We start from the raw sequence: 72,089 nt of genomic DNA on the forward strand, positions 1-72,089 counted from the left end.
GTTTGAGGCTCACTTTTTCCTATAAATAGAAGCCTCCCCCTTTGTAAAAGTTTAATAGTGTTTATGCATTGTTACTCTACTTCTCCACATAGCCAATGCCATAACGCTTAATGCATACACATTAGCCATAATGAAATAATGCATTAGGCATATGTATAGTGCATGACACATTAGTGCACGATCTATAAGCCTAACACACAAGGCCATAATGTTGTAATGCATTAGGCTTATGGATAGGCGATAACACTTTGCGCATATGCATCATGCATAGTGCATAAGGGTTTAAGCATGATATGGTGGAATACTATATGAGTTATATAGCCCAAATTTATAGCATAGGTTTAGTTGGCACATAACAATTTTAAACTATTTTGTGAAAGAGCTATATAGCAGAGGCTGTTACTATAGAAAGGGCTGCCAACTTCCCCACTACTAACAATAATGAGCGTAGGATGGCCACTACTAACAATAATGAGCCCACAGTCATTTCAAACTCGTTTGGACTATGGTGCGACTAAAATGTTATCTTCCTTGCATGTATTTCCGCTCTGTGTTTGTTCTACTGTCTGTGTATTCCCACTCTATGTGTTCATTGGACAGGTTTGTGTGTTTACCTATTGCACACATGCAATACATACAAACACACACACACACACACACAGTTTGCACGTTGCCAAAATATTGCAGGTCTCTCTCTCTCTCTCTCTCTCTCTCTCTCTCTCTCACACACACACACACACACACACACACACGCACATGCACACGCACACACACGCACGCACACACACACACAAGATTGCATGCATTTCATTAATCTCTCTCTCTCTCTCTCTCTCTCTCTCTCTCTCTATTGTGTTCATTCAAGAATACTAATGCATCCAATGCTAAATCGGTGTTCTTTTTAGCATATGGTACAGTGAAGGATGGGAAGGTCAGGCTCTTCAATGAAGTCACAAGATTCTTATGGGAAAGTAGAGGGAAGCACATCCATGATCAAGGAAGTTTCCCCACCTCACCACAAAAAATTTTGTCATTATGCACGGGACTTTCATGAAGATCGGGGTCTTTCCATGGTAGGAGTGGATCCCCACACATTGTATTGGGGAAGAATGAAATCTCTCATGTAAATTGGAGCTCTGTTTTTTTGTGCTCAAAGCCCCTTCCAAGAAATAGCAAGAAGATTAAATCATATTATGTGAAGCTAGAGTTTGCAGAATGCTTGGTCTATCGACATTGGGATCTATCAAGAAGGACCATTCAATTACGAGATCAGGCATCAATTTGCAAAAGTATTTGCCCTGGAGAGTTGTGAGGCTACAAATGGGCTGAGAGCAAGGAGCAGTACACCATCGCTTGGGCTCCATTTGCCGAGAGGGAAATGAAGAGCATCAAGGAGAGACACAATCTGGAAAAGAAGCGCTTAAAGTGGGAAGAGCAGATGATGATTGTATCTGAGGATGATGCAAAGCAACATACTATGAAAGGTCCACGTGCATGTCCACATCCGACAACACCCTTTGAATTCACCCAGACAAAGCTGAGTTAGCTGGTTGAGTTGCACAATGCAACGGTTTAAAGGTTGGGGAATGTGAGATGCTCTGTAGAGCATTTAAGGCAGTCATTAGAAGATAGAATGAGAGATGTGCATAGGGCGGAGGGTGCTCAGCAAATCAATAGCACCTATGTTAGTCAGCTCGAGTGGGAGCTTGCACTTGCCCCACAGATCAAGGTGATTGCGACTGCCTTATGAAGGTCATAGAAAAATTCAGGCCACACAGCAAGATGAAATTGCTGAAAATCTTCTTCTTTTTCACTCAATACTCAACACACCATATACAAAGACAAGAGTACACCACATATGAAAAGGTACTCAACCAAATACATACTAGGGTTCTCTATAGTGTGAACCCAACTAAATGAGCTGGCGCTATAACTATACCAGTCTCTAGAATGGCTGTCACACATCCTGTCTCATCCCACTGGCATAGAAAGGCTGAAAAGATGCAGAGGGGAGAAGAGAGCTTGAGCTCTTGCAAGCACACACACACTCGCAAAACCCTAAAAGAGGACACACAAGGTGAGAGGCTGAAAATCTTCTTCTTCTTCACTCAATATTCAACAAACCATATACAAAGACAAGAGTAGACCACATATGAAAAGGTGCTCAACCAAATACATACTAGGGTTCTCTATAGCGTGAACCCAACTAAATGAGCTGGCGCTATAACTATGCCAGTCTCTAAAATGGTTCACATCCTGTCATCCCGCTGGCCGCATATCACCCATGATCTCACCAACCATGCCAGTGGTGTAAGTGTGGGGCCTATCCCCCAGGTGGGTCATCACAGTGTCCACTGCCTCACTAGATGAGCTCGATATCTCAACACTCCCCCTCGAGCTCAACTCCATCTCATGTACACCAAGTGAAGCCCTGAATCTGTGGAGCTTCTCTGTACCCAATGCTTTGGTGAAGATGTCAGCGACCTGATCCTATGTGCTGACATAAACAAGGTCAACGTCTCCTGCCAAAACCTTCTCTCTGACAAAATGGTAGTGGACCTCTATATGCTTCGTGTGCGAGCATGAAAAACTGGGTTCCTGGCCAACTGTATACTGCTAATGTTGTCACAAAAAATGATAACTTGTCTACCCCACTAATAGACCCAAATCTGCAAGTAGCTTTCTCTACCTCACATGTTGCCATAATAGCACCTCTGTACTCGGCCTCTGTAGTACTGGATAAAGCAACCGTAGGCTGCTTCTTGCTGCTCCAAGTCACAGCAGAACTCCCCAAAGAAAACATGAAGCCACTAGTAGATCTTCTATCTGAGATACTACCAGCCCAATCAGCATCCCATAATATCTCTATCCCAGTTTCATAAAATAGTCCACAATGCAAAGTAGACCTCACATACCTCAGTATGCGTCTCAATGCACCCAGATGCGACTTCCGAGGAACCTGCATAAACTGACTCACCAACCCAACAGCATAGCTCAAATCTGGCCTGGTGATCGTCATGTAGATCGAGCTTCCTACTATACGCCTATACATAGTAGGATCCTCCAAAGTCTCTCCTGAATCTGCACTCAACTTGCCATTCTAATCCAATGGCACTGAGATAGGCTTACAGCCTGTCATACCATACTTGGACAACATGTCATACCATACTTGGACAACATGTCCAAGCCATACTGTCTCTGCAGTAATCCAATACTATGTGGTGACCTAATCACCTCAATGCCCAAGAAATATCTGAGCTCCCCTAGATCCTTCATCTCAAACTTCTGTCTAAGCAAGATCTTTACATCAAAGATCTCTACATCATAGTCCCCCATAATGATCAGGTCATCTACATAGATGACAACAAGCACTGTGTCTCACATACATCGAGAGATCTGCATTAGTTACATGAAAGCCAATTGTGACAAGATATTCAAAAATCTTGTCAGACCATGCTCTTGGTGCTTGTTTTAAGCCATACAAGGCTTTCTTTAACCTGCAAACATGCTCAGGGTGACTCACACCCTCATAACCAAGTGGCTGCAACATATACACCTCTTCTTGCAAATGCCCATGCAAGAATGCATTCTTTACATCCATCTAATGTAAAGGCCATTGCTTTGACATAGCCACTGCTATCACAACTCTCACTGTTTCCATCTTGGCCCAACTGGCCTGAAAGTTTTCTCATAATCAATGCCATATGTCTGCGCATATCCTTTGGCTACCAATCTAGCCTTGTATGTGCTTATGCTTCCATCATTGTTATGTTTTACTTTGTATACCCACTTGTATCCAATGCCTTTCTTGCCTTCAGACAATTGCACTAAATCCCAAGTTTCATTTCCATATAGTGCATCCATCTCCTCATCCATAGCTTTCTCCCAACACACATTTCCAACAGCCTCATCAATGCATGTGGGCTCTACAACTTGCACAACCTTTGCCATGTATGCATAGTGATGTGCCACATAACCATCATAGGTAAATCTCTACACAGGATTCTTTACTCTCCCAGATCTTCTTAGCTTTGCATTCTCATAGCTGGTATCCCAAGTTCCTCAATCAAGGCTCATCTCTTAGCCACTAGACTCCCCATCAACATGAGAATGCCCTGCAGAAATGTCAGGCATACTAAGGGGCTCAACCACTTTCTCTTTGCCTTTATGTGATATACTAATCACATTTGCAGGACTAGTATTATGACGCAGCCTGCCACACTCCATGGTCTATCAACTGAACCACTAGTAGATGAGGACTCTCCTGGTCCACTCAAAGACTGTGATTGTTGCTGACTTGAATTCTGTGCAACCACATTTCCACTCACATCAGCCCCAACAGCTTCTTTTTCAGTAGCATACCAGTTGCTCATCTCATCAAAAACAATATCCCTGCTTACCCTCAACTCACGTGTAGTAGGGTTATAACACCTGTATCCCTTTTGCTCAAGGGAATATCCTAAACACACATTTTTCAGCTTTTGGATCCAGCTTAGTTCTCATCTCATCTGCACATGCACATATGCAATGTATCCAAAGACTTTCAAATAAGACAAATCAGGTTTTCTACCAGTAAACCTCTTCTCTGGAGTTACATCATGTATGGCTGCAGTTGGAGTACTATTCATGATGTAAACTACTATAGAAACAGCCTGAGCCCAATAGCTATACGGCATATTCTTCTCTTCCATCAATGCTCGCACAATCTCAGCAATGTGCTTGTTTTTTTGCTCAGCAACTCCATTTTGCCGCGGAGTGTATCTGCATGTAAACTATCTCCGAATACCATTCTTCAAAAATTCAGAGAACTCATTGGAGAAGTACTCTCCCCCTCCATCTGACCTTAGGCACTTTACATATTTCCCTGTTTGCTTTTCAACCATGACTCTGAAATTTTGAAGTGAGTGAACACCTCACCCTTCTCCTTCATGAAGTATACCCACACTTTCCTTGTGTGGTCATCAATAAATTTCACATAATACCTGCAGCCTCCCATAGACATGGTCTTCGTAGGACCCCACACATCTGAATGCACAACATCTAGTGCGTTTCTGCTCACATTTCTGTTACGTGGAAATACATGCTTTGTTTGCTTTTCAAATTGGCATGCTTCACATATTTTCTTCATACCTTCAACTTTAAACTTTGGTAGTCCTCACAATTCCTTTAGTCTGCATAGACTTCATTCTCTGCACATTCACATGTCCAATTCTTTTATGCCAAATGTCTGTGTCTGCAATAATTCCTGAACCATTTTCAAACATCGCAGCACTCACTTTAGGCATGTTTACATTCAACGTAAACATCCAGATTCTTTGTTATGTTCGGAACATGAAGTACATCTGCAAGGTACTTCACTTTGCCATCCTGCATAGACAATGGCACATCTCCAACATGGGCAATTGGATGAGCAGTGTCATCCCCTGTTTCCACAAAACCTGGTCTTTCAAGGTTTTTCATCTCCTTGAACCACTCCCCATGACTTGTCATGTGGTTCGAAGCACCTGAATCAACGTACCATACATCATCTTTATGTAATGCTTCAACCATTTCAGACATGGCATTAACGACATGCTGCATAACAAACAACCTTTCATTATCCTCATTGTTTTTGCTCGAGGATGCATAGTTGTTTTGCTGTAATTTTTCATTTTGCATGTCAGCCTGCTTCTTATAATAACAATCTGCTTCTTATAACAATCTGCCTGCACATGTCCAGGCTTACCACAATAAAAGCATCCACGTGTATCATTATACTGCCTTTGCCAATTTCCACGACCTCTTTGACTCCCCCTGCCTCTGAATTGGCCTCTTCCACCTGCGTGTTGTTGTTGTTGTGAATTCTGGGACTGTTGTTATTTGCTACTGCTGCTTGCCATAATTCTGATTACTTGTTCGGCCACCTCCTTGGCCGTGTCCACGGCCACCTCTACCTCGTTCTCTTCCTGAACTTGTGTAGAAGGCCTGTTGCTCTGAACTGTTTTTGTTTTGTGAAGACTATTGGTCTTCACCCAAGCTCTTCTCTTTTATAATCAACATAGACACCAAATCTGTGAAATCGGGAATGTTTTCCCGAGTCTGAATAGACGTCTTAAAACGCCTTGTATTGTGGCCCGAGACCACGTAGACAGACTTCCACCTTATCATCATCATCTACTGAAACGCCAATAGATGCAAGGGATTTCACAATACCCTTGATCTTCAATGCATAGTCATTCACAGACACTCTTTTTTTCCATAGTATGAAGTTCATTCTTCAACTGTATCTTTCGTGCCTTGGTTTTCATTTCATAGAGTTTTACCAAGGTATCCCATGCCTCCTTGGGGGACTTGGCATCCTGTATATGCCCAATCATGGTGTCCTGTATACTGATAGAGAGCCAATACATAACTTTTCTGGCTCCTTGGTTCCAATCCTTGAACTCTTTCACATCTGCCAGCAGTCGGATTGATCTCCGGTATCTCCGATGCCTCTTCATGTATGTAGTCCTAGTAGTAACCCTTTCCCATCAGGAAATTTTTCAACCTGAACCTCCAAGCATGGAAGTTGTTCTTATCAAGCTTCTTAGCAGCAACTATCTGGTTTATGCCATCGTTTGACATCTTGTCAGATATACAAATTTACTAGATTCAGTACTTTGGTTTATCCTGCCCAAACTGCTGTCAGGGTAAATTTTAACAAGCAACCATTAGAGCTTAAGTGTAGATGATTGGGCTATTTTTTAAAATTCTAAAATCCCACTATGACATTTGGGCGAATAATTTCAAAATCAAATGTTGAAGTGTAGCTACTTGGCGAATAATTTTGAAGTCAATTTTCCAAATGTATACTATAAAAATTTATCTCATTACTTAAGGAGTCTACATTAATTTTTACAAAGTGATAGATACGTTCATGTGTTGAAATTTGAGCATTGTGATGAGCTATGGTGGATCAAACACTAGAATCAACATCATTAACAAAGTGATTAGCAAATAATTAAAACGTAATAATTAGCAAATAGATTAATGTAGGCATGGATACTCAAAAACCAGCTAATTCTCATTAGGGCTATGCCTCAATTTATAGAGTTTACATCAAGCATCAAATCCCAGCAAGAATGGCCCTAGGACCATTCTTTAATGCCCCCATACATCCCAAAAATGACCTTGAGGCCTTCGGGTCATGCAAGAATGGCCCTAGGGCCATTCTTCCTCATGTTGTGCATGGAAAAGAATGGCCCTAGAACCATTCTTGGATGCCCCCATGGCCATCCCAAAAATAACCTTGAGGCCTTGGGGCATGCAAGAATGGCCCTAGGGCCATTCTTCCTCATGTTGTGTATGGAAAAGAATGCCCCTAGGGCCATTCTTCCTCATGTTGTGCATGGAAAAGAATGCCCCTAGGACCATTCTTGGATGCCCCCATGGCCACTATTTCATACAGTGTGATGCATTTTAAAGTAAAATGGTAGATATATGAGGCCTTGGTGCGCCTAGGACCATTCTTGGATGCCCCCATGGCCACTATTTCATATAGTGTGATGCATTTTAAAGTAAAACGGTAGATATATGAGGCCTTGGGGTCATGTAGAAATGGTCCTTGCACCTGCTGTGCATGAAAAGAATGGTCCTAGGGCCATTCTTAGATTCCCCACATGACCATCCCAAAAATCACCTTGAGGCGTTGGGGTCATACAAGAATGGCCCTAGGGCCAATTATCCTCATGTTGTGCATGGAAAAGAATGGCCCTAGAACCATTCTTGGATGCACCCATAGCCCCTTTAAGTCATGCAAGAATGGTCCTAGGGCCATTCTTCCACATGTTGTGCATGGAAGGAGGCCATTATTGTTGGGAGCTCCATGGCCATTCCAAAATGACCGTAACACCTTGGGGCCATGCAAGAATGGCCATTCATCCTCATGTTGTCTTAGGACCATTCTTGGATACACCCATGGCCCCTTGGGATCATGCAAGAATGGCCCTATGGCCATTCTTCCCCACCTCTATGCATGGAAAGAGGCCATTATTGAGAGCTGCATGGCCATTCCAAAATGACCTTGAGGCCTTGGGGTCATGCAAGAATGGCCCTGGGGACATGCAAGAATGGCATGGAAAAGGAGGCCATTATTGGATGCCCATGGCCATTACAAAATGACCTTAAGGCCTTGGGGACATGTAAGAATGGCCTTTGGGGTCATTCTTCCACCTGTTGTGCATGAAAAGAATAGCCCTACGGCCATTCTTGGATGTCCCATGGCCATTCTTGGATGTCCTATGACCTTGAGACCTTGGGGTCAGCAAGAATAGCCCTAGGGCCATTCTTACATGTCCCATGACCATCCCAAAAATGACCTTGAGGCCTTCGGGTCATGCAAGAATGGACATAGGGTCATTCTTCCTCATGTTGTGCATGAAAAAGAATGGCCCTAGGACCATTCTTGGATGCCTCCATATCCATCCCAAAAATGACGCTGAGGTTTAGGCCCATGCAAGGATGGGCTTATTAGGGCCATTCTTCTTCATGTTGTGCATGGAAAAGAATGGGCCTAGGACCATTCTTGGATAACCCATGGAAATCCCAAAAATGGCCTTGAGGCCAATGGATCATACAAGTATGGCCCTAGGACCATTATTCCTCATGTTGTGAATGGAAAAGAATGAACCTAGGGCCATTCTTGGATGCCCCATGGCCCTAGGACCATTATTCCTCATGTTGTGCATGGAAAAGAATGAACCTAGGGCCATTCTTGGATGCCCCATGGCCATCCCAAAAATGACCTTGACGCCTTGGGGTCATGCTAGAATGGACATATGGCTATTCGTCCTCATGTTGTGCATGGAAAAGAATGGCCCTAGGGCCATTCTTTCAATTCTCCCATGGCCATTCCAAAAATGACCTTGAGGGCTTAAGGTCATGCAAGAATGGCCCTAGTGCCATTCTTTCTCATATTGTGCATGGAAAAGAATGGCCCTAGGACCATTCTTGGATTCCCCCATGGCCATCCCAAGAATGACCTTGAGGCCTTGGGGTCATGCAAGAATGGCCCTAGGGCCATTCTTCCTCATAGTGTGCATGGAAACAAATGGCCCTAGGACCATTCCACCAGGATGCCCCCCCAGGATGCCCCCATGGCCATCCCAAAAATGACCTTGAGGCCTTGGGGTCATGCAAGAATGGCCCTAAAACCATTCTTGGGTGCCCCATGGCTATCCCAAAAATGGCCTTGAGGCCTTGGGGTCATGCAAGTATGGCCCTAGGACCATTCTTCCTCATGTTGTGCATGGAAAAGAATGAACCTAGGGCCATTTTTGGGATGCCCTATGGCCATCCCAAAAATGACCTTGAGGCCTTGGGGTTATGCAAGAATGGCCCTAGGACTATTCTTCCTCATGTTGTGCATGGAAACGAATGGCCCTAGGGCCATTCTTTGGATGCCCCCATGACCATCCCAAAAATGACATTGAGGCCTTGGGGTCATGCAAGAATGGCCCTAGGACCATTCTTGGATGCCCCCATGAACATCCCAAAAATGACCTTGAGGCCTTGGGGTCATGCAAGAATGACCCTAGGGCCATTCTTCCTCATGTTGTGCATGGAAAAGAATGGCCCTAGAACCATTCTTGGATGCCCCCATGGCCATCCCAAAAATAACCTTGAGGCCTTGGGGTCATGCAAGAATGGCCCTAGGGCCATTCTTCCTCATGTTGTGCATGGATTAGAATGCCCCTAGGACCATTCTTGGATGCCCCCATGGCCACTATTTCATACAGTGTTATGCATTTTAAAGTAAAACGGTGGATATATGAGGCCTTGTGGTCATGTAGAAATGGTCCTTGCACGGTGGATATATGAGGCCTTGTGGTCATGTAGAAATGGTCCTTGCACCTGCTGTGCATGAAAAGAATAGTCCTAGGGTCATTCTTACATTCCCCACATGACCATCCCAAAAATCACCTTGAGGCATTGGGGTCATACAAGAATGGCCCTAGGGCCAATTATCCTCATGTTGTGCATGGAAACGAATGGCGCACCCATAGCCCCTCTTGAGGCCTTGGGGTCATGCAAGAATGGCCATAGGGGGCCTATCTTCCTCATGTTGTGCATGGAAACGAATGGCCCTATGACCATTCTTGGATGCCCCCATGGCAATCCCAAAAATGCCCTTAAGGCCTTGGGGTCATGCGAGAATGGCCCTAGGACCATTCTTTCTCATGTTGTGCATGGAAACGAATGGCCCTATGACCATTCTTGGATGCCCCCATGGCCATCCCAAAAATGACCTTGAGGCCTTGGGGTCATGTAAGAATGGCCCTAGGGCCATTCTTCCTCACATGTTGTGCATGGAAACGAATGGCCCTAGGACCATTCTTGGATGCCCCCATGACAATCCCAAAAATAACCTTGAGGCCTTGGGGTCCAGCAAGAATGGCCCTAGGACCATTCTTCCTCATTTTGTGCATGAAAAAGAATGGCCCTATCACCATTTTTGGATGCCCCATGGCCATGGCAAAAATGACCGTGAGGCCTTGGGGTCATGCAAGAATGGCCCTAGGGCCATTCTTCCTCATGTTGTGTATGGAAAAGAATGGTTCTAGGACCATTCTTGGATGCCCCATGGCCATCCCAAAAATGACCTTGAGGTTTGGGGGGCCATACAAGAATCGGCCTAGGGCCATTCTTTCTCATATTGTGCGTGGAAAGGAATGGCCCTAGGACCATTCTTGGATGCCCTATTGCTATCCCAAAATGGCTTTGAACCCTTGGGGTCATGCAAGAATGGCCCTAGGACTATACTTCCTCATGTTGTGTACGGAGGAAAAGAATGGCCGTATGACCATACTTGGATACACCCATGGCCCTTCGGGGTCAGGCAAGAATGGTTCTTACACCTGTTATGCATGATAAGAAAGGCCCTAGGACCATTCTTCCACCTGTTTTGTGCATGGAAAATAATGGTCCTTTGACCATTCTTCGATGTACCCATGGCCCCTTGGCGTCCTTTGACCATTCTTCGATGTACCCATGGCCCCTTGGCGTCAAGCAGGAATGGCCTTTGGGGTCATTCTTCCACCTATTGTGCATGAAAAGAATGGCCCTAGGGCCATCCCAAAAATAACCTTGAGGCCTTGGGGTCATGCAAGAATGGCCCTAGGGCCATTCTTCCTCATGTTGTGCATGGAAATGAATGGCCCTAGAACCATTCCTGGATGCCCCCCATGGCTATCCCAAAAATGACTTTGAGGCTTGGGAACATGCAAGAATGGTCCTAGGACCATTCTTCCTCATGTTGTGCATGGAAAAGAATGAACCTAGGGCCATTCTTGGATGTCGCATGGCCATCCCAAAAAATACCTTGAGGCCTTGAGGTCATGCAAGAATGGATAGGGCCATTCTTCCTCATGTTGTGCATGGAAACGAATGGCCCTAAGGCCATTTCTTGGATGCTCATCCCAAAAATTACCTTGAGGCCTTGGGGTCATGCAAGAATGTCCCTAGGTCCATTCTTTCTCATGTTTTGCATGGAAAAGAATGGCCATAGACCATTCTTCGATGCCCCCATGGCCATCCCAAAAATGACCTTGAGGCCTCGGGGTCATGCAAGAATAGTCCTAGGGCCATTGTTCCTCATGTAGTGCATGGAAAAGAATGGCCCTAAAACTATTCTTGGATGCCCCCATGGCCATCCCAAAAATGACCTTGAGGCCTTGGGGTCATGCAAGAATGGCCCTAGGGCCATTCTTCTTCATGTTGTGCATGGAAAAGGCCCTACCCCCATGGCCACTATTTCATGCAGTGTGATGCATTTTAAAGTAAAACTGGTTGATATATGAGGCCTTGGGGTCATTTAGAAATGGTCCTTGCACCTGTTACGCATGAAAAGAATGGCCCTAGGCCATTCTTAGATGCCCCACGGCCATCCCAAAAATGACCTTGAGGCGTTGGGGTCATGCAAGAATGGCCCTAGGGCCATTCTTGAATGCACCCATAGCCCCTTGGAGTCATGCAAGAATGGTCCTAGGGCCATTCTTCCACCTATTGTGCATGGAAGGAGGCCATTATTGGGAGCTCCATTGCCATTATTGGGAGCTCCATTGCCATTCCAAAATGACCGTAACCCCTTAGGGCCATGCAAGAATGGCCATTCATCCTCATGTTGTCCTATGACCATTCTTAAAAATTGACCAAATTGATCTAGAAAATTCTAGAATCAGTATGCTTGGTTAGAGGCTCACTAATTCCTATAAATATAAACCTCCCCCTTTGTAAAAGCTTAATGGTGTTTATGCACTGTTACTATGCTCCTGTTTCCTGAGCCATCTACATTGAATTTTTTAAAAATTCAATTGTTTTTGGCCTTATCCTCTCCAAAGTGAATTGGTGGCCACTCTTGCTTCAAACAAGAGTAGAACCCTTGATCCCTCAAGCCAAAGGAGAGCTTACAAGCTCTATGTAACTTGATTTTCTTACTTTGTTTAATGAAAAACCTATGGTTTTCTTGATTTTTATGTTTTGAAATGTTTGAATTAAATTCAAATGCTATGACTTTAATAAAAAGGCCACCCCCTTCTCTTCTTTACATTCCAACCTTTCTTAATCCTAGAAAGATTAACTAAGGGATAAATTAAATTCTTCTTATTGTTTACTCTCTTGAATTTAAAAAATGGCCCCTTGGGATCATGCAAGAATGGACCTAGGGCCATTCTTCCCCACCTGTATGCATAGAAGGAGGCCATTATTGGGAGATCCATGGCCATTCCAAAATGACCTTGAGGCCTTAGGGTCATGCAAGAATGGCCCTCGGGTCATTCAAGAATGGCTTAGAAAGGAGGCCATTATTGGGAGATCCATGGCCATTCCAAAATGACCTTGAGGCCTTGGGGTCATGCAAGAATGGCCCTCGGGTCATTCAAGAATGGCCTAGAAAGGAGACCATTATTGGATGCCCATGGCCATTACAAAATGTCCTTAAGCACTTACACAACTGGCATGGTTGGTGAGATCATGGTGGGTGATATGTGGCCAGTGGGATGAGAGGCTGTGTGAGAGCCATTCTAGAGATTGGCATAGTTATAGTGCCAGCTCTCATTTAGTTGGGTTCACACTATAGAGAACCCTAGTATGTATTTGGTTTACCTTTTCATATAGTGTGTACTCTTATCTTTGTATATGGTGTGTTGAGTGTTGTGTGAAGAAGAAGAAGATTTTCAGCCTCTCACCTTGTGTGTTCTCTTTTAGGGTTTTGTGAGTGTGTGTGTGCTTACAAGAGCTCAAGCTCTCTTCTTCCCTGCATCTTTTCATGGTATCAGAGCCTGGTTCATGCTAAGGACTGAGCTGCAAGCAAGAAAAGCACAGGAAGCAGTACAAGGGTAAGAGCTTCATCTACTCCTCCCTATTTGTGTTGGCGGCTACACCCTTGTCGGGAACTCTACGAGAGGCACCGACAAAACGATCTCTGATTGAGGAAAATGCATTTCGGGCACGTTAGGACCTCCATTTTTCAGAAAGTAGGCGATTTCGAGCACTGCGAGACAAACTAGAGTGCTGTTTCTGGTAAATTTGTGTGTCTGGCAAGATGTCAAATGATGGCATAAACCAGATTGTTGCTGAGAATCTTGATAAGAACAACTTCCATGCTTGGAGGTTTAGGTTGACAAATTTCCTAATGGGAAAGGGTTACTAGGACTAAATAGAAGGTGAGCGCATGAAGAGGCACCGACCGCAGATACCGGAGATCAATCTGACTCTCCTACAGATGTGAAAGACTTCAAGAATTGGAACCAAGGAGCCAGAAAAGTTATGTATTGGCTCTCTATCAATATACAGGACACCATGATTGGGCACATACAGGATGCCAAGTCCCCCAAGGAGGCATGGGACACCTTGGTAAAACTCTATGAAACGAATACCAAGGCATGAAAGATACAGCTGAAGAATAAACTTCATACTGTGGAGAAAAAGAGTATGTCTGTGAATGACTATGCATTGAAGATCAAGGGTATTGTGGAATCCCTTGCATCTATTGGTGTTTGATGATGATAAGGTGGAAGTCTGTCTACGTGGTCTTGGGCCACAATACAAGGCGTTCCAGACGTCTATTCGGACTCGGAAAAACATTCCCAATTTCACATATTTGGTGTCTATGTTGATTATAGAAGAGAAGAGCTTGGGTGAAGACCAACAGTCTTCACAAAACAAAAATAGTTCAGAGCAACAGGCCTTCTACACAAGTTCAGGAAGAGGACGAGGTAGAGGAGGCCGTGGATGCAACCAAGGAGGTGGTCGAACATGTAATCAGAATTATGGCCAGCAGGAGCAACAACAATAGTCCCAAAATTCACAACAACAACAACACGCAGGTGGAAGAGGCCAATTCAGAGGTAGGGGGAGTCAATGGAAATTGGCAAAGGCAGTATAATGATACACGTGGATACTTTTATTGTGGTAAGCCTGGACATGTGCAAGCAGATTGTTATAAGAAGCACGCTGACATGCAAAATGGGAAATTGCAGCAAAACAACTATGCATCCTCGAGCAAAAACAATGAGGATAATGAAAGGTTGTTTGTTATGCAGCATGTGGTTAATGCTATGTCCTGAAAATGTTGAAGAAGCACATAAAGATGATGTATGGTACATTGATTCAGGTGCTTCGAACCACATGACAAGTCATGGTGGGGAGTGGTTCAAGGAGATGAAAAACCTTGAAAGACCAAGTTTTGTGGAAACAGGGGATGACACTGCTCATCCAATTGCCCATGTTGGAGATGTGCCATTGTCTATGTAGGATGGCAAAGCAGATGTACTTCATGTTCCGAACATAACAAAGAATCTTGTTTCAGTTGGCGAGATGATTAAGCAGGGTTTGCAGGTTTGGTTTAATCCTGATGGTTGTTATGTTGAGGACATTAAAGTTGCAAAAGGCAACAGAGTGGGCAGAATGTTTACATTGAATGTAAACATGCCTGAAGTGAGTGCAGCGATGTTTGCAAATGGTTCATCAGGAATTGTTACAGACACAGACATTTGGCATAAAAGATTTGGACATGTGAATGTGCAGAGAATGACGTCTATGCAGACTAAAAGAATTGTGATAGGGCTGCCAAAGTTTAAAGTTGAAGGTATGCAAAAATTATGTGAAGCATGCCAATTTGGAAAGCAAACAAAGCATGTATTTCCACGTGACAAAAATGTGAGCAGAAATGCACTAGATGTTGTGCATTCAGATGTATGGGGTCCTACGAAGACCATGTCTATGGGAGGCTGCAGGTATTATGTGACATTTATTGATGACCACACAAGGAAAGTGTGGGTATACTTCATGAAGGAGAAGGGTGAAGTGTTCACTCATTTTCAGAATTTCAGAGTTATGGTTGAAAAGCAAACAGGGAAATATGTAAAGTGCCTAAGGGGTCAGATGGAGGGGGAGAGTGTTGAGATATCAAGCTCATCTAGTGAGGCAGTAGACATTGATGACCCGCCTGGGGGATAGGTCCCACACTTACACCACTGGTATGATTGGTGAGATTATGGGTGATATACGGCCAGTGGGATGACAGGGTATGTGACAGCCATTCTAGAGACTGGCATAGTTATAGCGCCAGCTCATTTAGTTGGGTTCACACTATAGAGAACCCTAGTATGTATTTGGTTGAGTACCTTTTCATATGTGTGTACTTTTATCTTTGTAAATGGTGTGTTAAGTGTTGTGAAGAAGAAGAAGAAGAAGATTTTCAGCCTCTCACCTTGTGTGTGTTCTCTTTTAGGGTTTTGTGTGTGTGTGTGCTTGTTGTTGCAAGAGCTCAAGCTCTCTTCTCCCCTGCATCTTTTCATGGTATCAGAGCCTGGTTCATGCTAAGGGCTGAGCTACAAGTAAGAGAAGCACAGGAAGTGGTACGAGGGTAAGAGCTTCATCTACTCTTCCCTATTTGTGTTGGTGGCGACTACACCCTTGTCGAGGGGGGAGCTCTACGGGAGGCACCAGCAATGATCTCTGATTGAGGATCTTTCTTTGCGGGAGTAAAGCTAAAGGGCAACTATAATGTTCTATCAAACTAAATTTTCAGATTGAAAATGCATTTCAGGCGCGTTAGGACCTCCGTTTTTTGAAAAGCAAGCGATTTCGAGCACTGCGGGTAAGTCATTGATTCTCTGCTGCAGAACACTATTTTAAGAACTGCAGGAAGACAGATTGGTTATGCAGACATTTTGTGTGCTGCAAGGAGGTCAATAGTTGCCATTGGGTGTATGTATGCACATTGAGGTCACTGGTTGTGACATTTGAGTGTAGTACAGTACCGCTCTGCAGAAAATATAGCAGTTTGTGCAGGACAAACTAGAGTGCTGTTTCTGGTAAATTTGTGTGTCTGGCAAGATGTCAAATGATGGCATAAACCAGATTGTTGCTGAGAAGCTTGATAAGAGTAACTTCCATTCTTGGAGGTTCAGGGCTGACAAATTTCCTGATGGGAAAGGGTTACTGGGACTATATAGAAGGTGAGCATAAAGAGGCACCAGAGATACCGGAGATCAATCCGACTGCTACTACCTGCAGATGTGAAAGAGTTCAAGGATTGGAACCAAGGAGCCAGAAAGGTTATGTATTGGCTCTCTATCAATATACAGGACACCATGATCGGCACATACAGGATGCCAAGTCCCCCAAGGAGGCGTGGGACACCTTGGTAAAACTCTATGAAACAAATACCAAGGCACGAAAGATACAGTTGAAGAATGAACTTCATACTGCGGTGGAGAAAAAGAGTATGTTAGTGAATGACTATGCATTGAAGATAAAGGGTATTACATCTATTGGTGTTTCAGTAGATGATGATGATAAGGTGTAAGTCTGTCTACATGGTCTCGGGCCACAATACAAGGCGTTCAAGACATCTATTCAAACTCGAGAAAACATTCCCAATTTTACAGATTTGGTGTCTATGTTGATTATAGAAGAGAAGAGCTTGGGTGAAGACCAATAGTCACAAAACAAAAATAGTTTAGAGCAACAGGCCTTCTATGTTGATTATAGAAGAGAAGAGCTTGGGTGAAGACCAATAGTCTTCACAAAACAAAAATAGTTCAGGGCAACAGGCCTTCTACACAAGTTCAGGAAGAGGACGAGGTAGAGGAGGCCATGGACATGGCCAAGGAGGTGGCCGAACAGGTAATCAAAATTATGGCCAGCAATAGCAACAATAACAGTCCCAGAATTCACAACAACAACAACAACAACACACAGGTGGAAGAGGCCAATTCAAAGGCAGGGGGAGTCAAAGAGGTCATGGAGATTGGCAAAGGCAGTATAATGATACACGTGGATGCTTTTATTGTGGTAAGCCTAGACATGTGCATGCAGATTGTTATAAGAAGCAGGCTGACATGCAAAATGGAAAATTACAGCAAAACAACTATGCATCCTTGAGTAGAAACAATGAGGATAATGAAAGGTTGTTTCTTATGCAGCATGTCGTTAATGAAAGGTTGTTTCTTAGGCAGGGGGAGTCAAAGAGGTCGTGGAGATTGGCAAAGGCAGTATAATGATACACGTGGATGCTTTTATTGTGGTAAGCCTAGACATGTGCAGGCAGATTGTTATAAGAAGCAGGCTGACATGCAAAATGGAAAATTACAGCAAAACAACTATGTATCCTTGAGTAGAAACAATGAGGATAATAAAAGGTTGTTTCTTATGCAGCATGTCGTTAATGCCATGTCTGAAAATGTTGAAGCAGCACATAAAGATGATGTATGGTACGTTGATTTAGATGCTTCGAACCACATGACAAGTCATGGGGAGTGGTTCTAGGAGATGAAAAATCTTGAAAAACTAGGTTTTGTGGAAACAGGGGATGACACTACTCATCCAATTGCCATGTTGGAGATGTGCCATTGTCTATGCAGGATGGCAAAGTGAAGTACCTTCCAGATGTACTTCATGTTTCGAACATAACAAAGAATCTGGTTTCAGTTGGCCAGATGATTGAGCAGGGTTTGTAGGTTTTAACCCTGATGGTTGTTATGTTGAAGACTTTAAAGATAAGTGCAAGTTGGTTGCAAAAGGCAAGAGAGTGGGCAGAATGTTTACATTGAATGTAAACATGCCTGAAGTGAGTGCTGTGATGTTTGGCATAAAAGAATTGGACATGTGAATGTGCAGAGAATGAAATCTATAGAGACTAAAGGAATTGTGATAGGGCTGCCAAAGTTTAAAGTTGTGAATGTGATGTTTGGCATAAAAGAATTGGACATGTGAATGTGCAGAGAATGAAATCTATAGAGACTAAAGGAATTGTGATAGGGCTGCCAAAGTTTAAAGATGTTTGGCATAAAAGAATTGGACATGTGAATGTGCAGAGAATGAAATCTATAGAGACTAAAGGAATTGTGATAGGGCTGCCAAAGTTTAAAGTTGAAGGTATGCAGAAAATATGTGAAGCATGCTAATTTGGAAAGCAAACAAAGCATGTATTTCCACGTAACAGATATGTGAGTAGAAATGCACTAGATGTTGTGCATTTAGATGTATGGGATTGTAAGATTCCTCCCCCCAAGCTTTTGAGGTATACAGGAGTAAGAATCTCCCTTTCTGATCTTATAATTATTCCCCTCTCTGAAATAAAATAAAGATTCTGTTTTACCCTGTTTTGACCTAGAGAGAGAAAATGTCTAGAGAAAGGTAGTCCAAAATTGAGATATTTTTTGATATAAAATTCCTCCTAGTGTTAAATGGTTTCCCCTGAAACAAAAATTCAAAAAGAACTTTTCAATGTGCAACTGGAATTAATTGGAAATAGGTATAAAGGACCTTAGCCTAAGGGTCTAGATTTTCAAAAAAATTTGGATTATGGTCCAATTAAGGTTCCTATGGGCCAATAGGATCAATCCATGTGTGGGGAGGAGATAAATCTAATTTGTAAAAGAAAGATACCCAAAAATGAGTAAATGTCCACATAAGATGAAGAGTTGACTATGTACAAAGTTTATTAGTAAAAAAACTATGAGTATTACTAAAAAAATGAGATATTTTGGGTATAATGATTCATTTTTGACACGTGTAAGGAAAAGGGGTCCCTTCAAGGAGGCTCCTATTTCACATGTGTGGTGGATTTTAAACTCAAAAATATTGTGATATTTTTATCTCTCCTCTCTCTTGGATCAAACCAAATCAAAAGGGAACCAAACTAGGTCCAAATCTTATCCAAATTCAACCAAACTGAACCTGGAAAATTCTAGAAATTAGTTGGACTTGGTTAGAGGCCTCCCTCACCTACTATAAATAGATCCTTAGCCTTTGTAAAAATATATCAAAAATATACTATGCCAGTATTATGCTAAAATAATGATAATTTTTGTGGATGTATGAATGTGAATGTGGATATGGATAGGGATGTATGGATGTAGATGTGGATGTGGATGTGGATGTATGAATGTGGATATGGATATGGATGTATGAATGTAGATGTGGATGTGGATGTGGATGTATGAATGTGGATGTGGGAATAGATGTATGGATGTGGATGTGGGAATAAATGTATGGATGTGGATGTGGATGTGGATGTGGATGTGGATGTGGATGTGGATGTATGAATGTGGATGTGGATATGCATGTATGGATGTAGATATGGAATGTGGATGTGAATATGGATGTATGGATGTAGATGTGGATGTGGAAATGGATGTATGGATGTGGATGTGGATGTATGAATGTAGATGTAGATGTAGATGTCTGAATGCGGATGTGGATGTGGATGTATGGATGTGGATATGGATGTGGATGTACGAATGTGGATGTGTATGTGGAATAATGAATGCGAATGTGTATGTGAAAGGACGTGACGTCGATAAGAGTGAATGGATGAGATGTGATGACATGTGAAAATCAGGACGTGAACGAATGATATGGGATGCGAATGAATGATAAGTAATGTGGACTGATGAGGGATAAATGTGGAAAGATGAGAGTTCACATTATAGAAACTGTAATTGTGACCTGTTTGTAAATGACTGTTTTATGTCAAGGATGCCGGGGAAGCATTTTGACCGTCTTGTGAATAAGGTCGTGGAGGCCTAACTGATAAAGTTGCAACAGCGGAGGACGTCTCGTGTAGTAAGGTCAGCCGAGGTCTTCAGCCTCGGTTTGATTTAAATGGTAAGCTTCCGGTACGATGGATGAGGGACCAAGGAAGCGGCCTATGAGTGAAGCACTAGAGGGTGGTAGGTGACCTCCGAAGGATCCTAGAGGGTGCTGACCATACGGTGCTCGGGCTCTGGGTCACCGAAGATACCCACACGTGCGTTGTGGAAGATATTGGAATAAGGAGTAAGAGTTGTTTTCTGAAAAGAGTTGTTTTCTGAAACCGGGCATGGATCTGGTTGATTGACCTTGCTGGTCCTTAACGGATGAGTCCATGGCTCTTTTATATGGATGTGTTGGTTGATCTTGCTGATCTTCAATGGAGATTCCATCTTGAATTTTTTTATTATAAGTGAATATATTGTCGGGTACTATGAGCTAGGAACTATCAAAAAGGCCCCTGAGTGGACAGGTGGTGAGCGTTCTGGTTGCCAATGATGCCATAGATACTCCGATGAAAGAATGATTGGAAATTAAGATTCAACTAGATATTTTGGCGGATTGTGATCAGTGATACTATGGCTTCATTAAATGATTGTTTTAAAGATAGCTGAATCTGTGAAGAAAGCAATTTCATATTGGGTGTGTAAGTGGTATGACTAGCTTTAAGTTTGCATGAACATCCGGCTAGGGGCCTGAGAACTCTTTTCGAGACAAAACCTAACCAAATTCTTAATTGGATCCCATCACTACAGTGGTTGGGCGGTTGGCTAACCCATGGGACTGGATGGGGTTAGGCTGGACTTTCTTGCAACCCTAATTCCGACACATATATTCTCTTAAAATGAGGTTTTGATGAGTTTCTCATATATATTATACCTTAAACATACAAAACTCAATATAAATTACTTTTGTGCATTATTTTAAGTATAGATTAACATAGAGAAAGTGTATCTAAAACATCTAGATGTCTCCTCCGGGTACTCTACTATACTTCGGTACTCTACTATACTTCGGTAAAACTATTTCATAAAGGTAATGATTGGAGACTTCAAATGATATTCTCTTCCCTTTGTAAACCTCATATTATAACTAGACTACCAATCTAGCCTTGTACCTGTTTATGCTTCCATTACTGTTATGTTTTACTTTGTGTACCCACTTGCATCCATGGCTTTCTTGCCTTCAGGCAATTGCACTAAATTCGAAGTCTCATTTCCATATAGTGCATCCATCTCCTCATCCATAGCTTTCTCCCAACACACATTTCCAATAGCCTCATCAATGTGGGCTCTACAACCTGCACAACTTTTGCCATATATGCATAGTGATGTGCCACATAACCATCATAGGTAAACCTCTGCACAGAATTCTTTACTCTCCTAGATCTTCGCAGCTTTGCATTCATGGCTTCCATAGCCTTCTTTACACCAGGTGTTCTCATAGTTGGTATCCCAAGCTCCTCATCAAAGGATATGCGCAAACATATGGCATTGATTATGAGGAAACTTTGAGCCCAGTTGTTGCCAAGATGGCAACAGTGAGAGTTGTGATAGCAGTGGGCTGCATCAAAGCAATGGTCTTTACATCAAATGGATGTAAAGAATGTATTCTTGCATGGGGATTTGCAAGAAGAGGTGTATATGTTGCAGCCACCTGGTTATGAGGATGTGAGTCACCCCGAGCATGTTTGCAGGTTGAAGAAAGCCTTGTATGGCTTAAAATAAGCACCAAGAGCATGGTCTGACAAGATTTCTGAATATCTTGTCACTATATGTAGGGCTTAAAATAAGCACCAAGAGCATGGTCTGACAAGATTTATGAATATCTTGTCACTATTGGCTTTCATGTAGCCAATGCAGATTTATGAATATCTTGTCACTATTGGCTTTCATGTAGCCAATGCAGATTTCTCGCTGTATGTGAGACACAGTGATAGAGGGGTTGTGCTTGTTGTCATCTATGTAAATGACCTGATCATTATGGGGAACCATGATGCAAAGATCTTTGATGTAAAGATCTTGCTTAGATAGAAGTTTGAGATAAAGGTACTGGGGGAGCTCAGATATTTCTTGGGCATTGAGGTGATTAGGTCGCCACATGGTATTGGATTACTACAGAGACAGTATGGCTTGGACATGTTGTCCAAGTATGGTATGACAGGCTATAAGCCTATCTCAGTGCCATTGGATCAGAATGGCAAGTTGAGTGCACATTCAAGAGAGATTTTAGTAGGAAGCTTGATCTACATGACGATCACCAGGCCAGATTTAAGCTATGCTATTGGGTTGGTGAGTCAATTTATGCAGGTTCCTCGGAAGCCGCATTTGGATGCATTGAGATGCATACTGAGGTATGTGAGGTCTACTTTGCATTGTGGACTATTTTATAAAACTGGGACGACAGAGATATGTGTACATGGGTACACAAATGCTGATTGGGCTGGTAGTATCTCAAATAGAAGATCTACTAGTGGCTTCATGTTTTCTTTGGGGAGTGCTACTGTAACTTGGAGCAGCAAGAAGCAGCCTACGGTTCCTCTATCTAGTACAGAGGCCGAGTACAGAGGTGCAGCTATGCCAGCATGTGAGGTCTCTTGGTTGAGAAAGCTACTGTGCAGATTTGGGTCTATCAGTGGATAGACAAGTTGTCATTTTTTGTGACAACATTAACAGTATACAGCTGGCCAGGAACCCAGTTTTTCATGCTCGCACGAAGCATATAGAGGTCCAATACCATTTTGTCAAAGAGAAGGTTTTGGCAGGAGACGTTGACCTTGTTTATGTTAGCACACACAGGATCAGGTCGCTGATATCTTCACCAAAGCATTGGGTACAAAGAGAAGCTCCACAGATTCAGGGCTTTGCTTGGTGTACATGAGATGGAGTTGAGCTCGAGGGGGGGTGTTGAGATATCAAGCTCATCTAGTGAGGCGGTGGACACTGAGATGACCCGCCTGGGGGATAGGTCCCACACTTACACCACTCGCATGGTTGGTGAGATTATGGGTGATATGCGGCCAGTGGGATGACTGGCTGATTTGTCTCATCTGAAAGTCTTTGGATGTATTGCATATGTGCATGTGCCAGATGAGCTGAGAACTAAGCTGGATCCAAAAGCTGAAAAATGTGTCTATTGGGTATTCCCTTGAGCAAAAGGGATACAGGTGTTATAACCCTGCTACACGTGAGTTGAGGGGGGTAAGCAGGGATGTTGTTTTTTATGAGATGAGCAACTAGTATGCTAATGAAAAAGAAGCTGTTGTTGGGGCTGATGTGAGTGGAAATGTGGTTGCACAGAATGCAAGTCAGCAATCACAGTCTTTGAGTGGACCAGGAGAGTCCTCATCTAGTGGTTCAGCTGATAGACCATGGAGTGGCACGCTGCGTCTTAATACCAATCCTGCAAATGTGATTAGTACATCACATAAAGGCAGAGAGAAAGTGATTGAACCCCTTAGTATGCCTCACATTTCTGTAAGGCTTTCTCATGTTGATGGAGAGTCTAGTGGCTCAGAGATGAGCCTTGATGAGGATCTTGGGATATCAGCTACTATGAGAATACCTGGTGTAAAGAAGGCTGTGGAAGCCATGAATGCAAAGCTGTGAAGATCTGGGAGAGTGAGTTTTTAGCTCTGGGGAGGAGTAGAGTAACAGTACATAAAACACTATTAACCTTTACAAAGGGGGAGGCTTCTATTTATAGGAAAAAGTGAGCCTCTAACCAAGCAAACTGATTCTAGAATTTTCCAAATCAGTTTGGTCAATTTTTGACCATTTTTAGGTCAGTTTAGCTTACTTTTTGGATCTAGTTGAAACAGGAGAGAGGAGAGATGAAAATATCTCATTATTTGTGAGTTTAAAACTACATGTGAAATAGGCGCCTCCTTCATGAGGGGAATTCCCCACACTGAGGTGTCAAAAATGCATCATTTCCTCTAAATATCTCTTCTTTTTTAACTAATACCCTTGTCCTTAGTCAACTCTTCATCTTATGTGAGTATTTACTCATTTTTGGTGGGGGATTATTCTTCCATTTATCTCCTCCCTACATTTGGATTAATTTAATTGGTCCATAGGAACCTTAATTCAAAAATTTCAAAAAATCTGGACCCTTAGGCTAAGGTGCTTTTTACCTGATTTCAATTTATTCCAATTGCACATTGGAAATTTCTTTTTGAATATCTATTTCAAGGGAAACCATTTTAGACACTAGGCGGATTTTTATATCAAAAAATATCTCAATTTTGAATTACCTCCCTCTAGACATTTTCTCTGTCTAGGCCAAAACAGGGTAAAACAGGATCTTTCTTTTATTTCAGAGAGGGGAATAGTTGTAAGATCAGAAGGGGAGGTTCTTACACCTGCACACCTCAAAAGCTGGAGGGAAGAATCTTACAAAAAAGATGTGGATTTGATGGTGATTTATGTAAGATTTAGTGTAGAATAGCTCTCTTTTGTTTTTGAAATGAATGCTTTTTTGGCTTAATTTTTAGATTAATTTGCTATTTTTGTTGTTGTTTTTATGCTTTTTCATGTTCTTAGGGCTTGCAAATAGTTTGTACTAGGCGTTTGCATCCATTGCATCAAACAATGAAAGAGAATGCATTTCTTAGTGAATGTTAGCTCTCTTTAGTTTAAACATAGATCTAAGATCATTAATTCTAGTTTAATTGTGAGTTTTTTGTTGAAATTATTTGGATTAGAGTTTCAGCAAGCATTAGGAGTAGCTTAATCTTTCATTAAAAAAAATCTTCAAACCATAAAAAAAACCCTTGAATTTGACTAATTTTTCTTAATGGACTGGTTTTTGTCATTAAGGGTGATTAATCTTGATCAAAAGGAGACTAAAAATTAGAAAATGTGTTTATTGGGGTCTAAATTGATCATATGAGTAGTCGAAATTGGGATTTTTGAGTGTTTTGAGGGCATCTAGATGCATCAAAACATCTAATCACATCAATTGGGGTTTTTGAGTGTTTTGATGCATCTAGATGCATCAAAACATTTAATCACATCAATTTTTTGATCAATTGGAGAAATTTGACTCTCTTTGCTTAATTTTGCCTTAAAGAGGAGACTATAATTAAGAGTCTAATTCATATCCTGATTTAGATTAATTTACACAATTGTTGATGCACAAAGATTAGTTTTTCCTTGCTCTATCCAATGGTGTGCTCAATTGTGTGAATTAATTAGAGATTAGAGTCCTTGATTAGTGTAAAAGAGGAAAAGATTAGTGAAAAGATTAATCTTAGATTAATTCTTAATCAATTTTTTACACAACTCATTAAGGCTAATGAGAAGATTCTCATGAGTTGTCAATTTTGTCCATTTTGGGAGTCATTTATGAAGGGTGTAAGGTGTGTCATGAAAAGGTTGACTTTTTTTTATTCCACTTATCTTTTTTGGGAAAATGCGCATATCCCTTTCATTCTAAATTCAAAAAATATTCCCTCCAAAAAGGAAAATTTATATTTTCCACTAGACTCCAAAAAATAAAAAATAAAAAAAATCCGACGTTTGACAATTCACGTCTTAGACTCTCACATCTGCTAATTCATGTCTTAGACTTTCACATCTTAGACTTTCACATCTTAGACTCTCACGTCTACTAATTTACGTCTTAGACTCTCACGTCTGCTAATTCATGTCTGAGACTTTCACGTCTGCTTTAGACTCTCACGTCTTAGACTTTCACATCATTTTCATGCCCTAGTAACTCATCAAAACATACTATACACTCAGATTAACATACTAACACTAAATTACCCAAAAAAAAATTGTAATTGCTCATTTAGGAGCATGTAGGCACTGACATGGCCACGATGGAGGGATAACTAGGGGTCACACAAGGACTAAACCCAATGCTGACATCTTCGAGCCATTGAGACCCATGCCACAAATTCACCTCCTAATGCCATTGGCCATGCCTATAACAAGCGTGTCATCAGGTTTTACACCCCCTATGACTTCGATCCCACCAGGCTTTGGCCCCTTGCCTAACATTCTGACAAGTCCTATAAGTACCAACCCTTTCCTAGATGCCCACACCTTAGACTACTGACTAGTCTAGGAAGGGGGGTGGCCCAAGGACTCAGTGAGTCTCTTCCAACAAGAGCACTCACATAATACGGCCCAAGGTCAGTGAGTCTCTTCCAACAAGAGCACTCACATAATACGGACTCAATGATTCATACAGAAATATAGCCGTACAAATTTCTAAGATTTTGGACAAATATGACGGAACAACATATCCTGTTCAATTCATTCAAATGTTTGAACAGAGATGTGAAGCCTTTCGAAATCCCAACTGCCCCACTAAGGTACATGCGTTGAACTTATGCTTAGAGAAAAAAGCTAGTCGATGGTTCATCACATTAATGCCAGCGCGATCAAGACCAACTTCAAAACCTTGAAATCAGCCTTTATACACGGCTTTTCCAGAAAAGGTGATCGGTGGAGTGCAACAACAGAACTCTATTCAATTGAGCGTCAACCAAATGAGTCCATTAGAGATTTTATCCTTCGGATAAAACTCTTAGACTCACGTTGTGAGTCATGGAAAAAATTAAATGATGTTCAATTTAGGAGATGTTTCATGATGGACTTAAAGAATAACAACTTACACAACTTGATCATTGTATCCAATCCGGAAACATTCGATCAATGTTGTAAAGAAGCAATACGTTTAGATGACAACATGCTAGAAGAAGCAATACGTTTAGATGACAACATGCTAGAAGATGATCATGCTACGATATGTTCCTCATCTAAACCAAGTGAAGCAATGGCAAAAGAAAGATCGATCTCGAAATTGACATTCCTAGAATTTTATGCAGCCTTGTTTAAAACCTTACAGCCAACATCTGTAAGGATGAAAACCTTCAAAACCCAACATCTATAAGAGAGGATGAAAACCTTCAAAACTAAACATCCTTAATGCCTATAATCCAATGGAGGTCAAATCCATGTTATCTTCTTGCATCTTCAAGCTAAGAAAGTTTAACTTTGTCAAGACATCAGCACAGCAGCAAGCATATGCAAACAAAATTGGACACTAAATATTATTGCTTTACCATACCACTCTATGACTTTTTCCTTTTTCCATGCAGAGAGAATAGCAGGCATCAAGCTCACAAGCCTTTTGATAACTTGACCTCGTGATAACCACTTGATACTATGGATTTGCAAGACACGATGGGCATCAAGCTTCATTATCTCTAAGAGATCCATTAACTCACTGTTTCTTTTAGATGAATTATTAACCCAAGAGTACACCTTGTTTGCAAGCTTTTCCACAAATAATAGCTCTGGGAATCCTTTTGAAGCATCTACAACTGCAAGGGCCTCACAATGGGCTATGCAATACACTATAATAAAGTTAGGCACGTCATTTTTAAGTAAAGTCACAAATCCTATCTCATTTTCTGTCATTGCGTAGCACCATCAGTAGCCACACCAACCATCTTTTTCTCACATAACCCTCTGGCAAGTAAAGACCCTTTCAATGCATTATAGATTGTCATACCTTTTTTGTTGTCAATTTTTAAAAGACCAAGGTACTCAGAATGTTTAGGACCTATACCTTTGGATTTCAAATATGTAGCATATACAATCATATGTAACTCTAATCCGCTCTCATCAAGCATGATTGAGTAATATGGAGTTTTTAACACATTGATTATTCGAACCTCTAGCAAATGCATGGCTGTGGCATAGAGAAACTGATATCCTACATATCGGCTAGTGTATGAAGAGCAATCCATACGCTTTGGCATGTGTGGAACCTCCAATAGCATTGCCAAATTGCATAATTCTTCATGAGTGGCTATTGACAAATCCCTTTGGGAAACAAAGTACATAAGATTCATTGTTGTGATGACACGGGCCTTATTTGCATCATCTATTTTTGTAACATGCATAGGTAAAGGCTTTGCTTGTTTGTCCACCTCACATGTCCATTTAGCCATTGCATACTTGTGGCCACTAGAGGCAACATGGGATTTTAGGGCATCATGTTGAAGGGTAACACACCCATTTCCAACTCCCTAAGGGCCAAGCATTTTTTATACTTCTCAGAATAATCACATTTCATCACATATTTATCATTTGGCAAAATGTATCGCAGCCATGGGAATTTTCTCCTCCATTCCTCTCGAAATTTTCTCTTTCCACCCTCTTTTTGAGGGTTTTGAGAACTACTTGTGACCATAAGACTCTAGCGTGCTTAAGTCAACACCATACAACTTAATGTCTTCATGTAGTTCTTCATTCAAATCAATGATTCTTTCATTATTTGTGACATTGGGCTTGGTAATATTTTTAGAAGGCACATTCCATATAAACAATGCACTAATTGTATTTTGTTTTCTCTTTTTGGGACCCATGTCTGTTTAAAACCACCACCTGTTTTTATCAAGCTTGTAAGACAATAATAAATATTCACGCTTTGGTTGCTAATTAACACCATTATACATAATATGTAATCAAAGAATTAAATAAGGGAAAGAGCATTTTAATTCAATTGTAATACATGCAATGATGCACGAACGAAACTTAATATATTAGCTCATAAAAATTAAAAGATGTTACACTTTGTGGGATTAAAAAATGAGGTTTAAAAAAGGATCGAGTCTTACTCATTAAGATTGCACAGTGCTCAAGATTGTGACTCAAGCAGCAAGTTGGCCGCGGCCCACTGTGATTGTATGTCCAAGTCCGCTTGTCAAAGTGGTCAATGATGTAGTAGATATTATAATTGCAATTAAAAGCCATACGCACAAAATCAAAATAGATACCTTACAAATACCTGACAACATTTAGTAAGATAGTATTCGAAGTCATGCACTCAATAGATACTTGAGGAAAACCATCTCTAAATTAAATCCAAGGACATATGGCTGAATACAAATTGGCTACCTTATACGCACTCATGATAGTGTTTCTTATTAAGGCTGCTGGAAATGGCGATCTTAACATTAACCAAGTGCATTAGACACATGATATAATTGAATTAAAGCTCACCTCCCGCATGTAATCAATCGTATAATTGAGTGGTAGCCAAACTTGCAGGGGAGACTCTCAAAGAGATTCCAACCCACGAGTCCACCATCCACGTTCCACAAGTTCACAACTTCATGCTCATTGAAGGAGGATAGAGCATTGTAGTAGTGTCATACATTAGGAAAAATCGGAACTCATTTTGGGGCCTTTTAGGGTTTAGAAAAAATAGCCCTCGACCAATCAATGGAGGGCCAACGTAACGTTGGAGGAAATAATAAATAGGAGGAAAAAAGAATAAAAGTCATATTCAGATAGAGAACGGCGAGTTTGCATTGAATGAAGATATATTTTTTATTTATTATAATTAATATTGTCATCTTTGGTGCAGGATTTGCAATGCAAAATTTGGTGATTCAGACATCGCTTGCGCGTCCGGAGCGGTTTAAAACCCCCAAAACAACACCGAAAGCGCTGAAAACGGGCATCCGGAGGCCCGGAAAAGGTCGAAAAGGGCCGTCCAAGAAGATTCACCGGGAAAAGCGACTGCTAGACTGACACCAAATCGCTTTTCCCGGCGAATCTTCTTGGACGGCCCTTTTCGACCTTTTTTGGGCCTCCGGATGTCCGTTTTCAATGCGCAGCAGACTGACACCAAATCGCTTTTCCTGGCGAATCTTCCTGGACGGCCCTTTCTGGCCTTTTCCGGGCCTCCGGATGCCCGTTTTCAGCACTGCCAGATTGACACCAAATCGCTTTTTTCCCGGCGAATCTGCCTGGACGGCCCTTTTCGGCCTTTTTCGGGCCTCCGGATGCCCGTTTTCAGCGCTTCCGGTGTTGTTTTGGGGGTTTTGGACTACTCCGGACGCGCCGGCGATGTCCGAATCACCTGCTGCCAGACTGACACCAAATCACGTTTTTCGGCGAATCTCTGTAGTTGCATGTACTTGCTTTAATATTTTTGTTGATTTTGGGTAAAGAAAAATAAAAAAATCATGAATTTCTTACAGGGCCCCAAAATGAGTTCCCTCTTTTCCTAATAGCTCGCCAAGCCATGAAAATTTTTCATGGTTAATAGCAAGCGGCCAGCCTATTGGATCTAAAACAGGCCAGCCTATTGGATCTAAAACATCAAATGACTACAACACATGAAAATACAAACCATATAGCATAGAGACAACAAGCCAAGCTTACGCTGAATTATGAAGGGCTGTCATGCGCGTTGCACTGTGACAAATAACTCTGGGCAAGACATTATCATAGTTCCTCAGTAACAAAACCTGGAGAATAGCAACGGATTAGAAGCGTCACCCAACATGAACGGCAGCCCCAGCAGCAGCAGCGACGTCAAAGGGGATGATCCCTCTCATCTTGGAGCACATCCTTTCGCTTCTTAAGGCTGCAGCCTGCAACACTACCGCCATGCCACCCATAACAATGAAAATTAGCCACCCAATGCATAGTACCTACCATTGACCAATGGAATCTATTACACAATAGGGTTGCACAATGAGCGATTAATTAAGGTTAACTTTTGACCTAGTTACCCTCCGCTTGGTGTAGAGCACAGGCGTTGAGCTTGCATCTCTTAACACACGTTTTCTCTGGCAGATGAAGCGAGGCAGTCGTGACTCTATGAAGTGTGTCGATAAAGGTTTAAGGTGGAACTTTACTAGGAGAAACTTGAAAGCCTAAAGCCTTCAAAGTGGAGTCCGGCCACTAGAGGCCGGAAATTAACAAAGAAACGGCCGGTGATGGGAAATTAACGCAGAAACGGACGTTTGGCAACTTGCACCGTGCAGCACTAATTTGATAGTAGTTTATCCAGGATTCCAGAGTATGAGTAGCTGTAGGACCATAAATTTAAATGGACTATATATATATATATATATAGATTCTTAGTGAAAATTAATAAATGACTGGTTGTTTAAAAGGTTGCACGTCAAAATGAAAGGTTCATGCGAAAATTATTCCCTTCATCAATGACGGGATGAAAAATATTATGCCTTGCAAAAAAACGTTAAAAAATACCAAAAACGTCCAAAAAAATCATCCCTGGGTTCACATGACCACCTAAGCATTAAGTACCTTGCGGTCCTTGGCACAGTTAGTAGCCACCCGTGGGCCGTAACAGTAACCCATGATCCATCTCTTGGATTTTCGAGTATGGCCTCTATTTTGGGCGGCCGACGCGCGCAGCAACCCATTTCTTAAATTCTCGCTCGGTCTGTCACCGAAGATCTAGAAAAATGGAGGAGCAGGTGGTATTGGAAGCGAGTGCTTTAGAGCTTGGACGCAATGGCTGCTAAGTTCTAACACCGGAAGCAGGGTATCGATCTTCGATGGCTTCAGAGGTGTAGTCTGCACGTATATTGTGGACCTGAAGCAGAGTATCGATCTTCGATGGAGTCAGAGGTGTAGTCTGCACATGTATATATATATAGAGAGAGAGAGAGAGAGAGAGAGATTGTGTGTGGTTTTGTTTGAATGGAAGATAGGAATATGATTATAGTGCAGCAACAGGCAGCCAAACTAAATTGGTGGGTGCTTGTGGTGTAGGGAGGGGGGGCCGAAGGCGTAGCTGGGTGGCCGCTGGGTTTACCGCCCGTGACATTCCAGATGAGGCTTGCAAACGCGTTCAGCGGCGCGCAGTCCAACGCCTTTCGTCTGGTTGCCACTCCAACGCGTTCATCCCTAGCATCCGATACAGAGGTACATGGAATTAAGAATCTAAGATGGCTGTCAAGATCGAATCAGAATGCTTAATATGGCAATTTTTTGGGGTTAATTAAGCTTTGTGGCGCGCGCGCGTTGCAGTCTTCTATGTTCTCCGCTAGGAGCAGCACCCTTGGGTCATTGATCGGCATGAGAGCAAGAGATCCAGCTCTCATGAGATCGCACTCGCTTGCAAGCAGCTGCTCTCACACATTTGTGCGGCCGGATCTCTGCCGCGTCGTGCGAAGAAGGCAGTTCAAGCGCATTGCAATCGACTCTGCTAGGCTTTGGGGCTTTTTCATCAGGTGTGCTACCTGCATCAAAAAAAGCGAAGAAAATCGAGACGACCCATCCTCACAACGTGTCGAGAATGCGGCGGCTGTGCCATCGCTCTGCCGCTTCATCAGGTGCGCTACCTGCATCAAAAAAAGCGACGAAAATCGAGACGACCCATCCTTACAACGGGTCGAGAATGCGGCGGCTGTGCCCTCGCTCAGCCACTTCCTGGAGGCACATAGGCACCGCCCAGAGGCCGATGACAGAGTTTATATTAACATCATGTATGAAGATGCCAATGCAGGCCTCCAACCTGCACATGATAACCCTTTGTTTGAAGAACTAGGGACCCTCTCTGATGGCGTCTCCGTGGCTATAGCAGCTCACAGTGAAGAACTTGCCAACACTCCCAAGGATTGCCATGGTAACTGTATGATGGGAGTGAAGAAGAGACTGAAAAGACAATACGGTGAGGGTAGCCATGTCCATGGCATCAACAGCTGTACAGTCTGCGTGTAAGTGTATTGTTGCCAATTGCCACGGAACGAGAAGGTCGTTGAAATGTTTGCGTTGCTGCGCAGCACATGATACATCCCCATCTCCAAAGCAAATCCCACATGGGTGCCTCCATGATTGTATCAAAAGCAGCAGAGGTGTGACAACCGACAGGACATTCTTTCTTTTTGGCCCGTCATATCTCGTGGTAATTGTGTGCCTCATTTTGAGTTTTAACTTCTTCTGACTCAAAATGAGGGGAGGAGCTTGGGAGTCGTGGGATGTGAATTATGAAAATGGTATCTCTATTTATAGGGAAACTCGAGTATCTATGCACATGCATAGAATTGTTTGATTTCATACAAAAGCATGATAATTGCAAAAAACATAGGCTGGATACAGATCGCGCCCAAGGGTGTCACAATACTGCCCAATATGTGGGCAGCCAAAAAGTGCCTTGTGCACTCTTGAATGGGCGTACCCCATTACACACTAACTGCCCATGCTTGCATTTATTAAAAAACTGACTGCCCATGCATTTACACACCGCCCTTTACACAACGTGCATCTCCACTTGCATGTTAACTTGCGTATACATGCAACAAGTAAAGAGCTTGAGTCAGTGCATGCCTAGTCCCAATCTGGTGCTCAACACATATGCTAAGAGTCCTTACATGATAAATGATTGTAAATACAAGTGCAAGAATGAATTGGTAATCAATGATTACTTACCCACATACTTACATGTTGCACCCCGTAACTTACAAGTTACTCCCAAACTTTATCAATACCCTATAAAAGCAATTTCCATCCATACAAATAGAGAGTTGGAGACTTGAACCCCATCACCACAGTTATTGTGGCTACACCCTGCTCTCTTCGAGAGGAGACGAGGGGATGAACTAGATTTATCTTACCCCTTTCCCTCCTTCCATCTACAAAAAAAAAAGAGAATCAGTAGGCATATGAGATTTAAAAACCAAATAAATATCCTAATAAAATAATCTGCCTAGTGTTTTGGAGATATTTTATAAAGCTTGCAAAATATGATGTCTTTGAGATAACCAAAGTACCAACATTGTGTCCAAAGTCATAACATCCAAGCACTATTTCATCTCCTACTCACTATTGTCACTCATATCAGTCACGTCATGATCACCAAATACAATTCTCACATTTGTCCTCTCTCTCTCTTTAAACATAACTCTACCAAGATTGTCTATGCTTTTTGCGCCTGCAACTTGGGATGAATCAAGCGATGCTATTTCAGATGATTGTGCCCTCTGCACAATCGCTGAGATCTCGGTCTGCACCAAAGCTGTAACCTCAGTAAGACCCACATGCAGCCTATTCTGAATGATTGGAGCCAAAGCCAATGCATCATTATTTGCTCTATCCACCTCCGCTTGTGTCACTTGAACCCAACCTTCATCAAATGAATCTCCATGCACAATGCACATGTTATAAGAAAGATCAAACAAGTGCTAATCATCTTTGGCACATTTTGTAATAACATGTCACATCTCTTCTCAATAAAATACGAAAGCGGGCTTTCAGCATTCCAAAAGTCCGCTCCACAGGCATCTGTGAACTAGATTGAATGTAGTTTCAAAAGTACCGCTCAGGGAATAATCTATTTTTACTTCCTTTGAATGGAGAAAGCATGCAAAATCTTGTAGGGTAAGCACAATCACCAAGTAAACAATAAATCCCTACGTTGTTTGATTCACATCACTGTCTCAGATCACTTCTTTGGCATATGCATAGAACTTGCCCAACCAATGTCATAATCCCAAACCAAGTAGTTAGAAGCAATGGTCATCTACAAAATTATAGAACGAAACCCCTTCCGATTAAAGTAGTCCTCAGGGTGCACATGAGGGGCAATAATTGGAACCTGAAATCCTTTAGCCATGATACGCATCCTATAAGAAGAAGGCCATTTAATGTACATGTCATGAAGACCTGATGTGGAGATTGCATCACACAACTCCATAATGATCTTTTGGCATGAAGACGTGGAAACCCTATACAAATTTGCTATTACTTGTAAGTTTGATTCGGTAGCTAGACGATGCAAAGCCACACATACACGCTTCGCCACAGTGATTGCCTTTCGATAGTTAGTGTTACACCGTTGCAAGCGAGGAGTAAGCCGTGCAGTCAAGAAGTGAAATATTTCCTTGCCTAGGCGGAGCCTACTCTTGAACATTCTGTCTGAGTAGCTTCCAAGCAAACCACGCTCCATAAAAGTTTGGGATCTAGGATAATCCTAACACGACCGTCACTTATGTTTCCTTTTAGCAATCTGAGCTTGCAATGCAAGCCAAACTCGAGCCATGCACTGACTCAGTATGGATACATGTATGCATAAATCGTCCTCATCATAATATGAATCCATCATCTCAATCATTGCAATCAAAGAAATGATGATTGCAATGAGAAAGTACGAGAATTAACTCGTCTTCCATCCCTTGTAATAAATGGAAGAATGGCTAAAGTCTTATGATTACATAACATTAGTGTATTTAGATGTTAAAACTTGAAATTAGTTGAAAAATTAAAGTGTTTCATTACAAGATGATTGATTTCAATTACAATAAACTTGTTAAAACACCATAATTTACAGAGATAACAAAGTGAAATCACTCCTTTTTAAAACTTTTCACTACATCCAAAAGGCCAATCACAGCTGAAGGAAGCTAGCCTAGCATTTGCAACTTTTGGGCTTCTGCTACCTTGCGATCTGTAAGAGAGTCCTTGTGTTGATCTGCCATGACTTTGGCCGTGTTGGCCATGTCGACACAAGGGAATCCTCAATCTTTCGATCTTTTCGTGGTCGTACATTGGGGACATTTCTCTTTGGCGCTTCTATTTTGATAGAGGATTGTGTATCCTCTCCTTCATCTACTTTTACAATTGGGCCATCGGTGTTACCACCCACAGCTGAAGCATGGGTGTAGCTAACCACATTTGCCCGATTGTGCATGTACTCATCAATGATATTAAACCATTGACATGTTTAATTATGATCATTTCCAAAGATCGAATTATGGGCCTTGTCCTTCTTGTAGTCTGTATACACATGACTCCATTTCTTTCTGCAACTTTCAGAGTCTGTCATATTCTGGGAATAGCACTGCAAGTTGAGTGGCAACCTTAGACCATAGCTCAATCCCTTGCTTTGGAGTTTTTCCAAACTCATCGTGCATTGAGCCCCAAATGTGAATGAGCTGAACAACCCATGCATCCTTCCACACATCCCTCTTCCGTGTTTGTTCATCTACATTGGTCTTTGGTGTTGAGGCCTTTCTACCTCTCTTGGTCATGGGAGCTTTGTTGGAAACTTCAACCTCCTGTACCTCTACATCATTTGATTGTCGGACTCTACGTTTTACTGCTGGAAGCTTTTTTACTTTTTCTGGGGCACAAACTCCATCCACATCACTTCTCCCTTCTGGAGGTAAAGATGAGATCTCCGTCTCTGCTTGTGAGGGTTGTGAACTTTGATGCATAGACTGGCAGCCGATTAGGTTGGGCCTTTGGTATGGCATAAATGTAAACGATGAACCACCAAAAGCGGACAAAGGAAAAGTCCCTGGAACAAGTGGGGGACATGCAAATGATGCCGAGGATGAGGATGCGGGTAGTGTCAAACTATTGGTTGGAGTGACTGGCACATGCATGTCAGGAATCAGGATTTCTGAGAATATTGGGAGTATAAGGGTGTGTACTCGCTGTCTTGCGAGTTCTGGGAATCCATTCGGAGATTATTGGAACGTCAAAATAAAAGGGTCAATTAGATACTAATCAAAGCACTCAATGATGATTAATAATAATAAAAGAAGATGCAAATCAAAACATGCAGATGATACAAGCGCATTACACACTGTCTCGCACCCACCTAAATGCGTGGCGTTGGGCCAATCAAATACCGCACCATGCAACCCTGCCTTATACAGATAATACAGAACAAAGATGATACTACAGAACAAGCAGAACAAATAGATATAGAATACTTCTTTTGCCAATTTATACCAAGGGGAGGAATATGTATAACATGTAGAAAATACAGAAGATACGAGGTTATACATAACATGCAGAGTTCATATGAAGTGCTTAAGGAAAGGCTATTACCTAGCACCATTCAATCAAGACAAAAACTAGAAAATCAGACATCTTGTCATTCCATTGGGATTTAAAACAAGATGCGGCCAAGGTGGTGATATCGACACCAAATCTATATTGGGCAAGAGAGCATAGTGATAGCAACCACACTGGTGGTGCACATTTAGAGGATTTTCAAAATCACTGCTGCTTAAATTGAAGAAGAGATGATTTTAATCATAGCGTAAGATAATGCGACAAATAATCAGACAAGAAACCACAAAGTAAACTATAATTGACATGCTGGTGCAATCATGTACATGTAAGTAGATATGCAAGTGGTGCATTTGTAGGTAGATATATTACATTAAAATCAATTTGCATTTGTAACATGATTTTAATGGATTCAAATGCAAATATATACAAGCAAATACGACCCTTGTCAAGTAATTTAAGCTCCTAATAACCCTGATTTAGGACTGCAAGAGTGATATTGTTCAAGATGTCACATATTCTTTCTGTTCTTTTTGTTGTATTATATCTGCATAGCATGTTGTATTTTTTGCAACAGAAAAAAACAGCATGTAGGCACTTTAAAGCTCCATGCATTCATGCCTTACGCACTGTTGCAGGAGCCATGCATTCATGCAATAGAAAATACAGCATGCAGGTGCTTTAAAAATGCAAGATATTGTTTAAGATGTTACATATTCTTTCTGTTCTTTCTGTTGTAAGTTCTGCATAGCATGTATTTTTTGCAGCAGAAAATACAGTATCCACGCACTTTAAAGTGCCATGCATTCATGCATTACACACTATTGTAGGCATAAGGCATTCATGCAACAAAATTTACAGCATGCAGGCGCTTTAAAAAACGCAAGAAAACACAGCATGTAAGAAAATACAGCATGCAGAAACGTAGAGTATACAACATGCATAAAAAATTTGTGAAGATATGGAGTTTGAGGAGCAAGAAAAAAAAATGCAGAACATGCCTAGATGGAGATCACTCTGCAAATCGATCTGGTGTGCTGGAAAAAAACGCAAAACATAGAACTTGATTTATCATTGCAAAATGACGGGAAGGAACGACTGCATGGTCCACCAATTACAAGTTGATTGGCTAGAGATAGGTGCGTCTAAGTTTGGGCAGCCAAGCTCGGCTTCCCACGCATAGGCAAAACAGGGGTAGGAGGTGGAGGCCACGGTGGTAGACGAGCACCCAAGGCGTGAGGCGGTGTGTAAGGCTTGAATGCATTTAGGTGGGCAGCCGGCGGTGTGTAAAGCGCCATAGATTTAAATCTACTATGCAATTGATTGAATCTATGGCTACATTTACACACTTTGTAAACATTGTGCAAAGGTAAACATTCTGTTAGTTCCTCATAGGTGCTATGTTGTCCTTGATCAAAAGTTTCAAATAATCATTTTTGGTCTCTTCTTTTCATAGATGGCTCTTCTTTCAATTATTAAAATGTTTGTTTTCACTCTTGATTTTAGTACACTTATTTTCACTCTTGAAAGAGTGTCACTATGTCTTCTATCTCCTTGAGTTTGTGAGGCTTGGGAAAGTTGGGATTTCTATCCATGACCCTTGGGGCTTTTGGAGGTATGCTGGCTCACATCTAGCTTCATGCATCTTTATGGGGATGAAGTGCAAAGGAGAGGTGTAGCACAGACTTATACCTAGGCACACTTAGTAATACACTCATGCACGGGTTAGGCATATTAGGCCTCTTGGGTGCAAGTGGGGGGTACACTTAGTAATACACTCATGCACGGGTTAGGCCTCTTGGGTGCAAGTGGGGGGTACACGTTATCGTGTGCCCCAAGGGATGCTCTCCCTACCTTGATTTAAAGTGCCAATATGGAAACTCGACCAAAGAGAAATAGTAGAAATGATGAAATTGCAGATGGGATGATGAGTTGTGTCAAGTTGAGAATCTGACGACAAGGTCGGGTAGGCAAGATCATGGAATTGAGATGGAGGGAATAACTCTAGCCTACCTTTGATATAGAGTTGGGTGAGATGGGTGTGATATGATAAGAAAAAACATGTGATGACGTGCTCGATGGGCCGATGGAGCCAAGATGCATGGTGAGATGGGGGTGATGTGTTGTGCCTTGTGGCCCAATGTCTAGGTGCCACGTTTTGGGCCCATGACACTTAGTATGAGAGCACAGTTCTTTGGAAAGCCCACATTGGGCATGTGATACTAGGACTCGGGGGGGGTCACTATATGTAAATCCTCTATATCACGTGCGTTCAAGGCCTATTTAAAAAGTCCCTTATCTGTGAATTTTTTAGTGAATATAATGTATCCTTTCCTATTCAAATCTGTAATTTTTTTTTAAAATACAATAAATAAATCCCCTCTGTAAATATATTTTTGTAAATTTTAAATATTTAAAATGTCCTTCTGTTGAACCCACGTGATACTTACATATTTATACGAGTGACCCCCCCGAGTACTAGGATGGTTGGAAATGTGAAAAATGTTAGAAAAGTAACAAAACACTGATTTGGGCAAGGCTATGTGATGGTCATAGAGCCAATGGCACGAAAGTAGTTGATATCAAGAAATCACATTTTTTAGCATAAAGATGAAGGACTTTGCCCATAATTACATAGACTTATCAAGTGTGAGGCAGATGCGGATCATAGTATGATGTGCTTGGTTGGGCTTGTCGAGGACTTGGGTTACTATAGATTTTGAAGTTTTAATAACAAGGCAGCTCTAAATGATGGAATTCAGTGACATGTTTTGTATGAAAAATGATCAGATTTTTTAGTAGAATGCAACTACATAATTTTTATTGTAAAAATCCAAAGTTGACCAGTAATCTATTTGGCAAATAGAATGATGATTTGAATACAAGGGAAGGTATCAGAGTGCAAGTCCAACTGAGTTGTTGTTGGTAAAAAACCATTTTTCAAATAGAGGCCCAACTTTACATATGAGTTGAATCAAGAGACATGGAGCTTGGTTCTATTTGAGCTAGCAGCGCTTCGAATGAGAAGGATATCGGGCTTGAGACCTCACATGAAGAAGCCACCATGAATCAAGAGACATGGAACTTGGTCTAGTGGAGCTGGCAGAACTTTGAATGAGAAGGATAGTGGGCTTGAAACCTCACATGAGGAAGCCACCATGGAAGGTAATGCATTGAAGAAAATGACAAAGGTAGGCAATGAAGATAAAGTGGCAGCAGATTATGGACCATCATCAACCCATTTCATGGTTGTAGGTTGGGAACACCACAACAAGATCAAAGGGGGTGTCTTGAGGTGACTACAAAGTTTTAAGGTTGTCTGTTGATATGATAAGAGTGATCATTTAATAAAGGAACCAGAATGCATATGGAGCTAGCCAAACAATATGATCCAGGAGGCATATCTTTTGAAGACATGTATAGAGATGGAGCTCAAGGGAATGTGGATCTTTTAAATGTATGAGCATATGGAAATTGAGCAAGAATCAACATTACGCAAAGATAACAATACAAGTGCCAAGGAGAAACCATGTGGGAAGCTGCACTTTGGTGTGACTCGAGATTGGGCCATGGCACTATATTGAGCCTGACATTTCAAACTCCTCGGACCTCGCTCTAGCAACATAGACATCAGCCCCAACTTGAGGAGATCTTGGAGAGGCATATAGCCACCTTCCCATGCTCAGTAGATTTGCAAAGCCTTCTATAGGCTAACCCCATGCTTGATGTCCTTGATGTCCCCCTTCCTCCTACTTGGGGGTTAGCTCCATAGGTGATGATGGTCCCATTTTGTATCATATAGCTTGATTTTACACTCCTAGCTCATAGCTCTAGTCTTTGTTGTCTTTTATACCATGAGGAGATTACATGGACACTATTGTATCACTTTTGGTCTCATAGAACCACGAGATCTTTTGAAGATGTTTAATATAACTCTCTCTCTCTCTCTCTCTCTCTCTCTCTCTCTCTCTCTCTCTCCTTATAGCATGACATTTGTCTCCAAATAGGGAGTCTTGCATTGCTAAGAGAGTGAGTAGGGCCCATTAATAAGAGTAGGTTTTCATGCTTTAATCTGTATTTGATGCTGGTGAGTCTAATAGTAATACTATATTCTAATAGCTTATTATTGCAAATAGGGAGTCTTGCATTGCTAAGAGAGTGAGTAGGGCCCATTAATAAGAGTAGGTTTTCATGCTTTAATCTTATAGCATGACATTTGTCTCCAAATAGGGAGTCTTGCATTGTTAAGAGAGTGAGTAGGGCCCATTAATAAGAGTAGGTTTTCATGCTTTAATCTGTATTTGATGCTGGTGAGTCTAATAGTAATACTATATTCTAATAGCTTATTATTGCAAAAAGGTCCTATTGTCCAATCTATTACATCCACGAAAAGAGTGCCATCACAAATATTATTGATTTCACATGGAAAAAAATTATAGAGAATATTTAAAAAAAAAGAGTTCCTTTGTCTTTTTGCTAAAGATTCATTGTCTATGGCAAAAGAGGAGAGATATGTGGGCTCGAGAGAGAGAGTTTCTTGGTACAAGGGAGTTGCAATCTGGTTGCTCGCATGCATAGAAATCATATATCAAGGTAAATTAATTCTCCTAGTAGGCAATCGTGTGGGAGAGTTTATGCTTCGGAAGGTTGTCTAGCCCACATTTTTCCATTGCTATTTTTCCTCTTCTTACTCTCTATTAGCGATAGTTCTTCTACTTTCAATTGCATAGAGTTTTTTTCCCTGATCTGCCATAATTAAAGACAACCACAATACATTGAGTTTTACCCTAATCCTACATGGTCTTCAATTCCTTTATAGCCACCACCATGTCTATAGCCACCACCACCACCATGTCTATAAAAAAAAATCTTGTATAAAAATTTCTTACAAAATTCATTTCTATTCTTTTATCCATAGTATTTTTGTTTAATAAAAAAAACATTCATGATTGTAGTCTCTCAATTTATGGCTTAGCTTCAAAGATCTATTGTTTTCATAGTAGTAGGTAGAGTCATTAAGTTAGGTGAGAGAAATTTGGTTTTATTTAGTACACCACATGTTTTTTTCCATTATTTAATTAAAAGTAGACCTTCGTATATTAATTTTTGTTGTAGGTGTCTAAGGCTATAAATTATTCTCGAATACATACTATGGAGGAGGGATATAGTGAGCCTACCCTGACATGTTAGACCATTTCTAGCCTTATTGCTAGTGTTGAGAGAGAGCTATCAAGTGTACGTGAGAGCTAGCAACTATACGGGTGACTACCACACCGACGCTCCCTCCACATTATACATTGTTTGCAGCCTCAGAGGCAATGTTCTAGGCATATCTTTGTAGCCTTGGAGGCAATGTTGGCATCTCTTCATGGCCTTGGAGGCAATGTTAGCATCCCTTTATAGCCTTATTGATGTGACATATGTGGACGAATGGATGGATAGCTCCCTTATCACATGGCCTGCCATATAGGGAGGTTAATAAATTTATTGGAATTAGAGAGGCAATTCTAGAGCTATTTCATAGTCATATAAGTGAGTTGCATCCAACAATTAGGCCACTCAACATAACAAGGTGCTCCCACCCACATACGCCATCACATATATATAGTAGATATGTAGTAGCATATGGGATGGTGCCGCATAACCAGCACATCCCACTACACGTTGCAAAAAAACAGCTATATCTAGAGTTTGTGCTCGGTCATGAGGTGGATTGTACTTCTTATAGACATGGAGGTGGTGTTGGTACAGGAGGATGCATACGCCATGCTTTACCAAAGGACTAGGAGAGGCCCTTCAACATGTCCCTAGTTTGACTTTTGAGGCTTTAGAGAGACACATTGGGGTGGATGTTGGATCGACGATGGAGTTTATACATTATGTGTGGTATATTTATTCTTGACACAGGTGAGGACCATGGGCTAGGTATCCGTGTTTTTAGGTTTATATATATTTTTATATCAACTTTTCTATATGGCGCCTAGCACGCATCTACATCTACTATTAGAGATTTAGTTTGCCAAAGAAAATCGAGGGTCACACCAAGAGGACCATGGACCATGCATATTTCTCTTTTTATATTTATGTACATCATTATATCAATGTTTATTTATATATCAATGTTTTGATGGTCATCATCTTGATTAACAATTGACCTTTTGTGTAGGCACTAACATCTAGGAGTGCAGATCCAGCTGCATCACAGTATATTAAGAGGCACTCTATAGAGCTCCAACAAGAAAGAGCAAAGCTAGCTACTCTATGCAAGAGTATGGTAGACGAGATGATGAGGAAGAGGATCGCAGAGAATCATGTCAAGCACTTCTTTCACTAGAGCCGGTAGTGTCTTGAATTTTGGCATCTGCATGTAGCCATATCTTGCTTTGTATATCCCCATGACTAATCAATGAGATTACTGGATGACAACCATTAGCACTACATGCACCTAGCCTCGTGCATGATACTACATGTTTGGTCTGCTAAGTGGCCCTTGTGATGCGCAACACGCCTACATAATAATTTGAGCACTTTTTTCATCTTCATTACATTACATTACAGATGGTATGATAGATGAGATGCCTTATTTGCAAGTATGATGTCGACTTGTCCATCTATCATGTGCTCAGCATCATCGTTGATCTCTACCTAGGCACAATTGAGATGGACCTCACCACACTATCCAGCTAGTCTCACACACTACTCGACTTATCGGCCATTTCTTGAGAGATGGGCCATGCAGATATTCTGCCGGGATTTGAGGAGCCCACAAAGGTTGAGTGGACAACCAGTGAGTTTGGGCTGGATTCTTTACATCATGTACTAGGAGAGCAAGCACATGGATCTAGATAAAGTTGGTGGCACAGGTCCTCTCGTGACACATCTATAGAGACAGAAGAGGAGCTCACTCAGTATAGTGGGAGGCCCAGATGAGGACAAACTTTACATTTTGGGTATAGAGGTAGAGCTGATTGCAGTGAGAACGACAAATAGAGGCTGAGAGGGCACTCCAGGTGGTGGCCCAATGGTACTTTGCTCAGCCCTGCCTAGGTTGGTAAGGCGGTAGTGCTAGGTAGACGAGAGTATCATGAAACGAGTCTCATAAGGGGCTTATCAAACAACATTAGGCATTGTGAGCCTGTTAGAGATGAGGACCCAGACTAGTGGATAGAGTAGCTCGGTTAGCACTTATATGTTGTACTTAGATTTTGATTGTACACTTGTCTAGTGACTAAACACTAGCTAGGTTAAAACTATTTCATTGTAGTCTCTGGTCTATTTTTGTTGGCATTACTTGATATTTTGTAGTTTATATATGTTATGATATTGTCTTTTGAGTTTGTTGTCTTAAAGCTTTGTGTATTCATCATTGTATATAGTTTGTTGTATTTTGTTTATCTTTGATCATGATTTGGTGAATCTTTACTTCTGTAAAAAGAGAGAGAGAAGACCATATTAGATAAAATGGAAAAAATCTTACATTTTGAGAATTTTAAAATTGGTATGTTTCGCATAAATTGGGAATTTACCACTTATTGTGAGAATTTGTACATGTGTAAAGAATGGCCGTTGGGCCATTCCATACTTGCAAGGAGATAGATAGATCATGTAGGAAGGTGGTGTTGATAAACACCATAACAAGGAAGCTGCATATGTCTTGTACATAAATACCCACAGACTTCATGATTGTGGATCAAACTAATAAATGAAACTCTACTTTCAATGCCAACAATTAATTGAAACAATTTTTAAATTTAAATACCAAGTCTTGAACAAGTACGATGGTAGATTATGATGGTGGAAAAATGGTCTCGTTTGCAAATTAGGTTGTGAGAAATAGAAAATTTCAAATAATTTAAAGTGAGACTACTGCATTTTTACTATCATGCAAATTTAAAGAACAAAAGTCAGCACCCACAAAAGTCATAACTTTGCAATGTCAAAGTATTCCATGAGGTCAATCTGCTCCACCTAGGTGCATTCCTTCTTGTGCTTTTTTGGCTTCCTTGACTGGTATCTTGATTCTCATATAAGGCCCTGGTTTTCTAGGCCTCCATGACCAAACAATTGCATCTGCCTCTTCCCACACCCGAGGATCTTTCTTGTTCTCCATCCAAAACCCCTTCCAACAATCAGCATAGGTCTTGCATCTGTCAAACCACCCTTTCTTGCACACGGTGCAATACTGTATCAGAATCTTCTTGTAGTTTGGTGAGTTCCTATCTATATCAATGCTTGATTCAGCCATAGCAAGCCAAATAGGATACACATCTCTGTTTGGTGGGAGCAACAAGATAAAGTCCCCTTGCTGGACATCTAGCATTGGGTTGAATTCATTCCTTGGTTTCTCTCGTTAAGGCCCACAATAATGATCATTGTACTCCTTGTAACCTAAGAACCTTTCAGGATCAAAGGAAGCATCCATGTCCAAAAATGTGTGTACAATCTAGCCTCGGATGCTATAATTGGTTTATCAAGCTCTTGGATTACATTATTCCATCACAGGTCTATAACATCTTGGAACAAAAGAACTGTTTCCAAGATTTTGCCAAAATATAATATAAGACTTTATACTTGATATCACATCCTCATGCCCCTTTACACGCTCTTCCATCGACAACAAAGGTGGATTACCTGGTGGTAACATTGGCTTACCTTCACTATCTTTCTTCCACAGTGGAATACCTCCGTCACTAGGCCTCCAATTAGGTGTTGCTACATGCCCTTTATATTTCATTACTGGTGTGTCCCCATTCATGAGATGAAGAATCAAAATTGAAGTGGCCTAGAGTGGCCTATAATTGCATCTTGCCCATCACAAATGTATCCATCACAATATCGCTTGAAGTCAAGCACTTGAGCAAAAAAGGCACTAGTGAAGAGCTTGAGCTTCTCCTTAAGGTGTCCATCAAATGTGGTAAAGTGAAGGTCTGTCCGACTCTCAATTTTTCTGAGAGCCTAATAAACATTGCATCCTCATGTGTGTGTCCGACCGTTAAAAATCCCAATTGAACAGTTTTAAAAACCCCCCTTGCAACTAGAAGAGATAGATATGCAAACAAATATTGATTCTTGTATTCACCTGCACAATTATCTAGTTGCAGTAGTAAGTTCTCTGGCAATTTGCGAAAAGTTGAAATCACATTGACACCTTGCCCCTCCCCATGTCCATGAGTGATCATACCAATCAATATGCCACTTTGCAGCTGCTATGCTGAATCTGTGTCCTTTGGTATCGTTCGTAGTTTAGGAATGGCCATCTTCTTTTGATCCATCTTATCATGGATGATGCATACATATTTCTTTGGTTGTAATTCTAAAAATGCACGCCATGCATAGTACATGTTTCTACAACTCTGTTTGCTGACTCATGTGAACTTTTATTTCCTCCTTAATCTTTGCTCTTTCTTGTAGACTTCGCTTGGCTCCCATTCTAGCCTTCAATGAACTACACAAACTGCACTTAGCAAACTCACTTGTCTTTGTCAATGCCACGTGGGGATACTCTTAATTCCATAGACTCCCAAAAGAAGACTTCAATAACTTCTTTTCATATCCCAATTGATCAAGCGTTGTATTGATCTCATCTAATATGTCACCCTACTTGTATGTTTCGGGTATCCTTAATTGAGTCTCCCTTGAGCCATCCAGCATAGTTTTAATCTTGTTAGGCATCCGCTCTGAGTTAACGTTTTTGATGAAGTCCTCAAGTAGTGCTCTAGCCATACCAGTATGCTCAAGGCTTCTTCGGACTATCCATGTGTTTCGATGTACATATTGACGCACACCAACCTCAAACTTTTCCCTGTAGTAGTAAAAGGATGTCTTCAGGATTCCATCCATCCCATTAAGTTTAAATTCATATTTAATCTTCTTTGTTTTTGAGTCTTGTAGCCAAGACATAGAGAGCACATCATATACATAGTTTGTCTGAATTTCTTGAGATTGTCCCCAAAAATCTTGGCGTATGCACATTATCATGTTGTGATCTACAAGCTGACAACATTTGTTTTTACAAACAATCAATAGAGGCAACCCTTTGCACTGATTCTATTGACAACAAATAGAAACTCAAAGTTGGTGGTTCTCTCTCATTTGGAGTTCTTTTTATGAAAGTATAGCGTCTCTTTTTTGAGGCTGGGACCTCTTGAGCCACCGTGGATACTCAACTATGTTCTGCTCACCACCATCACCCTGCATGTCTTTAAAGGCTACATAACGCTACAATGGAGTATTGTCTAACATTGTAATTTGCTTGATAGGCCACTTAACTAAGTTGATGCTATCCACCTCATAACCATTTCCATTTAATGTACCCTCTTGCGCCCTATCAACAGCAACACCTACGCAATGCTCATCACCAAGTTGTTCAAAGTTGACATAGTTTTCTGGAAGCACATACAGTATCAAACCCTTGTACATAATTTGGGTGTGTTGCTCTCATCCCATAAAAGGACATTTTTGCTCTTCTAAGACTCTCGAGTTCTGATGTCAGACTCTAAAGATGTCATTGGTATAGCATCCACAATTGGAGGTTCCATAGGACCGGCTTGTCCATCTACATTATCCATTTGCTCTCCAAAATTTGGAGAATCTCTAAAAGGCATTAGCATAACTTTAGGCCAACGGACGGAAGTCCAAAGTGCACCTCTTAGATCTCTTGCATCCATAGTTGGAAGGGGACTCCTTCACACATTTCTCTACAAACAAAGACACATTCCCTTGACCGATCTTAGAGCCACTGTAAAACATCTCTAGATTTGTTCTAGAGATGCAACCAACTCCAACACATGCACTTGGTAGCATCATAAAGACCTTGTCTCCAGGTCGAGCATCCATACCTATCAATGATAACATCATAGAGTTAAGAGTAGATTGTGCAAATCTCCAAGGATGAAAACATAATACACTCAATTTTGTTCATAATACTAGGGTATGTTTAAAAGCGATAGAATGGCTACAAAGGTATGTAAGTCCCCATTCTTGCATGACCCCAAGGCATATAGGTCATGTTGCAAATGGCCATGGGGCATCCAAGAATGGCCCTAGGGCCATTCTTGATGCTCTTCTACATTCAAGAATGGATATGGGGCCATTCTAGCATGGCCTTGGTGGCACCCAACTTTCTTGCATGCTTTTGGGCATCCGAGAATGGCCCTAGGGCCATTCTTTTCTTATACAACAGGTGAAAGAATGGCCCTAGGGCCATTCTTTTCTTATACAACAGGTGAAAGAATGGCCATGCGGTATCCTAGAATGCCCTAGGGCCAATCTTGATACTCTTATGCATGCAACAATGGCCCTAGGGCCATTCTAGCATAGCCTTGCTGCTACCCAACCTTCTTCCAATGCTCTTGGGCAAACAAGAATGGCCATAGGCCCATTCTTTTCATGCACAACAGGTGTAAGAATGTCCCCAGGGCCATTCTTTTCATGCACAACCGGTGCAAGAATGGCCCCAGGGCCATTCTTTTCATGGCAAATAAGGTCATTATTTTGCCTTAAAGGCCTCAAAGAGCATTCAAGATTGGCCATAGAGCATCAAAGCATGGCCCTAGGGCCATTCTTGCATGACCCCAAGACACATAGATCATGTTGGAAATGGCCATGGGGCATCTACTAAGAATGGCCCTGAGGGCAATTCTTGATGCTCTTTTACATACCCAACTTTCTTGCATGCTCTTGGGCATCCAAGAATGGCCATAGGGCCATTCTTTTCTTATACAACAGGTGCAAGAATGACCATGGGGCATCCTAGAATGGTCGTGGTACCACCCAACCTTCTTTCATGCTCTTGGGCAAATAAGAATGACCATAGGGCCATTCTTTTTATGCACAATAGGTGCAAGAATGGCCCCAGGGCCATTCTTTTCATGCACAACCCCGGTGCAAGAATAGCCGAAGAAGGGCCATTCTTTTATGGCAAATAAGGTCATTGTTTTGCCTTAAAGGCCTCAAAGAGCATGCAAGATTGGCCCTAGAGCATCAAAGCATGGCCCGAGGGCCATTCTTGCATGACCCCAAGGCACATAGATCATGTTGGAAATGGCCATGGGGCATCCAAGAATGGCCCTAGTTGATGATTTTCTACATGCAATAAAGGATATGGGGCCATTCTAGCATGGCCTTGGTGGCACCCAACTTTCTTGCCCTATGGCCATTCTTTTCTTGCATGCTCTTGGGCATCCTAGAATGGCCATAGGGCCACTCTTGATGCTCTTCTACATGCAATAATGGATATGGGGCCATTCGAGCATGGCCTTGGTGGCACCCAACTTTCTTGCATGCTCTTGGGCATCCTAGAATGGCCATAGGGCCACTCTTGATGCTCTTCTACATGCAATAATGGATATGGGGCCATTCGGTGGCCTTGGTGGCACCCAACTTTTTTGCATGCTCTTGGGCATCTTAGAATGGCCCTAGGGCCAATCTTGATGGTCTTGTGCATGCAACAATGGCCCTAATGCCATTCTAGCATGGCCTTGGTACCACCCAACCTTCTTGCATGCTCTTCGTCAAACACAAATAGCCATAGGGCCATCCTTTAACTAATCAACAGGTGTAAGAATGGCCCAAGTGCCATTCTTTTCATGCACAACCGGTGCACGAATGGCCCTACAGCCATTCTTTCATGGAAAATAAAGAGCATACAAGATTGGCCCTAGGACATCAAAGAATGGTCCCAGGGCCATTTCTTGCGTGACCCCAAGGCACATAGGTTATGTTGGAAATGGGCATGGGGCATCCAAGAATGGCCCTAGGGCCATTCTTGATGCTCTTTTACATGCAAGAATGGATATAGGGCCATTCTAGCATGGCCTTGGTGTGACACCATCTTTCTTGCATGCTATTGGGCATCCAAGAACAGCCCTAGGGCCAATCTTGATGCTAGATTGTGCATGAAACAATGGTCTAGGGCCATTCTAGCATATCCTTGGTGCCACCCAACCGGGCCATCCTTTTCATGCATAACAGGTGCAAGAATGGCCCTAGTGCATACCTAACGTGGGTGCGATTCGAGAATGGCCCCAGTGCATACCTAATGTGGGTGCGATTTGAGAATGGCCCCAATGCATCCCAAGTCATTTTGGAACGGCCGTGGGGCATCCTATAGGGCCATTCTTTTCATGCACAACATGTGGAAGAATGGCCCAAGGGCCATTTTTGCATGATCCCAATACCTCAAGATCATTTTGGGATGGCCATGGGGGCATCCCATGGCCATTCTTGCATGATGTAGCGTAAAAGCGTTGGATGTAGATGGGTGGGAAAATTACGGATGAGGGTGGTTTCAAATCCAAATTTCAATTATATTAAGCATTTTCAATTATATAATGGTTAAAGACGAGTTTGTTAACTTTAATGTTTAGTACAAGTCTTACACCTTATAATAACTGAACAATAGTTTGGACTCTTCATGTTTCATGCTTTAATATGATAGAATACATATAAATGTCTCGTTTACTAATTTTAATTGTCAATCTAGTGTGCATATTTGCCATATTTGACATGACTCACAAGGGTCTAAACATAGCTGTGATCAAAACACAATAATGCCATGATGAGGAGTTTTAAAAAAGACCTAAATTAATCATCATTCTCTAACAATGATTCCATCCTTTACATATCTGTTTTACAATAATTATGTAAGGTACAATTTTTATCCTCACATGTCAGTGTGTTTGATACAAGGTAGAAGTAGATTACTATAATTGTTCTTATTAAATATAATTATATATTTATTAAAAAATAGACAGAGAATTACGTCTACATTATGCAAAAAAAAACCTAGAGGTGGACTATGGATAACGTAGATGTACTATAATTTTTTTGTAATTTAACCATTATATAATGGTTAACAATTATATAATGGTCAAGATATATAATGGTTAAATTAGTTATATTAACAATTATGTATTAACAATTAATTATATTAATAATTATATTAATATAATTATTAATATAAAAATTATATTAATAATCATATTAATATAATTATTAGTATAATTGTTAATATATTTAATAATATAATTAACTTAATATAATTAATTATTAATGCATAATTATGAATATATTTAATTTAACCATTATATATTGGTTAAATTATAAAAAATAATTATAGTACATCTATGTTATCCATAATAATTATGTACTAATAATTAATTATATTAACAATTATATTAATAATTAAATTAACAATGATATATTAAACTAATTTAATATATAATTATTAATATAATTATTAATATACTTGTTAATATAATTATTAATATTATTGATTTAATATAATTGTTATTATAATAATAATATTTTTATAATTTAATATAATATTATTATGTTAATATAATAATATTATTATAATTATATTAATAATATATAAATAATTAATTATTAATATTATAAATTTAAAATAATTGTTATTATAATTATATTAATAATTATATTAATAATTAATTTAATAGAATTATTAATATAATTAATTTAATAATATTATATTAATATAATATTATTATTATAATTATATTAAATTAATAATATTATTATTATTATATTAACATAATAATATTATTATAATTATATGAGTAATTATATAATTATTAATATAATTAATTTAATATAATTATAATAACAATATTACATTAACATAACAATATTATCCTAGACCTAATGTGGCCGCACATGCTAAGCAAGGCCAGCAAATGAAAAGCACAAAAAAGCGCCGCCTGTGTGCATGCGATAAGAAGAGAAGGCCGCTTGTCGAGGAGACGCCGCTTGTTCGAGGAGTGAGAATACGAGGAGACGCCGCAAAGCTATCCTCCTTGTATGAGCATGACTGTACGAAATAGAGGGAGATACATGCCCTTGCTTTCTCATGGAAACAGAGAGAGAGGTGCTCAAAATGCTCCTGTAGTAGCTGATTCTACATAGAGACCTCGAAGATGCCAAGAGGCTATGTTGGAGAGAGAGAGAGACGCCTATCTACAAAAATAGGAGAGAGGGTCTTTGCATGCAAAGCTCCCAACATCTGCCACCATAATAAAAAAATGATGTGCATAAAGGGCTCACAAGAACCATGATCAAAAGAATAGATGCATTTTTGTGGAAAGAAGACAAAGGAGCTCTTCTACAATTGTCACTCTCACAACAAAGAGAAGGGGGGGGGAGTGTGTGCAGGGGCTCTATGGATGGCACCAAGTAAAGAAAGGTCGTTTTTGCTAGGGCCTGTAAGGAGGGATGGATGCGTGTCCTACACTACCAAAAAAGGAAGATATAATAAATTTGATAATAAAATTTTTCAAATCAAAAACCTTATAAAATAAATATTTTACATGAATATATATTCACCTCTAAATAAGTGAGGCAATTCATTTCAAAGTTGCGGGGTACATATTTTAGGTGCTAACAATTTTCAACTTTAAGTGCTAACAATTTCCAACGTGGCATAGGCCAACTAATCTTGTTTTTTGTGGGTGGTTAAACTAAGGTTAAGATAAGATTAGCAAGTCTAGCCCTAAGATTGGCCGCCCATAGCAAAGAGTGCGGGCAAGTGGCGAGGATAAAGCAAAACATAGTAGAGCGACCGAAAGCATCAGGGCAAGCACAACATCCTCACTGGGTTTTTTGTTGGCCAACTCCCACGACTCGCCTCCCTTTGCTATATGCGTGAGGGCATCCAAGCACATTTCCAAGAACCTCACACTAACTACTAGCTCTTTGATAGTCTAGTATGACCAGCGATGGCAGCTATGGATGGTGTAGACTTTGGGGGCTAGGCCTAGGGAAGGATCACTAGAGAAGCATAGAGAGGCTACACGTGATGATGTTATCATGCATAATTAGGAGTAAGCCATCTCTACCACATGACATTCTACATGAAAATTTTGGGGTGGCCCCACTAGTTAAAGATGCCCTTTTTCAGACTGTCACTTATATTCAACATGTATACACACTTGACAAAGATCGCCTCCCACCATGACTAGCACTAGAGTCCTCTATGAAATTATACTGCGAGAGGGAGAGGGAGTGATTGAGAAGACGAGTAGGACTACCCTCCTCCTCAGTGACATGGCCACCACCATTACTGACACATGCATGGTACTCTAAGGTAGTCAAGTGGTTTCATGCACATGGCATACAGATGGACTGCCTCCCCCCATTTCAATATGGCCTGGATTCCCCCTACCTTGATCTCTCAGGAGATAGGAGATCATCAACCAGGTTTGATCTACTCGGGCTTCACATGCACCAAACATGGGTGTCTCCATTAGAGATTGGTAAGAAATGTGAGTTCTAGAGAGATCACTTCTTGAGACTCTCCGAGGATGGATTCTTGGAGATTGTGAGATAAATACAGATACACTTGTCACATGCTATGCATATCACGATCGGCCCAACATATTCCACATGAGGAGAGGACATGCACAGTATGCACCACAAGAGCTGTAAGATTCCTCCCCAACCTCTCAAGATGTCCAGTATTTTCCCTTGTAATCAATCCCCTCTTCAGAAATATAAAAGATCTTATTTCTACCTGTTTTGGCTTAGAGAGAGAAAATATTCTAGAGAGAGGTTATTCAGATTTTAGATATTTTTGGATGGAAAAATATCTCATCTTATTAAAATAAATTCCCCCGAAACAGAAGTTCAAAAAGATTTTCTGAAGGTGCATTAGAAATCAATTATAATCTATTCAAAAGGCCTTATCCTAGGGGTCCAAATTTTCTGAAAATTTTAAATTAAGGTTTTGAGGGGCCAATCAGATTCATCCAAATGTATGGAGAAGATAAATAGAAGAAATAAAGGAAATCCCCCCAAAAATGAGCAAATACTCATATAAGATGAAGAGTGGACTAAGGACTAAAGGAAATACTTAAAAAAATGGATTTTTGACACCTCGCAATCAGAATTCTCCCCTCATGAAGGACGCGCCTATTTCACATGTGTGGTGGAGTTTTAAATTATCAAAAATTGAGATATTTCATCTCTCCTCTTTCCTAATTCAAGTCAAGTTCCAAAAAGGAAGCTAAACTGACCTAAAAATGGTCAAAAATTGACCAAACTGATCTGGAAAAGTCTAGAACCAGTTTGCTTGGTTAGGAGCTCACTTTCTCTTATAAATAGAAGCCTCCCCCTTTGTTGAAGCTTAAAAGTGTTTTATGCACTGTTACTCTACCCCTTTGTTGAAGCTTAAAAGTGTTTTATGCACTGTTACTCTACTCCTCCCCCAAGAGCCAAGAACTGTGAATTTCTTAATAATTCACTAGTTTTTGACCATTCCCTCTTCTAAAGAATTGGTGGGCCACTCTTGTTGCAAACAAGCGTAGAACCCTCAAACCATCAAGCCAAAGGAAAGCTCCCAGAATTTCATGTAAGTTAGAAATCCTACTTTTTCTTATTCTTTTAATAGTTTTCTAATTTTTTGTTATCTTTAAAAAATGATAATCTGATGCTATGCCTTACTGGAAAGGCTTTCCCCCTCTCCCATTCTTAAATTCAGCCCTTCTTTATCCTAGTTTAGTAATCAAATTGGTTGAATTAAACTTTTCATATTGTTTCTCTTTTAAAAGTGAAAATTGATTAGTTTAGAATGCTTTTAACAAATTGGGAATAATTTTTAAGTAAATTAAGAATAGGAAAATTTGAAAAATGGTCAGCCATACAAAGGAGGTTATGGCAAAATTTTCTTAAATTTTGTGAAATAAGTATTACCTTTTATTATTGAAAAAGAGTAATCCCCATCGTTTGTGTATTCTAAAAGTGTTATTTTCATTCTATGCATAGGAAAATGCATTGTAGAAATATTTTTTTTACAAAAGTGTTATTTCCATTAGATTTAATATCTATGCATAGAAAGATGCATATTGATTATTTCTTTATTATAAAAGAGTGATTTTCATTAGATTTAATATCTATGCATAGATAGATGCATATTGATAATTTTTTTATTATAAAAGAGTGATTTTGATTGGATTTAATATCTATGCATAGAAAGATGCATATTGATTATTTTTTATTATTATAAAAGAGTGATTTTCATTAGATTTAATATCTATGCATAGAAAGATGCATATTGATTATTTTTTTATTATAAAAGAGTGATTTTATTAGATTTAAATTCTATGTATAGAAAGATGCATATTGGTTATTATTTTTTTATAAAAGAGTGATTTTCATCAATATTTATTTTTATGCATAAAATAATTTTTTTATTATAAAAGTGTTACTTTCATCAATATTGATTTTTATGCATAAAAATGATGCATAAAAGATTTTTTTTATAAAAGTGTTACTTTCACCAATATTGATTTTTTTGCATAAAAGAATTTTTTTATTATAAAAGTGTTACTTTCATCAAAATTGATTTTTTATGCATAAATAGATGCATAAAAGGATTTTCTTTTATAAAAGTGTTATTTCCATAGAAGTTGGATTTTATGCATAAATTAATGCATACAGAATTTTATCAAAATAAGAGTTCTCTTTAAGCCTATGTTTAAATCCCATGAATATTGAAAAATGAATAAGAAAATACTTTGTGAGAGAAAATTCTACCATTTCATATTCTCTAGGATGGTAATGAGAAAATTTAAAAAAAACTATCGAAGTCGAAATTTTAGATAAATGATTAAATCATTCCTCATAGAAATTCGTGATTAGTTTTGAATTCAGTTAAGCAAATTACTCAATGAATGAAATTCAGTAAAGCAGTAATTGAAATATTACCCTTCAATAAAGATAGTTCAGGAAGAACCTTTCCAGACTCAAAACCTAAATCAAACTATGACCAAGAATTAATCTCCTTCGTGAGTTTCAAGAAAAGACGATGTGACCTATTCAGTAATTTTACTCAAATCACACACCGAATCTGAAACTAAGTTGAGACCTTTGATTTTGATCTGAGGAGGATCAAGAATTCAGAATTCCAGAAATTCTGCTTGGGAATCCAGACCTGTGATCTAGAAGTCTTGGGATACGGATTTAAGATATACTCATTGTGTTCAAAAGAAAAATCAAAACTGAAAACTTGCATAGAAACCCTGTTTTCTTAAGGACTATCTTACGCCAGAATGCTAGAGGGGGCATTTGGTACATGTGTTTTTCTAAGGGAAGTTCGGTTGCAACAGCTGGCGGGGAGTGTTCAAGGGATGGCTGACGCGACAAAAACCTGCCCAGGTCTTGACCAACCTGGGTATGGTGTAAAATGGTGTGCTTCCAGTACGATGGGCGAGGGCTGATAAAGCGGTCCCTGAGTGAAGTGCCAGGACACCTAAGGAGGATCCTTGAGGGTTTTGACCAGGCGATGCACGGGCTCGCAATGCTTAGGACACCCTTGCGTATGTCGTGGAAGATATATATATATGTATGATGATGAGAAAATTATTGTAATCTGTTTCTGGATCTCATTGTGCTGACCTGCTGATCTCAACAGAAAGTCCAGAGTGATACTATTTTGTGAGAAACAAGGATTGAATGGAAATTTTGACTTATGACATCTGTAACCAATAATTGTTTGTTAATGAATTGTTTTATAAGTTAAAGTTTAAAGAGGAGTGTGTGCGTATCTGTATTCTAAAGCAAAAGTTAAGAAAGGCATTCAATTATGGGTGGGTGAGTACTTGTCTGGTTCTACCAATTCCAGTGGTTGGGCGGTGGCTAACCCATAGACTGGAATCTGTAGAGTTTTAATAATAAAATTGATTAATAAGAATACGCTTAGAACTCGAGTAGTTAAATAAAAGCCTGAAGACTTTTCTAATGAATAGATCAACGGCTGTGCGCCTGATTCAATTTAGGAAAAAAACATTGATTCATTCAAGTTAAGTCTGTAATAGTTTCCCTTCTATCTAATTTAATCAGATGAAGGTTAGTTCAGTATCTTGACCTCGTTAGAAAAATTCGTTTAAGAAATTCAAAATGGTGGAATCTTCCCCATTTTTTGGGTATGGAAAATTTTCCTGGTTTCGGTTTTCGGAATGACCACCTGCTTAGTCTTGTGCTCGGACATTCGAGGGCGAGGCCCCGGGTGGGAAACCCGCCCGCACATGAGGAAGCTACTTCCGCTGCCACCATCCGAGAATCCAGTGCGCAGAGGGGGCAGTGGGATCTCACAGTTGGTATCAGAGCGCTGTTGTAAAATTACATAACAGCAGCAGAAATTGCTTAAAATTTTAAAGCAAATCTGGGAAATAATGTTTTCGCTTGTTAATATTATGTTGAATGAACTTCAAAAATTGAAAACTCATAAATTGAATTGAAAACTTTTAGATGGATACCTTGAATCTATCTGGCATTCTTGAGCTCTCCCAGAGTCACGATATGATAGCTTTGACATTCGAGCACCTCATCAACTCTGCTACGACCCGAGTAGGTAGAGTGAGACTCGCACATCATTTTGAGAGTCTTTACTTTCCTGATCCTCTTGAGCGACGTCAATATATGTGGTTCTATGGAGGACGATGTATTAATGATGTCAGTACCAGTCAGCGTCATAGGCTCAGGCAAAATATTTCCTTAGCCATGATTCTGATAAGGCTAGGGCTTGTTTAGCATGTACAACTCTTTGATCATTCACCCAGGAACTTCAGAATTTCATGCCGAATTTTTAGACTTCTTAGCCGCTTTATTCCTAGAAGTAGAATTACAGCATCTCTTTCTGTAATGAATCGTGTGTACCATGGTATGTCTCCTTCGCAGTTTCGCTTCTTTATGCGTATACGATTGAGGCAGTGATTTTGGGAGCCGTGATGCTCTATGTATATATCCCAAACTTTTGATAATAAATGAGGTTTTGCAAATTGCTTTCATGATTATGAATATGGTTAATCTTGTTACATGAAGTATGATGAAATAATCTTTTGTTTAAAGAATATGGTTAATCTTGATGATTATGAATATGGTTAATCTTGTTACATGAAGTATGATGAAATAATCTTCTATTTAAAGAATAAATCACAAAAATTAAATAATCATAAATTGTCAAAGTTAAGTTGACAAAAATCTCATTTTGTTAGAGTCATGAGGCGCGCGGCCCGTGCAAGGCAACCGAATCCTCTACCGATGATGAAGAGTTAGATCCGAATGTTCAAAAAGCCCTGCACAGATCCCAACCTGGTCCCTTCAAGGGTGAAAGGGAACAGTTAGGTGAAGTAGTGGAAAAGTGGATTGAGGCAATGGAGGAATACTTTGATATAACTGGCTACAATGAGAAAATCAAGATGGCTCTTGCCAGGTTAAATATTGTGGAAACGGCCAAGGTCGCTTAGAGGAATCACTGCGAGACTAACCGTCTCGACTGGAATATCCAAACCTGGACTGATCTTAAAGCTTACCTCAGAAAGAGGTTTCGTCCTCCGGGCTTCCTTGAAACTAAAATGAATGAGTTCTTGGAACTAAAATGAATGAGTTCTTGGAACTAAAGCAGGATAGCCGGAAAATTGAAGAGTACCATCAAGCTTTTGCCCTTCTCCTCAAATATTCCCCTCAATTGGATGAAGAGCAACTGATGGCAAGATTCATTCGAGGAATGAACGAGCCATTGGACACCTTAGTGAGAAGAATGCCAAACCTGTCTCAATGGCCGAAGCAGTAAGAATGGAAAAGGACTTTGCTAAAGCCTTTGTTGTTAAGATCTCGCCAAAGCCTGCACCCTCTAATTTTAAAAGATTCCAAACCCTGGGAAGTACTTCAAACTTTCCTCCCCCAAAGAGGCAGCAAGGCCCAAATCAGAATCAGGATACTAGAAGACTCAGAAGTGAAGGAAGACCCTTCCCACACAGAACACTTTCTCAGGAGCCCCACCTCTTTCAAGGATTCAGAGGGATGAGCTTAGAAGTGAGAACCAGTGTTTTGGATGTCAGGGTTTTGGTCACCAGCTGAAAGACTGCCGACTCCTGCCATGTCAAGGGAACAGGGAAGTCAAGGACCTAGAGTACAGAGACCAGCCCCTTCCTATTAGTAAAATCAGGGCCCATCTCATCAAAATTAGGGCAATCGAAGGAGAACTCCAGCTCAGCTGCTGTCTGCCTCTGTCCAGAGAAGCCTTAGAACTCCTTCCCAGAACTGGGGCAACCAAAGAGAAAGAGTTCCACCTCAGACTGCAGCAGCCACCAGAGCACTCACAATAGCTGAAGTAGTGGAAGAGGAAAAAGGACAAATTTATGCAGCAATTGAAAACCAAGGGCCAAACCATCAATTCTCCGTCATCCATACTCCAGCTGAGTATTAGGGTAAGCCTTTTAAGCTTTTGATTGATTCAGGCAGTACTCATTCTTTCATTTCCCTTGGATGCTTGCGTAAGCTAGTCTTAGATCAGAAATCAGGGAAACCTATGCAAGTTGAATTGGCCAGTGGGAAGATTCTTTTCACTCACCTTGAGACAGATCGTATTCAGTTCAATCTAGATGGAAATTTAACTGACTCAGTTCAGAGTTATACCTTCGGGAGTTTTCGATGGGATCCTTGGAATGAATTGGCTCCACAAAAATCAAGCTGACATTCACTGTCATAATGGAACCATTTCCTTCCATGACCTTCACGGAAATAAGGTTCAAGGAATTAAAATTTCAAGATCCCCAAGTTTGTAGTTAGTAAAGGCTTCTAAGCTACTAAAAGGACTTAGAAAGAAGCACCGCATTTATCTTGTCAAAATGAATCCTGTAGACTCAAAGTTAAAAGCTAAAGAACCTAAATGGTTAAGTGATTATGATGATTTATTCCTAGCAGAGCTAACATGCCTCCAATATGGGAAGTAGATCATGTGATAGAATTGATCCCCGGAGCTCAACCACCAGTAGCCCTACGCACGTACAAAATGCCAGTTCCTGAAGCCATCAAACTCAAGGAACAGCTTAGACAGCTATTAGAACAAAGGTTTGTAAGACCCAGTGTTTCACCTTGGGGTGCACCAGTTCTCTTTCAGAAAAAGAAAGATGGAATGCTAAGACTCTGTGTGGACTACGGAGGTCTAAATCAACTGACAGTTAAGAATAAGTATCCTATCCCCAGAATTGATGAGCTTCTGGACAGGCTAAGTGGAGCCCAGATCTTCACAAAGATAGATCTCAAATCAGGGTATTATCAGATCAGGATTAATGAGCAAGATATCTCGAAGATAGCCATCAATACTCGGTATGGGCATTATGAATTCACTATCATGCCATTTGGATTGAAGAATGCCCCAGCTACATCTCAGGAAGCACCAACTCTTTGCAAAAAAGAGCAAATGCACTTTCTCTACTGACCATGTTGAATACTTGGGCTTTTTGGTATCAAAAGACGGAATTTCTCCAGATTTCGCAAAAGTCCAAGCAGTCATAGATTGACCTAAACCAAAGATAGTGAAAGAAGTCAGAGGATTCTTTGGTATAAGAATTTTTATACCAAAGTATGCTCTCATAGCTTCCCCCCTGACTAATCTTCTCAAGAAGAATACCCCATTTCAATGGTCTGCCAACTGCTAGAGTGCTTGTGATAAGCTGAAGACCGCCTTGGTAACCAATCCCGTTCTGAAGCTGCCAGATTTCTCTCTACCCTTTGAGGTAGTAATAACTGATGCCAGTGGTTTTGCCCTGGGAGGTGCACTCATGCAGGAAGGTCATGCAGTTGTCTATGAATCCCAAAAACTCAGAACGCATGAGAGAAATTATGCTGTCCCACGACTTGGAACTACTTTCAGTAGTATATGCCCTGAAGCTATGGAGACATTACCTACTAGGTCAAAGATTCACTTTGATGACAGATCGTTAGAGTTTAAAGTGGATCTTCACTCAGAAGGATCTCAACATGCGCCAAAGAAGGTGGATGCAAACCCTACAGGAATTTGATTTTGAAATCAAGTACCGCCCAGGCAAAGAAAATGTGGTAGCAGATGCCCTCAGTAGAAAAGCCTCCTTGCTTGCAATTACTATAGTGTCAAATCCTTTGATTATTGAAGCAAGAGAGAAGATCATGCAGGATAGATTCTTTGGCCCTATTGCTACCCTACTTATGCAGGAAAGCAAAACTCCACAGGAGTTGAACCGAGTTCAAGGGTACAGCTTGGATGATGGAATTATGTATTACAATCGCAGCCTATGCATTCCCAAAATGATGAGGGAACCAAGGGTCAAATTCTGAATGAAGCCCATGACAGCCTTATTGCAGGACATCCAGGTTTCATCAAAACCTACATGTCTATGAAGAAAAGCTTCTTTTGGCCTGGTCTAAAAAAGGATGTGCTTAATCATGTACATCAATGTCTGACATGTCAGAAAGTCAAGGCCGAGAGAGTAAAAATGCCTGGGAAGTTATATCCATTAGACATCCCCCAGATGAAGTGGGAATGCATCAGTATGGATTTTATTACTGGGTTACCTTCAGTGCAATCAGGTTACAACTCCATCTTCATGGTAGTTGATAGACTAACCAAAGTTGCCCATCTGATTCCAATAAAAGAAACCTACACTGCAGTGGATGTGGCCAGAGTGTTCCTCAAGGAAATCTTCAGATTGCATGGCCTATCCAGAAGAATAGTAAGTGATCGAGATCCCAAATTCACATCAAGATTTTGGACTGCATTTTTCGAAGCAGTAGGAACTTTCTTGGATCTCAGCACAGCTTACCATCCTGAGACCGATGGTAAAACAGAAAGGGTAGACCAAGTAATCAAAGATATACTTCGGTCATGCTGTGGTAGGGAATCCAAGAAGTGGTTAAGCTATCTGCACCTAGTCGAGTTTGCCTACAATGCTTCTTATCACAGAAGTATTGGGATGAGCCCTTTCAAAGCTCTCTATGGACAAGATTGCTTAACTCTCTTAACTTGGTCCGACCCATTGATTAGGGTCGAGATGTCCAGACAGATGCCATGGAGCAGCAGATGCAGTCAATTCGTAAAGATATAAAAGCTGCCCAAGATTAGGGTCGAGATGTCCAGACAGATGCTTGATGCCATGGAGCAGCAGATGCAGTCAATTCGTAAAGATATAAAAGCTGCCCAAGATAGACAGCAGCAGTATGCAGATAAGAAGAGGACAGATAGAAAATTCGAAGAAGCAGATATGATCTTCATTCGAGTACGCTCCAAAAGAAGTTCTCTATCTCTTGGTGGGAAGTACAAGAAGTTATCCCCCAGATATTGTGGACCATATCTGATTACAAAGAAAGTAGGTGACTTAGCCTACAAGCTTCTTCTACCTCCTCATCTCAAAGAACATAATGTATTTCATGTCAGCCTTCTTAAAAAGTATATACCAAGCCTGAATCATGTGCTTGATTGATGAAATCTTAACTTCTTCAACAAACCCAAGGGCAGATGGAACTCCAACCTGAAGAAATCCTTCACGTTGGAGAAAAGGTTCTCAAGAATAGAATTCTGAGAGAATTATTGGTCAAATGGAAGTTTTATGCTTTTGAAGATGCCACCTGGGAGAAAGAAGCCGAACTATTACAGGATTACCCCCAGTTTGCGAGATGAGGACATCCCACGTTTTTCAAGTGGGAGAGAATGTAAGATTCCTCCCCAGCCTCTCAAGATGTCGAGTATTTTCCCCTGTAATCAATCCCCTCTTCAGAAATATAAAAGATCTTGTTTCTACTACATGTTTTGGCTTAGAGAGAGAAAATATTCTAGAGAGAGATTATTCAGATTTTAGATATTTTTGGATAGAAAAATATCTCATCTTATAAAAAAATTTCCCCCGAAATAGAAGTTCAAAAAGATTTTCTAAAGGTGCATTAGAAATCAATTATAATATGTTAAAAGGCCTTATCCTAGGGGTCCAGATTTTTTGAAAATTTTAAATTAAGGTTTTGAGGGGCCAATCAGATTCATCCAAATGCATGGAGAAGATAAATAGAAGAAATAAAGGAAATCCTCCCAAAAATGAGTAAATACTCACATAAGATGAAGAGTGGACTAAGGACCAAAGGAAATACTAAAAAAATGGATTTTTGACACCTCACAATCAGAATTCCCCCCTCATGAAGGAGGCGCCTATTTCACATGTGTGGTGGAGTTTTAAATTATCAAAAACTGAGATATTTCATCTCTCCTCTCTCCTAATTCAAGTCTAGTTCCAAAAAGTAAGCTAAACTGACCTAAAAATGGTCAAAAATTGGCCAAACTGATCTGAAAAATTCTAGAATCAGTTTGCTTGGTTAGGAGCTCACTTTTTCTTATAAATAGAAGCCTCCCCCTTTGTTGAAGCTTAAAAGTGTTTTATGCAATGTTACTCTACTCCTCCCAAGAGCCAAGAACTGTGAATTTCTTAATAATTCACTAGTTTTTAACCATTCCCTCTTCTAAAGAATTGGTAGCCACTCTTGTTGCAAACAAGAGTAGAACCCTCAAACCATCAAGCCAAAGGAAAGCTCCCAGAATTTCATATAAGTTAGAAATCCTATTTTTTCTTATTCTTTTAATGGTTTTCTAATTTTTTGTTATTTTTAAAATGATAATCTGATGCTATGCCTTACTGGAAAGGCTTTCCCCCTCTCTCATTCTTAAATTCATCCCTTCTTTATCCTCGTTAAGTAATCAATTTGTTTGAATTAAACTTTTCATATTGTTTCTCTTTTAAAAGTGGAAATTGATTAGTTTAGAATGCTTTAAACAAATTGGGGATAATTTTTAAGTAAATTAAGAATAGGAAAATTTGAAAAATGGTCAGCCATACAAAGGAGGTTATGGCAAAATTTTCTTAAATTTTGTGAAATAAGTATTACCTTTTATTATTCAAAAAGAGTAATCCCCATCGTTTGTGTATTCTAAAAGTGTTATTTTCATTCTATGCATAGGAAAATGCATAGTAGAAATATTTTTTTTACAAAAGTGTTATTTCCATCAGATTTAATATCTATGCATAGAAAGATGCATATTGATTATTTTTTTATTATAAAAGAGTGATTTTCATTAGATTTAATATCTATGCATAGAAAGATACATATTGATTATTATTTTATTATAAAAGAGTGATTTTGATTAGATTTAATATCTATGCATAGAAAGATGCATATTGATTATTTTTATTATTATAAAAGAGTGATTTTCATTAGACTTAATATCTATGCATAGAAAGATGCATATTGATTATGTTTTTATTATAAAAGAGTGATTTTATTAGATTTAAATTCTATGTATAGAAAGATGCATATTGGTTATTATTTTTTTATAAAAGAGTGATTTTCATCAATATTGATTTTTATGCATAAAATGATGCATAAAAGAATTTTTTTAATTATAAAAGTGTTACTTTCATCAATATTGATTTTTATGCATAAAAATGATGCATAAAAGATATTTTTTTATAAAAGTATTACTTTCACCTTGATTTTTATGCATAAAAGATTTTTTTAAATTATAAAAGTGTTACTTTCACCTTCATCTGACTAAATGAGATAGAAGGGAAACTAACTTGAATGAATCAACGCTTTTTTCCTAATTGAATTAGGCACAGCCGTTGATCTATTCATTAGAAAAGTCTTCAGGCTTTTATTTAACTACTCGAGTTCTAAGTGTATTCCTATTAATCAATTTTATTATTAAAACTCTACAGATTCCAGCCTAACCCCATCCGGCCCCTGCCCAACCACTAGAATTGGTAGAACCAGACAAGTACTCACCCACCCATAATTGAATGCCTTTCTTAACTTTTGCTTTAGAATACAGATACGCACACACTTCTCCCTAAACTTTAACTTATAAAACAATCCATTAACAATTAATTATTGGTTATAGATGTCATAACTCAAAATTTCCATTCAATCCTTGTTTCTCACAAAACAGTATCACTCTAGACTCTCCATTGAGACTAGTAGGTCACAGCAACGAGATCCAGTAACAGATTACAATAACTTTCTCGTCATCATACATATATATATCTTCCAGGACATACGCATGGGTGTCCTAAGCACCACGAGCCCGTGCATCACCTGGTCAGAACCCTCCAGGATCCTCCTTATTTAGGTGTCCTGGCACTTCACTCAAGACCGCTTCGTCGGCCCTCGCCCAATTAGAAGCACACCATTTTACACCATACCTAGGCTGGTCAAGACCTAGGCAGGTTTTTGTTGCGTGAGCCGTCCTTTGAACACTCCCTGTGCCAACTGTTGCAAACCGAACTTCCCTTAGAAAAACACATATACCAAATGCTCCCTCTAGCATTCTCGCGTAAGACAGTCCTTTAAGAAAATAGGGTTTCTATGCAAGTTTTCAGTTTTGATTTTTCTTTTGAACATAATGAGTATATCTTAAATCCGTATCCCAAGACTTCTAGATCACAGGTCTGGATTCCCAAGCAGAATTCCTCGAATTTTGAATTCTTGATCCTCAAATCAAAATCAAAGGTCTCAACTTAGTTTCAGATTCGGTGGGTGATTTGAGTGAAATTACTGAACTGGTCACATCGTCTTTTCTTGAAACTAACAAAGGAGATTAAGTCTTGGTCATAGTCTGATTCGGGTTTTGAGTCTGGAAAGGTTCTTCCTGAACTATCTTTATCGAAGGGTTATATTTCAATTACTATTTTATTGAATTTCATTCATTGAGTAATTTGCTTAATTGAATTCAAAACTAATCACGAATTCCTATGAGGAATAATTTAATCATTCATCTAAAATTGAATTCAAAACTAATCACGAATTCCTATGAGGAATAATTTCATTCATTGAGTAATTTGCTTAATTGAATTCAAAACTAATCACGAATTCCTATGAGGAATAATTTAATCATTTATCTAAAATTCTGACTTCGATAGTTTTTCTGAATTTTCTCATTACCATCCTAAAGAATATGAAATGGTAGAATTTTCTCTCACAAAGTATTTTCTTATTCATTTTTCAATATTCATGGGATTTAAACATAAGATTAAAGAGAACTCTTATTTTGATAAAATTCTATATGCATCTATTTATGCATAAAATCCAACTTCTATGGAAATAACACTTTTATAAAAGAAAATCCTTTTATGCATCTATTTATGTATAAAAAATCAAACCTTTACACAAGACTTGAACATGCCATGTTTGGTATACTTTGAACATACAATGTATATTGAAACTAACCCCCTCACTTGCAAGTTTTTTGTGGTTGAGCATGTGTTGGAAGCAGATTTAATCTTGGGGCATAAATGGATTGTTTTGTTGCCCAAGCACCACTATGCTTTGCCAACGATAGAGTCATCACATGATGGTCAACGAGCGACGACAAAAAGTTGGCAATACTATACTGCCAGGAAGAGGATCCAACTTTAATGGATATCTATGATGCTGAATGCAAAAGGATACTAGCCTCTTCCACAAAAGCCCCTCTACACACAATGACCTACCATCTGCGTGTCAACAACCAACTCCGATAAAGCCTCTACTCCTTCAACCCCATCCTCACCTATGAAGTTCAATGCCAAAACCTCACAATGAGGAGGTATTCCTGAAGAAGTTCCCAGAGCCCAACCATCTATCTTTAATAGGGAACTCAAAGGAAAGGCCCTGGATCCTATGCATCTTCATCGACAAACCTCATCAAAGGAGACAACCACATGCTCAAAGGCCTTGTTCATCAACAACAACCACTCCACAAAATACTCTAACCTCATCATCAACAATGCCCATGAGTCTCAAACCTGCAGCCTCAGCACAACCAAAGTCAAGGAGGGCCCCAAACCTTCCACATCAACCCTAAAGAAAACTCCACCAAGACTCCCACAATCACGATATCTTAATAGTTTCAAAATGTGGGTGGAGAAGCAGCTACTTATAGCTCAAGGCTACTATGAAGGTGCCAATCAAATTTGGGTGCCTCGACAATCAAAACCTCTTCCTCAATGTAGCGCTCGAAAGCCAAGGAAGAAGAAGATTACTCCACAACACTGCCACAAAAGCCTATGCGAGTTCTTCAAAGAACTCCACCAATGCAACAAGTGTGGGTACCAAAAACAGTGCTGCAAGCACAAGGGTACTACCAAAAGAAATACCAAATCTTGGGTCCCCAAGCGCATAACAAAGTCCCCTAAGCTTGCAAAAAGAAAAAAACCTCAACACCAAGTACATCGGCCACCAAATTACAGTGTTCGTCAAAGATGGCTGCCTATGCGCATGTACTTCAACAACAAGGATACTATGATGGTAATTCCATCATATGGTTGCCAAAGTCGAACAATGTGAAGAAAATCTCACCACCGACTTCAACCCCAACAACTTCACCTAAAGTTTGACAAGAATGGAAGCCCAAGCAACAACAAGCAAATCACTCAACCACTCTCGTGCATTCCGCACCGACACAAGAGCTTCTCTATTCAAGAAGCAAACAATCAACAGTCTTCCCTACTTCCTCAACATCATTTTAGACAGCAATAAATTCAAGAACAATATGGAGACTTAGGAGCACATCAAGAACAAAATAACAATGCTCTTGTCACCCCTCTAGAAGTGATAAATGAGCGCATAAGAAGCTGTTGCTTGCAAATCATGTCCTAGATGACCCATTAAAAAAAACCCTCGAGGTCAAAACCTGCAAATTGTGAGATCCCACTACCTCCTCTGCGCACCGGATTCTCAGTTGTTGGTAGCAGCGGAAGTAGCTTCCTCTTGCGCGGGGGGCAAGGTTTCCCACTCGAGGCCTCGCCCTCGAATGTACGGGCACGAGACTAAACTGGTGGTCATTCCAAAACCGAAATCGGGAAAATTTCCCTTGCTCGAAAAACGGGGACGATTCCACCTTTTTGAATTTCTTAACAAATTTTCTAACGGGGTCAAGAGACTAAACTAACCTTCATATGATTAAACCAGATAGAAGGAAAACTATTAAAGACTTAACTTGAAGAAATCAATTCTTTTTTCCTAATTGATCTAAGCGTATTCCTATTAATCAATTTTATTATTAAAACTCTACTGATTCATTAGGAACTCAATGGAGTCTTCTTGGGCCCTTTTATTTGGCAGTTTAAGGGAGTCAAACCTTTTCTTTTAAGAAGAAACGTTTTCTAATTAGAAGCTTCAAAACGGCTACTTTATTTGAATTTGAATTTTGGGGGGAAAATGGAATTTAAAATCTAGCGGATAAAACCATATCATGTAACATATCTATGGAAAGCTCTTGATGCGTAGATCACGGATCTGTAATCTCCGCTCAAATCGGAGCTTGTATGTAGAAGGAGGTCCGAAAATTGTAAAATTGCCCCCTCCCCTTTTTGGGGGAAAAAGTGCACCCTTTGACCACTCTTACACCTCTCTTACAAACCATTGGTTTTTGCTTACATGGCAGGCTCCTATTTGTCAAAAAGTTAAACGTTTCCATAACCTCATGGCAAATTAAAGGGCCCAAAAAGACTCCATTGAGTTCCTAATGCCAACCTAACCCCATCTGGCCCATGGGTTAGCCACCGCCCAACCATTGGAATTGTAGAACCAGACAAGTACTCACCCACCCATAATTGAATGCCTTTCTTAACTTTTGCTTTAGAATACAGATACGCACACACTCCTCTTTAAAACTTTAACTTATAAAACAATCCATTGACAAACAATTATTGGTTACAGATGTCATAACTCAAAATTTCCTTCCAATCCTTGTTTCTCAACAAAAACAGTATCACTCTGGACTCTCCGCCCCATTGAGACCAGCTAGTCAGACGAGATCCATTAATAGATTACAATAAACATTAATCCATTACAATAAACAGTATCACTCTGGACTCTCCGCCCCATTGAGACCAGCTAGTCAGACGAGATCCATTAATAGATTACAATAAACATTGATCCATTATACAATATCTTCCTCGACATACGCATGGGTATCATCGGTACCGCGAGCCCGTGCATTGCCTGGTCAGAACCCTCCAGGATCCTCCTTAGGTGTCCTGGCACTTCACTCAGGGACCGCTTCATCGGCTCTCGTCCATCATACCAGAAGAGCACCATTTTAACCCATACCGAGGCTGGACCTGGGTAAGCTTTATCGCGTGAGCTGTCCTTTGAACACTCCCCGCCAGCTGTTGCAATCGAACTTCCTTTAGAAAAACACATATACCAAATGCTCCCTCCACCACCATTCTGGAGTAAGACAGTCCTTTAAGAAAACAGGGTTTCTATGCAAGTTTTCAGTTTTGATTTTCTTTTGTGAATACAATGAGTATATCTTAAATCCGCGTCCCCAAAACTTCTTGATCGTAGGTCTGAATTCCAAAACAGAATTCCTCAAATTCTGTAACCTTGATCCTCATATCAATTCAAAGGTCTCAACTTAGTTTCAGATTTGGTGGGAGATTTGAGTGAATTTTCTTGAACTGGTCACATCGTCTTTCCTTGAAAACTGAGAAAGAGTTCAGTCTTGGTCATAGTCTAATTCAGGTTTCGAATCTGATAAGGTTCTTCCTGAACTATCTTTCTCAAAAAAGGGGGTGATATTTCAATTACTATTTTACTGAATTTCATTTATTGAATATTCACTTAACTGATTTCTAAACTAATCATGAATTTTGATGAGAAATAAATTAATCATTTATCTGAAATTTTGACTTCGATAGATTTTTTGAATTTTCTCATTACAATCCGAGTGAATATGAAACGATAGAAATTTCTCTCTTAGAGTATTTACTTATTCATTTATCAAATACTTGTAGAATTTAAATATAGGATTAAAGAGAAATCTAATTTTGATATAAAAATTCTTTATGCATCTATTTATGAATAAAATCCAACTTCAATAGAAATAACACCTTTATATAAAAGAAATTTCTTTTATGCATCTATTTATGCATAAAATCAATTTAATAGGAATAACACTTTTAAAATATAAAGAATTTATGTTATGCATCCTTCCATGCATAGAAATTGAATCTAATGAAAATAACACTTTTATAATAATTAAAAATATCCAATATGTATCTTTCTATGCATAAAATTTAAATCTAATGAAAATAACACTTTTATAATAAAAACAAATATCCAATATGCATTCTATGCATAGAATTTAAATCTAATGAAAATAACACTTTTATATAAAAGAAAATCCTTTTATGCATCTATTTATGCATAAAATAGGAATAACACTTTTAAAATAAGAAGAATTTCTTTTAGAATGCACAAACAGTGGGGATTATTCTTTTTGAATAACATAAAGATAAAACTTATTTCCACAAAATTTAAGAAAATTTTGCCATAACCTCCTTTGTATGGCTGACCATTTCTTAATTTTTACATTCTAAATTTACTTTAAAATTTATCCCAAGATGAAATAAAGCACTCTAATCTAATCAATTTTCACTTCTAAAGAGTAATCAATAGGAAAAGTTTAACTTAATTTATTTATTTCTCATTTTAGGATAAAGAAAGGCTAAAATTCTTAATGAAGAGAAGGGGGAAGCCTTTTCATCATCCATATTCACATTAAAAAGCAAAGAATTCAAAAAACCATAGATTAGAATTTAAAAAAAGTAGAATTATTAACTAACATGGAGTTTTGTGAGCTTTCCTTTGGCTTGAGGGATTGAGGGTTCTACTCTTGTTTGGATCAAGAGTGGCCACCAATTCTTTGTAGAGGAATTAGTCAAAAACAAGTGAATTCAATGTTTTTGGCTCTGGGGAGGAGTAGAGTAACAGTGCATAAACACTATTAAGCTTTTACAAAGGGGGAGGCTTCTATTTATAGGAAAACGTGAGCCTCTAACCAAGCAAACTGATTCTAGAATTTTTCAGAGCAGTTTGGTCAATTTTTGATCATTTTTGGGTCAGTTCAGCTTACTTTTTGGAACTAGACTTGAATTAGGAGAGAGGAGAGATGAAATATCTCATTATTTGAGAGTTTTAAACTCCTCCACACATGTGAAATAGGCGCCTCCTTCATGAGGGGGAATCCCCACTCTGAGGTGTCAAAAATTCATTTTTTTTAGTATTTCCTTTGGTCCTTAGTCCACTCTTCATCTTATGTGAGTATTTACTTATTTTTGGGGGGTTTTTCTTTATTTCTTCAATTTATCTCCTCCCTACATTTGGATTAATTTGATTGGCCCCTCAGAATCTTAATCTAAAATTTTCAAAAAATCTGGACCCTTAGGCTAAGGCCTTTTTAGCAGATTATAATTTATTTCTAATGCACCTTAGGAAATTCTTGTTAAACTTCTATTTTGGGGGAATTTATTCTAATAAGAAAGGATAAATTTCCATCCAAAGATATCTAAAAACTATGTTATCTCTCTCTAGAATATTTTCTCTCTCTAGGCCAAAACAGGTAGAAACAAGATCTTTTATTATTCTGAAAAGGGGATTGATTATAAGGAAGATACTGGACATCTTGAGGGGCTATCTTGAGGGGCTAGGGAGTAATCTTACACAAATTCACAGAATTCCATCTCACGGAATTATAATTCACGGAGTTCCATCTCACGATTTAAGAACCTAAACTTTCACGATTTAAGCCCCATCACGGATTAAGCCATATCATGCAATAGCCACTACTATATATTTGTTAAGCTTATTGCTCACTATTCTTTTGGCTAAATTAATGTAGCAGCTGCTCCATGAGTACATATCCATACTCATGCACTCGAGAACATTTGCACCAAAGCCTCACCATCGACAACTTCCAGGTACATCTCTAGATGGGGGGGCCATGGTGGGCGAAAGCTTGGTCAATGGTACAACCCATCGCTTGGAATTTTCCTTCAAATTACAAACCTCTCCAAACGACGCCACAATCTTCACAACTCAATGATTTTCAATCCATACTAAAGATCTCTATATTAGCCTCGCAAGCCGACATAATTCTTTCAATCCTCACCAACAAGTGGCTACTTCAGCAACAGAGTTGTTCAATAAGAGTCTATATGACTCAATTCTTTTACTTCATGAAAATCTCCTTCTAAGAGCACTTAAATATACATAAAAACATAAAAAGCACATGGATAGAAGAAGATAGGATCAGGTCCTATACTCAACAACATTTGAAAAGAATTCTTCCACACAAAGGGACATCGTCACAAGCTAATTACTTCAAAGGATGAATGTCGCTTCAATGAATCAAATGAGGAACTAAGAATCACCATCTTGTTCTGATGATTAAGTCTACGTTCCTCCGGGTCCTTCTCTCTCTTCTCTCCCATTATTAACATCTCTTAGTGTCCCCACTAACAAAAATCACATGTAACCATGATGCCGATGATTGCCAAAAACAAATTGACCCCCTCCCAGAAAAAAGGGGGACTCCAACAAATGTAAAATGCAATCATTTCGCAAAAAACCCCACCTCCCACCTCTTTAAAAATTCCCAATAAACTGCTAACCTCTTCATTCATTAACTAGCTTTGCATATTTCCTCCGGAGGAACAAAGACCATTGAATGTAATTCACATCCGCAAAGCTTGTTCATTCTCCCCCGCAAAAAGGTCTTCAACATGATCACGCGGACGCGATCGTCATCAGGAAGGGGGGATGTTAATACAATTCTAGGTCTAGGATTAAAAAGAGCTACCGCCA

The 72,089-nt window shown here is 40.0% G+C and overlaps 1 protein-coding gene across 1 annotated transcript; it reads left to right on the top strand.

Moving 5' to 3' along the window:
• The first annotated feature begins 31,258 nt into the window (after window positions 1-31,258).
• On the top strand, window positions 31,259-32,860 carry LOC147611758 (uncharacterized). Its single transcript, XM_086785030.1, has 3 exons — window positions 31,259-31,475; window positions 31,620-31,772; window positions 31,878-32,860. The coding sequence occupies exons 1-3, from the start codon at window positions 31,464-31,466 to the stop codon at window positions 32,568-32,570; spliced, it is 858 nt and encodes a 285-aa protein (XP_086641156.1). The 5' UTR covers window positions 31,259-31,463; the 3' UTR covers window positions 32,571-32,860.
• The last annotated feature ends 39,229 nt before the right edge of the window (window positions 32,861-72,089 follow it).

This window comes from Cibotium barometz, chromosome 47 (genome assembly GCF_041138505.1).
Source record: "Cibotium barometz isolate CiBa-2024 chromosome 47, ASM4113850v1, whole genome shotgun sequence".
Lineage (NCBI taxonomy): Eukaryota > Viridiplantae > Streptophyta > Polypodiopsida > Cyatheales > Cibotiaceae > Cibotium > Cibotium barometz.

Excerpts from the sequence above, each read along its gene's own strand:
- LOC147611758 (XM_086785030.1), top strand. Across the intron at positions 31,773-31,877 it reads CCCTAGCATCCGATACAGAG|TCTTCTATGTTCTCCGCTAG; the intron begins GTACATGGAATT and ends CGCGCGTTGCAG.